The sequence below is a fragment of the Saccostrea echinata genome, unplaced genomic scaffold (assembly GCF_033153115.1).
Source record: "Saccostrea echinata isolate AGI-Se365-2 ecotype Australia unplaced genomic scaffold, CSIRO_AGI_Sech_v1 ptg000081l, whole genome shotgun sequence".
Taxonomy (NCBI): domain Eukaryota; kingdom Metazoa; phylum Mollusca; class Bivalvia; order Ostreida; family Ostreidae; genus Saccostrea; species Saccostrea echinata.
This window is the reverse complement of record NW_026889830.1, coordinates 1786452-1847399: the sequence shown is the minus strand read 5'-3', so window position 1 is coordinate 1847399 and position 60948 is coordinate 1786452. Positions and strand designations below refer to the sequence as shown.

The 60948-nt window shown below is 32.6% G+C and overlaps 2 protein-coding genes and 1 long non-coding RNA gene across 4 annotated transcripts; 1 reads left to right on the top strand and 2 right to left on the bottom strand.

The window, feature by feature from the left end:
* Positions 1–2275: 2275 nt before the first annotated feature.
* Positions 2276–10685, top strand: LOC133176833 (mitochondrial import inner membrane translocase subunit Tim29-like). The gene is made up of 2 exons (XM_061311900.1): positions 2276–2489; positions 9507–10685. The coding sequence occupies exons 1-2, from the start codon at positions 2408–2410 to the stop codon at positions 10028–10030; spliced, it is 606 nt and encodes a 201-aa protein (XP_061167884.1). The 5' UTR covers positions 2276–2407; the 3' UTR covers positions 10031–10685.
* Positions 10686–12094: 1409 nt separating this feature from the next.
* LOC133176703 (oncostatin-M-specific receptor subunit beta-like) lies at positions 12095–50011 on the bottom strand. Of its 2 annotated transcripts, XM_061311772.1 has the most exons (18): positions 49810–50011; positions 45895–46024; positions 35516–35791; positions 32050–32185; positions 30273–30451; positions 28397–28533; positions 27378–27534; positions 24655–24746; positions 24353–24572; positions 24017–24183; positions 23427–23610; positions 22862–23020; positions 19782–19937; positions 19041–19128; positions 17668–17743; positions 17397–17435; positions 15740–15937; positions 12095–15436 (listed from the first exon to the last, which is right to left on the bottom strand). In XM_061311772.1, the coding sequence occupies exons 2-18, from the start codon at positions 45977–45979 to the stop codon at positions 14510–14512; spliced, it is 3276 nt and encodes a 1091-aa protein (XP_061167756.1). In that variant the 5' UTR covers positions 45980–46024; positions 49810–50011; the 3' UTR covers positions 12095–14509. The 2 variants fall into 2 exon arrangements, with proteins under 2 accessions (XP_061167756.1, XP_061167757.1); XM_061311773.1 differs by lacking the exon at positions 17397–17435.
* A 4281-nt stretch (positions 50012–54292) lies between these two features.
* LOC133176821 (uncharacterized) lies at positions 54293–57000 on the bottom strand. Its single transcript, XR_009719556.1, has 4 exons — positions 56839–57000; positions 55077–55147; positions 54484–54632; positions 54293–54360 (listed from the first exon to the last, which is right to left on the bottom strand). It is a non-coding gene; the product is annotated as an uncharacterized LOC133176821 (long non-coding RNA).
* Positions 57001–60948: the final 3948 nt, after the last annotated feature.

Genomic DNA, 60948 nt, shown 5'->3' with positions numbered 1-60948 from the left:
ATATTGTCAACACTTTTGTGACTTTACCAGAAGTCAAATAGTACTGATATTCTTCCTGCTTCTCTTATTCTTCACTTTTCGACTGTGTGTAGTAAAAAGGTCAGGAGAGAAGCGTCCTTTTCCTTTTTTTTTTAAATAACTGTATGCGCTTACAAAGCTCAGAAATTTACAAATCATAGGAAAAAGGCGACATCTTAACTTTTTAAAAATCAATTCATTTAATTTACGCATATATTTACTTTCGAAACCCATGATTTCCAGTTGCGGATCTAGAGGGGGTTACGGGGGTTGCAACCCCCTTTTAAATTCGCAAAGAGAGAGAGAGAGAGAATTCCGAATATTTGTTGTGTTTAGTAACAAAAAAAATGAAAATATTCGGTGAAAGGCTTTGTAGAAATGTACATGTATGAAGAAAATTCGGTTGAGAAAAAAAAAAGAAAAAAGAAACCTACCCCACCCCCAACCACCACCCCAGAGGAGAAAGGGGATTTTCGGGTCGGAGAATTATTTTCCTTTTTTTGGTCAATTTTTTTTTTCAGGTAATCCAGGATATTTACCCTGGCTGTTCCGCCCACTTTCAAAAACGATACTGCGTCCCTGTAGTATTCCTATTAAGTTGTCGTTTAACTTTTAATAACTCATTTCCTCTTCAACCCCCCCCCCCCCTTGAAAAATTTCTAGATCCGATTTCATGAGAAAGGCTTTTAAAATACGTAATTATTTATGAAATGCAAAGTTTACATTGCAATTCAGTACTGTTTAGTGTATTTTCTTTAGAGAAGTGGAAAAGTACTGACTACATGTACATAAATACATGGATGTAGGCTATGCTTTTCTATTTCTCAAATGAGAGTATGCTCACTCCGCTCACCTGAGAAACCTTGGCCCTACTGTTTTTAAAAGATTTTTCGAAAAGATCTGTTCCCTGCTTATTCCTATGAAAAACGTAGTCCATATTTCGTGGCCCCACCATACATATAGTTCCAAGGGCTTATAACTTATTCAAAATTGAATCCAAACAAAGTGGCGATTCTCCTCTTGTTTTGCGAAGATTTTTTCCCTGTATACATACATTCTGTATAATTAAAGTCATATATGGCGTATTTTTGGTAAGTTCAGACTAACTAAAATTAAAAAGATCTTTCTATTTGTTTTATTACCTTATATAAAGATAGGACTTTCCTGTAAATTACACAATTTAAATCAATCGCGTTTCATAGATACTAGAAATTTAAAACAATAACCGATTTATTTACCGACTCCGCATTTAAATATCAGACACGGTTTAAAGTAAATTTACTATAGAAACGTGGGGTTATTCAAGTTCAAAATCGGTGAAAATTTTAATTTGAACGTAAATAAAAATATCTTGTTCATCTACACTCAATCTCGTATTTTTATTTTCTAGCTCAGATACGCCATGTATATAGCTTTAAATTCAGATTTAGCCTCGCCTTAACCCCAGAGTCTTATAAGTTGGAGATTCCGAGAAGAAGAAAACTTGAATCCATATAACTTTGGAATGTTTGTACATATATATTAGTGTGGCCCTGCTAATCAAGAAAAGAATTGTCTAATACATGTAAGAAGAATATTTAAACACTATTAAGTTTAATTTTTTGAAATGTAGTAAATAATTTTAATATTTTGCTTTATGCCCGAGACTAGTACATGTACATAGCATATTGATTTTCAGTCGGCGAGCAATGTTTTGACTCAGTTTACGCAGAAAAGAGATAATAATTATATGAGTTTTTGCGGATAAATTTATATTGTAGAAGAAAATAGTGGGAGAGAATTTTCCACTGCGTCTTCCCTGATAGCAAAAAATCACTATGTTTGAGTATTGATAAATGGCCGTTGTTTTCATTAAAAAAGAGATAATATTCAGTGGATGTAAATATTATACTAAAGGGATAAACTTTTATTACAGGAACAAGTGCCTGTGGTTTTTTTCTTTATATTTCCATGTAAAGCTTTGAGCAACAATAGTGGTCCCTTCTCTACCCCGACTGATTTGACAAATTTTGAATCTTCTCTTATAAAGATGATTTCTCTCTTTTTTGGTCATGTGGTTCTTGAGAAGATTTTTAAAAATATATTGCCAAATTTTTAATATTTTTTTTATTATCATGATTATCTTCGCTTGGAAAAGGATGCTTTTTCGCTGTGTTTCTAGAGAAGATGTCAAAAATGTGAATAGGTCCGGACAGACAGAACAGACAAACGGACGATCAGAAATGCAAAATAAGCTTAAATCAAGTAAAGGTTTATTTAATTATCAGCTAATAAAAATACTCTGGGACCGAATCATCTGTAGCCGAGTTGACCAGATACCGCCATTAGAATCATCCGGAACACCCCAAGTCCTTCAAAAACAATAGAGAGACATTGAAAGTCGACCAGCATGGCCTCTGTTGGTAAACTATTGCAGAGAGTAAAACCAACACTCCCAGATAAATGGAAAGGAGGGAAAATAGAGAAAATTGGTAAGAATGCCCGTTTTTACAAGTCGTTTGCGTTTTATTAAGCTTTTATTTTTTTAGCGATTTGTTTTAACATAGTAGATCTTAAGTCGAATTTCCTCTGTGATTTACACATTGTCTCTTGTGTACATGTTGTAGTGATGATCATAATTATGTATAACAAAATCAGAGATATAGATACTTTATATTATTATTTATTTTTATTCCTGTTAATATACATTAGACCCATTTCATGCTATGTTTCAATTAAATTTAAATATTTTCTTTTTTTCCATGTTCTCTGTTTAACAACCTTATTCTCTATTCAAAGTCTATTGAGAAGTTGATGGCTCGTTTTAATACTCTCCCCTTATGGGGAGTATTAAAACGAGCCATCAACTGCTCTATAGAGAAAATAACAACCTGTGTTATGTCATGACTCATGTCATATTTTTGGGCAACAAAATCCTTTTTTTTGTGGAATTTTTTAAGGTTAAATGTTTCATCACTTTGTTTCAAGTTTGCAAATTAATTAAGTGTTTACTGTAGTGAGATGATAAGCAGGACAGCACAATCTCTTGCTTTAGCTACATGTATAAATCTATAGCTAGAACGACTTTACTTTACCGGTCCCCAGAAAAACGCGCTAAAATATAGTGTTGCCGTAGGCGACTTCAATATATATGAGTTCACGTGAGCGATGGAAAAAAAAATGAAAAATTGAGGTTTTAAGCCTTTTGGACCCCAAATTCGAATTCTACATCAAAAGTTTAGTTTAAAACTTCGATTTTAAACGAAGTTTTTAACCTCGTTCTCTGAAAAAAAGTAATAAATATTGTTTATTCAGTGAATTAGGAGACAAAACATAATTGTGAACGAAGCGCGCGTGGCGCATACTTTGTGCCGTTTCTTTTGTACTAATGTAACAGAGACATTTATGTGCCTCTGCTGGGGATTGAACCAGGGCCTCTGGCTTGCCAGTCCAGTGCTCTACCGATTGAGCTAAAGGGTTAACCCACTAGCCCAAGCTAGTAGGAAGCCATGTATCTGACACTACCACATTGTCCCCCTCCATAGAATGAGATGTCCTCATCTCTTTTGGAGTGCCGACACCTGTGGGGCGAAGTTCTGGGGGCAATCACTTTCACCCGCCAGAGAACACCTGGGTCCCAACGTGGGCGCCAAATGTAACAGAGACATTTATGTGCCTCTGCTGGGGATTAAATCCAGGCCTCTGGCTTGCCAGTCCAGTGCTCTATCAATTGAGCTAAAGGGTTAACCCACTAGCCCAAGCTAGTAGGAAGCCATGTATCTGACACTACCACATTGTCCCCCTCCATTTTTTTCATGTAAACAAACCAACGAGATGTCGTTGAAGCTGAATTAAGATCTTGCAAAAAATACAGACGCAACTGAATTTCTTAATTAATCTAAAAGAACAAGACTCTAACCCTAATCTTTCGGATGGTATGCGAGGACTAACTCAAATCTCCCAGGCGGATGCTAGACCATGCTAGACTAACCCATGTGGAAGGACTAACCCTAATCTTTCGGATATATGCGAGACTAACCCTAATCAGTCGAAAACTTATGCAAGGACTAACCCTAATCTTTCAGGTTGGTGCAAGACTAACCCTAACCAGTCGAAAAATGTGCAAAACCAATCCTAATCAGTTGAGTGACGTAAATCTTACGTCATAGTGCAATGAGCGCGCGGATCTTGCGGATCTGGGGACCGGTAAAGTAAAGTCTACCCCTAGCTACATAGCTTTACATTAAGCTTTTCAAAATAGCTTGCTAAAGCCATATTTCAATACAATTTTTCACTATTTTTTAGCTCACCTGAGCTGAAAGCTCAAGTGAGCTTTTCTGATCACATTTTGTCTGTAGTCCGTCTGTCCGTCTGTCCGTCTGTCTGTAAACTTTTCACATTTTCGACTTCTTCTCCAGAACCACTGGGCCAATTTCAACCAAACTTGCCACAAAGCATGCTTGGGTGAAGGGGATTCAAGTTTGTTCAAATGAAGGGCCACGCCCTCTTTCAAGGGGAGATAATTAAGAATTAGTGAAAAATTAATAGCATCTTTAAAAAATCTTCTTCTCAAGAACCACAGGGCCAGGAAAGATGAAACTCATATGGAAGCATCCCCAGGTAGTGTAGATTCAAGTTTGTTCAAATCATGACCCCCGGGGGTAGGGCGGGGCCACAATGGAGGATCAAAGTTTTACATAGAAATATATAGGAAAAATCCTTAAAAATCTTCTTCTCAAGAACAGTAAAGCCATGAAGAGTAATATTTATATGGAAGCATCCCCAGGTAGTGTAGATTCAAGTTTGTTCAAATCATGGCTCCCGGGGGTAGGGCGGGGCCACAATGGAGGATCAAAGTTTTACATAGAAATATATAGGAAAAATCTTTAAAAATCTTCTTCTCAAGAACAGTAAAGCCATGAAGAGTCATATTTATATGGATGCATCCTCAGGATGTGTAGATTCAAGTTTGTTCAAATCATGACCCCCGGGGGTAGGGCGGGGCCACAATGGAGGATCAAAGTTTTACATAGAAATATATAGGAAAAATCTTTAAAAATCTTCTTCTCAAGAACAGTAAAGCCATGAAGAGCCATATTTATATGGAAGCATCCTCAGGAAGTGTAGATTCAATTTTGTTCAAATCATGACCCCCGGGGGTAGGGCGGGGCCACAATGGAGGATCAAAATTTTACATAGAAATATATAGGAAAATCTTTAAAAATCTTCTTCTCAAGAACAGTAAAGCCATGAAGAGTCATATTTATACGGAAGCATCCTCAGGTAGTGTAGATTCAAGTTTGTTCAAATCTTGACCCCCCGGGGTAGGGCGGGGCCATAATGAAGGATCTAAATTTTACTTAGAAATATATAGGAAAAATCTTTAAAAATCTTCTTCTCAAGAACAGTAAAGCCATGAAGAGTCATATTTATATGGAAGCATCCTCAGGAAGTGTAGATTCAATTTTGTTCAAATCATGGCTCCCGGGGGTAGGGCGGGGCCACAATGGAGGATCAAGTTTTACATAGAAATATATAGGAAAAATCTTCTTCTCAAGAACAGAAAAGCCATGATGAGTCAAATTTATATGGAAGCATCCTCAGGTAGTGTAGATTCAATTTTGTTCAAATGATGACCCCCGGGGGTAAGGTGGGGCCCAATGGGGGATCGAAAGTTTTACATAAGAACATATAGAAAAAAAAATTTCTTCTCAAGAACAGAAAAGCTATGTTAGTCTTATTGATATGGAAGCATCCTAGGGTAATGTAGATTCAAGTTTGTTCAAATGATGACCCCTGAGACAGGGAGGAGCTACAATGGGGGATCAAATTTTTACAAAGGAATAAATGGGAAAATTCTTTTAAAATCTTCTCAAGTACAACAAATTCATTTGTTATATTGACATGAAAGCATCATCAGTAGTTTAAAATTCAAGCCCCCCCCCCCCCCCCCCCCCCCCCCCGTTCATTACTGAACTGATTTGTGCCTTAGTCTAGCCAGTGTGCTCAGGTGAGCGATGTGGCCCATGGGCCTCTTGTTTTGAAATTAAGGAATGATTTTAATAGCTACCCAATTTATACGGTATAAAGTTGGGTGGGGCAGTTTACACTTTATAAACCGCAAAGCAGTTTATAAAAAGTGTAAACTGTTCCAACCCATTTTATACCGTATAAACTAGGTAGCTATTAAATTCATTCCTTATAATTTAATTTTCATTCATTTAGTGTAAGAAAAAAAATGACTGCCCTTAAAAAATCACTTCAAATTGCATTAGATTTAAATGTAACGCCATGCGCAGCGATACATTTTTGACGCAAGTCATTGTGACATAAGCAACCCAATTTATATGATATAAAGTAAATTTTTTTATCCAATCAAATGGCGTGTTACAAGCAGAATTAAATTATTAAGAAATAAAAAAGTCACAAGTATGTGACTACTCATTTGTACTATTTACATTTTAAATTTAAAAAAGCAATCTAAATCAAACATTGTTTAAACTTTGCTGCTTTTGGACACATTTAGGCAAAAGATATATTTCCATTGCTTGTTACTGTATACACCTTGTGTGCAGTGATGCATAATTATGATTACTTCAAATTGTGCTGAAGTATTATTATCCTGTTGATCACAATTGACCTCCTTTATAATTTCATTCAAGAAGTTATTGTGTGGTCATTAGGGCTGGGTATCGGTGGGGAATTTCATATTGCAATATTTGGAACTGCATTGTGATATGTATTGCAATATTTTTATTGCGTTTTTCTTATTTTATTAACCTTCATTTATATGCAGACTTTTTTAGCAGAGTGTATATAAAACTTTTATAAATACGTTGTAACAAAAAAGTTCTAGTTGATTTCACTACAGTTTGGCAACAAAATGCTAACACCCAACAGAAACCTTTACCGTTTGGTACTGTTTGGCATGATTGAGAACATTTCTGACATTAAATTTCACATATTACTTCATAAATCTAAAGCCCAAGCATTTTGCCGGTATATGAGTACAGGAAAAATGCATCACAATACGATATTTTTTGTTAACGAATCGCAATATACAATGTACCGGAATGTTGATATTATTGTGCAGCCCTAGTGGTCATAAATAAATAGCTTAATATATAACCCCACTGAGTGCAAAGTCTAAGGGAGATGCAACTTGATGAGTGATTTTTTCACTTTTGTTTTCAGAACAGCTAGTTCAAGGTTAAAAAATTTCACTGAAACAAAGTGCGAGTTTTTTTTACTTGCTGAAAGATTGCACATTCAAGAAATATTAAAGTATGATAACATCTAAATCAGGCTATTGTGAATAGCTAAATTAAGGACATATGCAACGTACCTTACGTACTGATAATTTTTCAAGATTTTCTTAATTTAAGATTATAGTGTCATCAGATGTTCGTAGACAAAAAATCAGCATGCATTACCATGTAGTGGTTTTGAAAAGATATCAATTGATGAAAATTTTTGTATAATTCAAAGAAAAATATACAAAAATTACTAAACATATATTCAAGATGTTTTATTTATCCAAACTTGTTTTAGAAGTTTACAACAGCATATATAGACATTAAAATGTAGCACACAGTTCCTTGAAGTATTGGTACTCTTCAACTCCAGGGGAAAAACACTTGGAAGATATATGCGGAGGATATATACTGAAAACAAAAGCTTTTATAAAAACTAGAAATATGTGGAGGACATGAATACCCCGCCGAATGTATATTAGTAATGCAACATGAAAACTTGTATTAGTGTATGAAGTTTGATGAGAATATCTTGAATAGTTTCTTTAAAATTGAAATTGAAATCTAAGAAATTGGACATAGATGATAAATTCTCACCAAATTATGTATAAGTGCATTAGCTTACATAAAAATATCTTAAATGATTTCTTTAAAATTAAGCAAAATGCAAATTAAAGGAAAGTGAGGTCAAGGTCACAGGAAAGGTCAAGGTCTAAAGCTTTTGATGCAGTTGAATAGCTCTTACTAATATGTATCTGCAGCTTATTAAGTTTGATAAAAATATCTTGAATGGTTTATTTAAAACTGAGCTAAACACTAATTTAAAAAAGTGAGGGCAAGGTGAAAGGAAAGGTTGGGGTCAAAAATGTTGATGCAGTTGGAAATCTTACATCAGTATGTATCAGCATATGAAGTTTGATAAAAATATCTTGAATGATATCTTTAAAACTGAGCTTAACAATAATTTAAGAAAAGTGAGGTCAAGGTCAAAGGAAAGGTAAAAAATATTAATGCAGTTGAATAGCTTACTTTAGTATGTATCAGCATATGAAGTTTGATAACACTATCCTGAATGGTTTATTTAAAACTGAGCTATTAACACTTATATAAGAAAAGTGAGGTCAAGGTCAAAGTAAAAGTCAAGGTCAAAACATGTTGATAGCTCTCATCAGTATGTATCAGCATTTGAAGTTTGATAAAAATTATCTTGATGTTAGCTTTTCAACTGCATCAACATTTTTGACCTTGACATTTCCTTTGATCTTGACCCCAATTTTCTTAAATAAGTGTTTAGGTCAGTTTTAAATAAACCATTCGATGCAGTTGAAAAGCTAACATCAATATGTATCAGCATATGAAGTTTGATAAAAATATCTTGAATGGTTTCTTTAAAATGAGCTAAACAATAATTTAAGAAAAGTGAGGTCAATGTCAAAGGAAAGGTCAAGATAAAAAATATTGATGCAGTTGAATATCTCTCATCAATATCTATCAGCATATGAAGTTTGATAAATATATCTTGAATAGATGATTTAATTCTTAGACAATCTTTTCTGCTCCTGAGGATTTAGGAGAGAGAGTACAAAGTTGTAATGAACAAGAGTGTTTTTTACAATATATGTGAAATTTTGACCACTTGGTCAAGGGTTCTGGTGCTGGACATGGCTCTATTGTTCATGTTGGGATATTTGTATGCCGAGAAATTCTGAAAAGTTATTCCCCTTTGTTATTCAACTATGATAAAATTATCACTGTAAATAATGTAATTGATATAGGTTAATAGAATGAAAAAATCATACAAGAATTTTGAATGTATAATACAAAACTTTCATAGTTTTCTAATGGTCAGTAGACTTGTAAATAATATACATATTGGTATATAAAAATGAGACAAAAATACCTAATCTTTGTACATTACATGTTTTCAAACAGCAAGAAAGACCAAAGGCATGATTTAAGTTTTGTGACTGTGGTAGTTAACAATGGCTCACTCAAGCAAGTAAATAGATCTACTTTCTGAGTATTTGATAAATGCAAGACAAAATATTTTAATGATCCATGAATGCCCTTCTTCTCTTGTTTTGGAACAACACAACTGCATCTTATGATCTATCAAAAAATTTTTCTTTTGTTATTCATATTGCTATTGTATGGATCTTCATACTCTGGTGACTGTTAAGGCTCTTGGGCCTCTTGTTTACATGTAAATTGTCAAATTGTAAAAAAAAAATTATATGTTGTGTTGTTTGTTTTCAGGTAACTATATTTATAATATCTACAATGACTACAAGGTAGTTGCCCAAGAGACCATTCAGGACTGCAAGAACAACCCAGTTAAAGCTTCCATTTACATTTCCTTTTTGTCATTTTTTGGACTTCTGTACAAAACAAACCCAACTGAAAGAGATTTTAAGCAGGAACTTCTAGATGATGCTCATGAAATGCTATTGATAGGTGAACCAATTAGAAATGTAAACACTGACAGATACCTTTGTTCACTGTTGGAAGCACAGCGAGATGGACGCTTGAGGTATCGCAGTCTCTTGTTCTTCTCTTTAGTGTATTTTGATAATATGTCGCATGAGTCTGATTTGTTTGAAGCTAGATGTAAGCTTATTAAACCTCATTGGAAAGATTTCCATAAGAGTATTGTGGAAGTGGGAATACTGGGACGTTTTGTGAATTTACGAAAGGCCATGGAGGACTATGATGTTAATCCCCAGGAATGGAATGAACAAGGAATGCCTGTTAATCCTCTGAAACTTTCACAACTGAAATAATATTACTGTTATTGAATTGCATTAATGAATTTTATTTTGTATTAAAAGGTTACAATGTAATAACGTTGTTACTGTTACACCGAATTCTTTGCTATCTGGTAGAAGAGTTATGATTTCAATGTATGTTGTTGCCATGGATACTAAAAGAGAAATTCTTTGAACACTAACTCCTCCACAGTTTTAGGCCATTCCAAGTTTTTTCTATGTTTAGCGTCTGCTTGTGCCTTGGTTTTTGGCACCCCATATCAGAAAAAACAAACAAAATCAGGAGTCCTAAAATTGATTATTTTAGTCAAAATTTTGGAAATTTGTCAAGGTCTTTAAATATTTCTCACTAGTATGTCATATTATGTATATTTTAAGCATTTAATACCTTGATTTTCTATGAGAAAAATAGATTCATGAAATCAAATCCTTTGAATGAGGTCATTTTTATTAATATAAGGTGTGTGTTTTATTTTTTGGCTTGTGTGTTTTTTGCAAATAGGTAGGTAGGTCTTTGAAAGATGGGTGGACACTAAACAGAGAAAAAAACTTGGAATGGCCTTAGTACAAATTCAGTAAAGTCAGTAAAACTTGGCACAAGTTTAGAAATTATTTTGAGATGTAATTTCTGTAAACATAAAATGATAAAGTATTACAAGCCAAAGGACAACTTTTCTCTTCCACTTAATTTGTAAGTACAAAGCAGGGGTTGAAATTTTCCTGGAAATCCCACTAGCCCAGGGGCTACTAATCAGTAAAAAATTACTAGCCCAAACCTCAAACTAACTAGCCCAACAATTTTTCTATGCAAAATGAAAACTTAAGTTAAAGTTTCAAATGCTTTGGTGACAGAAACAAATTAAACTAGTTCTCAGTCAAAAGAAACCAGTCTACTTAGAAAAGAGAAACTGAACTGATGAGAATTTTTTTTTCTGTTCCGCTAGTCCGACTGACTATCGTTACATTTAAATTAGCTAGCCGGAGTCTTAAAATGATTAGCCCCGGGCGTTGGGCTACCCCTGCAAAGTAGTAGAGTTACAGTCTTGTCAGAGACTTCAGATTCATGTTTTTATTCACATGCCCCTTTGCACAAATTCACTGTTAATGGTTTCAGTTCCCTAACTTCACATTAAAGATCTTTACCTCAGTGAATAAGAGGTACATGTATATGTACAGGTTTAAAATACATTGTAAAGACTGAGTATTGGATAAACTACTATAAGCAGTATATTTCTGTCTAGTCTGATAGGAAGTTACACAAGAAGTCTTGTGAGTATTTTGCTATTCACTGAAGGTTGAGGTAATATTATTACACGTACTGGTGTGAACTAATTACAGTGCTGGTTCCGGTAGGCAAGCAACCCTGCTTCTCATTTTAAATAAGAACTAGTTCTAATTGTAATGGAGACCTCAAATACTCCCCAATTTCCTTTTGTTGCCCGATTCCTGAGAAACTTCATTAACATTAGGTAAAACTTTTATATAATAGTATGACTATAATTATATAATACATGTATGTAGTACTCCAAAGTGCGATGGGACTCCAAAGTCCGATGGTCACGCCAAAGTGCCATGGTCTGCGCCGAACCACGATGGTTTAACACGCCAAAGTCCGATGGTACTGAACACAATTAATGTTTGTGATGTCATAGTACTACTGCACCGAATTGCGATGCCGCGCCATGCCGAGATCTTTTGAAAATACAGAAATAAATATTATATGCGAGGACTAACCCTAATCTCTCGGATAGGTGCCAGACTAACCCTAATCGGTCAAAAAAATGTGTAAGAACTATAACCTAGATATCGAGGACGAGTGCGAGACTAACCCTAATCAGTCGAATAGACTGCGATGACTAACCCTAAGTCTCAGTTAAGCTTATGATATGTTTTAAAACTACAGGGAATGAAAATCACTTTACTGTAAGTGTGAATTCATTATAAATGTGTTCTTTGTATCCATGTTTTACTGTACAATAAAATAACCCAGTATATCCTTCACACTAGGTGGCAGCATCTGTATATATATTTCTGCCAACACTTGGTTTAAACCTTATTGTCATCCATTTATACAGTTAATTTACAAAAGATTGGAAATGCTTTATTCAGGAATGTAAAACAAAACAGTGAGACTCACAAATCATTTGGTCAATTGAAACCAAAACTTGACAATATTGTAAATCCATAAATCTTGCTGCCAAAAAATTTACAAGTGATAAATTATTGAATACAAATTATATATGCAGGTATAATACAAATAAAAGCCAGCAAACCCTGGAAAAAATTGTTTTGATATCATACAATTTGAGCAATGATATGGGTTCACAACCAGTGTTAAATTACAAGTCATTGGTCATGGAATGATGAAGCACAATGATTCAACTGTATATAAAATGTCATGTACATTAATTCAATTTAATTTACACTAAAACTCACTAATTTTAAGCTGATTAAAGAACCCTAATAAGCATTCAGGATAATTTGATTGGATAGACTGCTTAAAATAAAAAATTATAATAACCTTATGAACTTACTTAATATAATACAATGATTTCACTGCATAAAAAGTTTATATTTGGTGCAAACATAAAAATATTTTTGTTTAAAAATGTTAGAAATAGTTGCAAAATTGTTTTATGAGTGAAAAATATGCCTTCCCTATGAATGTTAATGTGCAAGGAAATGGCTTTATTACTTTTGATTAACAAACATAAAAATGTAAATAGTAATCCATTTGGCTTCGCCTGGGAATCAAAGATGTTAAACACAGGGTATATGTATCAGTAACCATTCTACATGGAGATTTTAAAATTTCATAAATGTGTCATCAAAGTAAACCAAGACAACCACAATAAGCACCATTATTTATACATGTATTATGCAAATTTGAATTAAATATATCACAACTTTCAGACACATGGAGAAAGATGCTAAAACATAGCATTGCAGTGCTCTCATTAAAGGTTATGTCTGATTTCTCTCCAGTCTTGCTGCACTACAATAAGCATTTAATCTAGCTCAAATATGAAGCATCTTTGTCGGGATTATCTAAACCAGTCCTAAGCACTTAATCATGCAGTTGTTTTTGTCAACAAACACAAGTTGCAGAGCAGAGAGAAAAACACAAAAGAATAAAATCCCAAAGCAAAAACATAGATACATAAGCACTTCAAACAGTATGTATTATAACATTATTATATATTCGTTAAAAAAAATATATTTGGAAATGAAAAAAAAAGAAGACTTTGAAATGTACAAAATAATTTACACTGTGAATATGAAGATCAACAAAATTCTTGTTACTAGCTAGGAAATTTAAATTATGCCTTATCACTCAGGTTGAGTACACACTAATTTGGCAGTGAATACAGTTTAGTGCTAAAAAGAACAATCCCAAACAAAAAATATGTATATATCAAAGGAATTAAAGAAAAGTTTATGATAACATCATGCAAACGTGTAAAATACAATTCATAGAATGTTACTGAATTACTGTTAAATCACATGCAATTTTCGTTGGGGTTTAATTTTTTATGTTTTCATGGTATAATAAACTTATACATCATGTTCTCCACAAAATATTAACAACTAAATGCTTTTGAACCTTGAAATAAATCCCCTGAAATGAACCAATAATTTTTTCCTTGAACCTCTAAAATCTGACCCCAGGAAAATAACTAATTATACAGTAAAAAATATTTTTACATTGATCTGAAAATTTGGCTGACTCATCAAGACTACTAGTAGTTGTTGGTGATTATAAATTTTTCACATTGTACCACTTCAAATTCTAGAGAATGTAGAAACATAAAAGGGAAATATATATGTACATGTATATGGAATGCATCTAATGCAAAATATGAAACAATTTATAATTACCACAAACACTGATACAGCATATATTATTATTACAATATAATATCAATTGCACATTAGTTCATGTTTTAGCTATGAAATTTTTCCACTTTTTAGCAGAAACTAATTAGCTTAATATGAATACTTTATTGACACTCCAGTTTATAAAACTGTATAGTAATTCGATCATTTGCAAATGTAAAGAATCAAGGTGTAGCACATCCAATAATCTAGTAGCCTAACTGTACCATCATACTGAAAACACAAGAAGTAATCAATGTCCACACAAGCCAAGGTTTTTACCAGACTTAAACAATTTGGACTTTCATGTGACAATGCATTAATTTGCATTCTTTAGATTTTTGACACGACTGTTTAGAAATTAAAAGTTACTTCTTTGTATTCCACTATACAGATATAAACTTTGCAACTTGGACACAATCAGGAAATATAAAGCTCCATAATGTCAAATTAGCATCCAGATTTATACATTCTCAATGTCATTATTCATGAAATTAAAATCTCTTTAATACCACCACTGTCAGATCAAGGAGATTTGAATTAAGCCCTATATCTTAACTATCATCATTGAGCAAGGTGATTAAAGCTCAGTAACTTAATTCTCTTCATTAAAGAGATTTAAAGCTCTGTCACTTCACCATCATCATCCAGGAGAGATAAAGAGCCATAGAAATGAGGCGGTACAGTAATTACTTCACTCACTGGTCTGGTACCCGCCATCACATTTAACTGGTTACCAGATCCTTTTGAATTTCTCATGAGTCTCTCACTAGCACTGGTTGTAACATAGTCAGTCATTGGAGGAATACCTGACTGGATGTTATACTGATTGTAGTCCACATATCCACTCATTCCTGATCTGGGAATATTTAGGTCATTTGAAAATTTTGGTTCCATTAACAAATTGGGGTCAGGTTCTGCTTTACAGTAAGAGGTGATTGGGTAGCTTTGGCTACTATCTAGAAGGTAATTTGATTCATTCATGTCAAAAGTGTCCTCAAGGTTATTTACATGAAACCTTTCATCTCCTACACAAGAATTGTGCAAATTGAATGGAATATTATTTTCAGTGAAGTTTTCAGGCTTTTTTCGTCGGTCAAGAGTCAATCGTATGTTGTAGTTTTCACTTGCATCTGTGGCACTGTTAATCACATGACCATTTCTACCCAGTGATGAACCCGACAAGTCATTTGTAAGATTATGAGAATCACATGTCCTTGGTGCTACACTGTGAGTGAGACTGTGTGTACAAAGGTCTTTTTCAGAGTAGGCTTTACCAGTCACATCCACACAACCATATGGTGAACAAGCAGCTAAGGCTGCTGTGTCAATTGTTCGATTCTTGGAAATTGGATTCATTTCTTCAGGTGCCATGTTTTTGACTTTAGGGAGGAGCTTCCCACCATTGTAAGAGTACATAGCAATATGTGACGGGTGCAGTCGACACAGTAGTGTCTCAGCACTGTTCATTACTCCACTTCTAATAGAATCAGCCAGGTAAACATTATTTTTAAATAAATTGACTCCATCATCAAATGTTTGTGCCTGCAAAAAAAAGGCAGCATTAGAGTATTTAATGATATCTTCTTTGATAAAACCATTCTCAGATGCCATGGAACACAATGTAAGGAAAATAAGAACATGACTATATTCACTATAATTGCTAATAAAGAGAAATTTATTTTAGTCATATAAATAATTTAGCTAATACCAAAAGGCAAAAGCAGTTTATTTATATAATATATTTAAACACTAGATGTTTGAAATTTATATAACACTGTCAAAGAGAAAAAAGTCCTAGAACCAGGATAACACAATTTTTGACTTTTTGTGTCTTGAAAATTTCACCTTTACTTGAGAGCTATTGTCATTGCTCTTAATAAGAAGAGGAACATTAGCAGCGCCATCTCCTGGTGAGGAGGGTCGGGAATCTGGTTCATTGATTTTGGCGTAAATGCTGTCATCATCATCATCATCATCCTTATCGCGGGGCTCTTTACTTTTCAGTGAGGGTTTTGTGGGGATGAATGGAACTGGAAAGTCAGGCTGTAGATAAAAAAGACAACCACTGATGTTTTCATTTTATACGTGCAGCTTTATAATTATAAAGTCTCTTTTGTATAAAGAGATGTAAAAAGAGTGTGAATATCAAACAAAAAATGTATGAAGATATGTACATCTTCAAAGACTGGTTCTGCACAATACTGGATTATCGTAAAATGGGTATTTTTAATGATAATCTAATTTTCACTTTCTTTACAAGCATTTTTAGATTGCACAAAATAAGTCTGCATAAATATTTCACCAGTTCTTAAGCATATAGATTACATAGAAAACTAATAAACCCACTGGGAGAATCGCAAAACTTTAGGTCTATGCAAATTAATACACGTAATAGTGTTTTGATATATTTTGGCAAAAATTCTGATATGCAGAAAAAACTGTTATATCATGATGATTCAGCATGTATTAATTTTTATTAATCAGACTTCTGACAGACTAGATCAGCCTGTAAAATAAATTCGATAAAACTTACTTACCACATCTTACATCTTTTATTAACAGTGGTGAGAAACCCAAACAATTCAGCTTATACATACATATATATTGTACATATATATATAGCTACATAATTGACAACCACATGAAACAGAGTGCAAATACATATAAAATGCATGGTAGCTGTCTTAAAGTATAAGCGATGGGTGAGGGTAAGAAAATGTCATAGAGGGCAAGGCTTGCAGAGCCCCCCTATCACATTTTCGACCCGAGTCCAAATATCGCTTATATTTCAAGACTGTTATCATGTATTTTGTTTATCCTGCAACATAGTTTTACATCTGAACTCCAAAACGAGCTATTTTTAACAATCTGCAGTTGAGACTTATATAATAATGCCATGGCTTAAACAATGCAACATAGACGATGTCACAATGCTTTTAAAGACATCAGAATGCACGAAGCTATATTACAGCATTGACTGAATATAGCTTTGGTTTGTTGGGTTACCTTAATTTGGTCATGCAATGCAAGCGGTGGTTGCAGGATAAATTGATTTATATGGTTTATGACATTTACTCATGGAATATTACCTTCAATCAGATAAATATTAAACAGTGCATACCAGTTACCTGTATTCTAACATAAAAGCTGGAAAAATATGACTAGTAAATTTCCAACATCGATTCTTTTAGCACACACACAGTTCAACAATTATTTTCTCCCATGTATTACACTTCAGCAAAGAAATTTTAAGGAGAATATGTGACTTCTTGTAATTTGAAGATTGTGCATATTAACATTAAAAATATTAATTAGAAAGACTAAATTTTCTGATGGGTTGATGAAAACACCAAGAAAAATCATGAGAATAAAGGGAGAAAATAGGTTTTTACATGCATTCACCCAAGGTTCTTCAACAGACTTGTAAACATAAAATAGATAATGGCCATCTCCATAAATATTCCCAGTTTATGTAAAGCACCATGCAATGAGCTTTACTCACTTCCAGAAATGAGCTCTCTTGCATTGAAGCTGGGACTTTCTAAATCCCAAGGAAAAAGGTTTATAACAGTATTCCTATTAACTTACATATTATTTTGGATACTTTTCCCATAGTTTTTATATCAATGGTTCAAATTGACTCTTTTAAAATTATAAATAAACAAATTTACAACAATATATGTTAATTTTAAATTCTGGATATGATAAAAATGTTATTAGTAAAAATACAGGCTTTAAATTAAAGATTTGAGGTTCTGAGATGAGAATCTTACCACAGGTGGGAGAGGAACATTAGGTATGACAATATCATACGGCTGTAGATTACTCTTTACTGTGTGATAACATCTCCTAATGAAAAATAAATACAATTAGTTATACAGAGAACTCCTAAGTAATACATGTACACAGATTCTAAATTTTCTATATTTGGTGCATCATAATAGTCTGGAATATAACTGTATGACTGTATACATTGCATAAGTATTAAAAACCAAGGTCCAATTTTTCAAAAGAACTCACATCTAAGACTAAAAATATAATACAGTTCTAAAATTGTGCCAATTTATTAATCTTATGAAATCATACTTATATAAAATTATATAACTGGATTCTTTGTCTGCAGATTAAAATCAACATAAATAATAAAACTAGAAATATGTTCATAGGACATGAATTCCCTACCAAGGGTAGTAATGCAACTTGAAAATTTGTATTAGTGTATGAAGTTTGATGAGAATATCTTGAACAGTTTCTTTAAAATTGAAATTGAAATCTAAAAAATTGGATATAGATGATAAATAAATAAGTGCATAAGCTTACATAAAAATATCTTTAAAATGGTTTCTTTAAAACTAAGCATAATGCAAATTTAAGAAAAGTGAGGTTAAGGTCACAGGAGAGGTCAAGGTCAACAGTTTTTTTTTATGCAGTTGAATAGCTCTCACTAACACATATCAGCATGGTTTATTGAAAACTGACCTAAACACTAATTTTATGAAATGTGAGGTCAAAGTCAAAAGAAACCTTAAGGTCAAAAAATGTTGATATAGTTGAAAAGCTTACATCAGTATGTATTAGTATATGAAATTTAATTACACTAACTTGAATGGTTTCTTTAAAAGTGAGCTAAACACTAATTATAGAAAAGTGAGGTCAAGGTCAAAGGAAAGGTCAAAGTCAAAAAATATTGATGCAGTTGTATCAGTATGTATCAGTAAATGAAGTTTGATAAAATATCTTGAATCACAGGTTTCTTAAAAACTGAGCTAAAACTTATTTAAGAAAAGTGATGTCAAGGTCAAATAAAAGGTAAAAAAATGTTGATGCAGTTGAATAGCTCTCATCAATATGTATCAGCATATGAAGTTTGATAAAAATATCTTGCATAGTTTCTTTGAAACTGAGCTTTGAACTGAGGTAAATGCAAAGAGCATTTGGAGGACAGAAGGATGGAAGGGCAAAGATGGACATAAAAAACTCTATATGCCCCGGCCATGTGGTGTGGCATAAAAAATTGCAAAAGTAGATTTTGGTCCTAGTCATAATTTCTTTTGTAAAACAGGGCCCAGGCCATCACTGGTAAAGGTAATCATTAAGTTTATAAGTAATAGTAAGTTTATTTCAATGGTCATTAAAATGGACTGACCTTATACATATGATGACTCCACATAAGGTTAATGCAAACACAGCCAGGACTATGCTTATAATAACCACTATCTTCTCTGTCTGCAAAACTACAAAACATTTTTAAAGTTTAAACCTAAGTCAGTTTGTTAAACATTCTCTTCATTTTGAAATAAGGAGAAAATCAAGATGTGTTTGTGAAACACTGATGCCCCCATATGGCAGTTAAAGGACAAGGTTAAATATTTTCAAATGGAGGTCAAACTCCAAGGTCAAGTGCACATGTTGGCACCCAAAGAAAGGTTGACATCTAGCCACAAGGAATACACATGTGAAATATGAAAGCCCTAGCACCAACCATTCAAAAGTTATGGGCAAAGTTCAAGTTTTTGTCAAACAGACAGAGGGACAGACCAAAAACTATATGTGCTCGAATCTTCGATTACTGGGGCATAAAAATACACAGTTGTTACAAAAATATAATTTGACTGACATCCATATACCATAGGAAAATGTCACTGAATGATTTTAAATACAATGATGTATCATCTCTACAAGTTTTTAACTTTTTTTTTTTATAAAAAACTTCAAAACAAAATTTTGAACTTGTAATTCAAAATCACTTGTACAATTAATAAACAAGACAAGAAAATATGAATATCATGCTTTGAATTTGCTTTACGGAGCTGAGAAATGTGGGGCTAAGGTCATAGCAAAGGTCAATGCCACAGGAAAAAAGTCATAATCTTGCATGATAACAGACCTGCTATAGGAATAGTAGTATACACTGGGTCTGTGCTTGGTCCAAACCCACCCTCTGCTTCAGCTACCATCAGAAATCTGTAGGTGGATCCAGGTTCTAGATCATGAACAACTGTAGAGTGTTCTTTACCCAACACAGTTACATTGAATATGTCTCCTATACAATAAACAGAAATTATTAAACTTGAATTTATTTTTTATTACATTTTATATTATAAGCATTGGCCTAAATAGGTTGAAGAACTCTATACATGTATTTTTGATCACCTAACTCTTACTACAAATTGAATACAAAACAAATGATACCATTTTCTTTACCGGTAAAACCTTGAACAATGATTTGATTTCTGTTTGCTTAAAAAATATTGTTGTACATGTATATATTTTTAAGCAAAAAGGTGAAAATAAAGTCATCAGCAGTGCTGATCGTCAGATGAAAAAAAGGAAGCTCATGAGTCACAATGCTCACCTGAGTCATTATGGACCTGCATGCTGTTTATCAGCAAATTTATTCCCTCTATATTCCTCGTCCATTGTGCCCCCACCATATCCCTAGGAGTCATGATTTGAACAAATTTGAATCTACACTACTTTGAGGATGCAGGGGATGCATCAGTATCAATATTGTTAATCATGCCTCTGCTGTTCTTGAGAAGAAGGTTTTTAAAGATTGTTTCCTACATATCCTATGTAAAATTTGAATGCCCACTGCAGCCCCATCACCCTACCTCCAGTGGGGGGGGGGGGGGTGTCTTGATTTGAATGGACATCTACACTATGTAATGAAGCTTTTACACAAGTTTCAACTCTTCTGACCCAGTGGTTCTTGAGAAGATTTTTCCTATAAAACTGATTGCCCATTGTAAAACCACCCTACCCCCAGGGGTCATGTTTTGAACAAACTTACATCAACATTGTGTTATGAAGCTTTCACATACCGTATATACTCGCCTATAAGTCGGTCCGCATATAAGTTGATTGTATTTTTTAAGCTTATATTAGAGGGATTGACCCTCTAAAATACTAATTTTTTTATAACTCGCCTATAAGTCGGACAAAGAGTTTTGGTCCAAAATTCAACTCCCAAAAAACTGACTTATAGGCGAGTATATACAGTTAATTTCATCTTTTCTGGCCAAGTGGTTCTTGAGAAGATTTTAAAAGATTTTTCCTATATATTCCTATCATAGGAATGGGGTAATCGTAATCGATTGTAATGATTACTTTTTTTCAAGTAATCGACAGTAATCTGTAATCGAAGAGATTTTCGATTACTTGTAATCGTAATTTAATCGATTACAGCTAAAATTTTCAATGTAATTATAATTACTTTTTCGATTACTTTCGATTATTTTATACATAATGGATGTTATTTTGGAGAATTATTTCCAGTCAGTCACACATAAATATCAAATATAAACCACCTAGTGTAATGTTAGGATTTCCTAACTTTTATTATCATAAGTTTAATAATGTTCTCAATAAAGTTTGCATTATAGACGTACTGGTCTAGTATTAAATAATTCAGAAGTGTATTTCAACTATTTATTAATAACATATACAGATTTTTCGTGTGCATTTTACATTTGACCCACTGTCCTCTTGCTTCATGTCCTTTTTCATATTTCAGATGTTGAAAAACTTTGTCTTGTAATAGAAAATTATAAATGGCAAATTTTAAAACAGGTTTAAGTGCTGTATTAAATATAAATAATTTGGTAAATAAACTACATTGTACTCGAAAAAAAAGAAGATGGAAATACTTATTCATATCTGAAAATGTTTAAACAACTTCAAACTTGTGTTTTAGTAACTTTAAAATTTGCAAAGGCATTCTCAAGTCTTCATTCAAAATTGTAAGGTTGCTTTCATATCAGTGATACATGTAGGTTACAAGTGTCAGTAAGAGAGGGAGTGTGTCACTGTGTTTGCTTAACTTGGCTAATTAATTGACTGAGACATCCCTGATTTGCAGATAATGAGGTGTAAACTGTGAACTACCTAGCATTTAACTTTCATTCCATTGAAGAATTATTAAAACAATTAATAGCTCTCAAAACACTTATTTCAATACAGAATGAAATTGTGCTATTAGTTTAATTACTAAAAGACGCATTTAATTTACTTGTTTATTAACTAAGAGTTCTAATTTACTTACTTTTTTTTTTAAAAGACACGTACAGGAATGTTTAATGTGTACTGTCAACATACGGATAGCCCAAATACTTCTAATAAAGTAATTCGCAATAAAATATTAAATAATTTTTGCAACAAGTTAATAAATATGGAGATTCAGATCCAAGGTTGAAAGGAATAATTAATTCCTTGGCATATTTTATTGTAGGAATCATGTCTCCATTTTCCATGGTAGAGAATCCCTCATTTGGGCATTTAGTGAGAACGTTAGCCAGAATAAAACCTTAAAAGAATCTGCACCGAAATTGCAGGAACACATTCAAACTTCAGTGGAATCAACATTTACCATTTAAATATTGCTTTGATATTTGAAGGAATAAAAACTTGGAAGTAATCGATTATTAATCGATTACATCGTCCAAAGTAATCGATTACAATCGATTACAGGACAAAAATGAGTGTAATCGATTAATAATCGATTACACAAAATTCCTCTAAGTAATCGATTATTAATCGATTACATTTTTCAGTAATCGTGCCCATCCCTGTAATCCTATGTCAAAATTTGATCGTCCATTGTATAACCCACCCAACCCCTGGGAGTCATGATTTGAACAAATTTACATGAACACTCTGTAATGAAGCATTCTGGCCCAATAGTTCTTGAGAAGAAGATTTTTGAAAGATGCCATTAAATTTGCACTAATTATCTCCCCTTGAAAAAGGTGTGGCCCTTCATTTGAACAACTTTAAATCCCCTTCACCCAAGGATGCTTTGAGACAAGTTTGGTTGAAATTGGCCCAGCTGTTCCAGAAAAGAAGATGAAAATGTGAAAAGTTTACAATGCCGCCACCAACAAATTTTGATCAGGAAAGCTCACCTGAGCCTTCACCTCAGGTGAGCTAAAAATGATTTACTCTGGTAAAAAAAATTACAAGTTTTACCTGTACAGTTTCCCGATGTTTCAGCCATGCAGTAGTTTATCTTGTATTTCCTAATATAACCAGCAGTCTCATGACACTGAAATGGGTCCCACTCTACTTTTATACTGGTCTCAGGACTGTATGGAGACAGATGAAAATTCTTAGGGGCTATTAGTGGTTCTGAAATAAAATGGTTTTGGTAAAGCTGCAATTGCCTATATCTGTGCAAAACTATTAAATCCTGTCAGATGGCCTTCTGATCTTTTGAAAGACTAGTTCAAATTTCTTATAAGGCATTTCTTTATAAAGGTGAATTTGAGAGAGGGGGGAAGGGGATTGGGGGTTTAAGGTTGGAGTTTGAGTGGGTTATATTTTAGAAATAGATCTATTTCATGAAAATTTTACATCACATCAATGTACATGTATATCAAAATAATCATTTGCCTTTAAAAACTCCTTAATAAAACAATAAAAGCAATGGGAACCAAGAACGTTAAATCACTGGAAAAACTGATTTCAAGAGTCCAACTTTCCATGAACAATATCTGAAGATATACTTGTATTGTAAGAATTTTAAAATACTTACTGCCATTTTTCTCATAGATGCAGTTATTCCATTTAATCCCAGAACTTGTCCAGTTAGGAGAACTAGAGCCAGGAGACCTGACTTCCACAGAAATCCCAAACAACATATTATGCACAGACTTTTTGTCTACTTGAATTGTGTGACGTGTATTATTGGGATGCAAAGTCTTCCAGCTGATAGGTTCCTGAAATGAAGATAAAAACTTTGTTTATTGTAAACAGAAACAAGAAAATGTTGAGACGTAAACCAAACTCATACCCTGACCTTCAGTTCAGTGGGCAGATACTTTAGCAAAAAAAACAAAGCCAGCTACAATTTTTGACCTTGAAAATATCCATGATTCTTCAAAGGCTGGTTTTCAGTTGTATCAGTTCAACATATCAGTCATGGAAATGAATGAAAGTAGTCAGGAGAAAATGTTCTGACCTACCAGTAGTCTTCACTCAAAATTTGTATTCTGACTCTATTTATGGAGTTTTCAAATTCCAGTTAAGAGACCCAGTCAGAATTTACAAATTTTATGTTTCTTTTTCAAATTGTAATAGTTAATTGGCATAAAATTAAAAACTGATTATTTCCTTGCTTCTCACCTGACAGTTTTGGATGAGGTGCGCCCCTCGGCACCAGAACAGGGTATATGACATAATTTGGGTGGCGGGGCCTAGAGAAGAGGGATGCTGCCAGCTGATATCAATCTGCTCCTTGTCTGAATCAATATTGGACCGTTCTACCAAAAACTCATCTGGATGCTCAGGTTCTACAAGTAACAAGAAAGCATCTTTTCTTAAGCCATATAAAAAAAAGACAGAAAAAGAATTTGGATTTCTATAAGGCTTCCTTTTATGCAATATACAAGTGCTAATTTCATCAAAATACTCGTACATATTTCAAAAAAAAAAACCAACAACTAAACTTAGTCCTATTACCTTTGTTCTGGGAAGGAATGTAGACCAACGCTGAATGTTCTGACGTGCCCACTTTGGTAGCAGCTCTAATTTGGACTTCATAAGCATGGTTGATGTCTACACTGAACTCATGGTTAGTAACGTTGCCTATGCTTCTAGGAATTGATATACCTGTTTGTAGATCCTTTAGTGTCACATGGTAGTGTAAAATCTCACCATTGCTTTGGTCTTTCTTTACAGGCTGAAAAAGGAAAATACAATCATTTCCAATTCATTCAGATTTTGTGGTATATAGTTAATCCATAATAATGGTCATAACTTACCTTCCAGTAAACAATAATTTTTCTACAAAATCTCAAGCCACAAGGATATTCAGCGTAACTTCCCAAACGCACATCAGGTGCTCCGGATGGCACTGAAATAATAAATGTCTTAGTAAAAGTACATTTTGATCAGAATCGTTAAGCTTAGATGAGCGAAAAACATCATATGCTTTACAACATCTCCCATAAAAAAAAGAATAAAATATATTGTGGGAAAAATGGAAAGCAAGTTATCATCTTACTGGAGAAGCACAAATTTTCATGGGGATAAAATTTTGTTGATTTGTCATTCATAAAGGTTTTGTGGGCATTAAATTTTGTTGTTTCAAAAGTAATCCTATTCAATATATAGACATAAAAAAAATATTGGGATTTAATTTCTTTGCTAATTGTTAACAATGAAATTAATTCCCCAATGATTATTTCGATCTCCTTTAAAGTATTTAATTTAGAGGCAGGAAAACATTATGATAATGAGTATATAATCCTGATGACTGAAATTTGTGACAAGAATAATTAAACATTCAAGATGCTATAAAAAAATTTCAGCTGTAATGCATCACAAATTTAAGTGATAGATTTTGCATTTGACACCCACAAGATTTAAAGGCATTTAACATGCCCAGTTGTTTGGGATTTTTTCAGAGGTTTATAAAATCAAAGGAAGGTGTCATGAATATACACAGTCTGTACAAAAATTCTGTTCATGCTCTAATCATAATAAAAGGTTTTTAAACTTCAAACCTTGTATATGACAAATTCCATTTTTAATGCTCTTACGTTTTTGATATACATATACATTGTATATCAGTGTGAATGTAAAATATGTTTTATTAAGTTTTAAAGGCCTACTTTTAGAGGTCTTTCATCCTCCTCACATTTTTTTTTTAGCATGAACATTAAATTGTCACGGTCAAGCATGATACTTCCATATCCCAATGCAAGATGATGCGCAGTGTATTTAAAATGGAGACAGGCAGACTGTGCAACTATATTGATGAGGCATTAAGAAATTGGAAGCCACAACTCACATTTTTTCCCCCTCTTCAATCAAGTTTTATACAGACTTTTTTAAAAGTCATTATTCTTTGTCGGATGTTAAAGTCATTATTTTAATGGTTGCATGATAAAAATTGTTTAAAGTATCAGTGATTGGTGCCAATTTGATTAATTTACCATCACAAAAAATCTGAGAACAATCCAAATGCAAATCACTTTCTAGGCAAGGCAGACACTTATTGGTAGTTAATCATCATAATTATGTAACATCATTATTCTTACTGAATGATTTTAAAGAAGAATGTATCAAAAAACTAGACATTATCATAATTTGTAACCTTATTTGAAAGAGGAAAAAAGAAAGAAAAATATAAGCATTACAATTGCCTGTACTGCAAAATATAACTAGAAATATGTTCATAGGACAAGAATGCCCAGTCCAGGGTTCATTAGTAATGCAACGTCATGAAAAGAAATGCACCTTGCTTCTTTGTTTAAAATTAGGTTTAATGAGGAATAGTGAAGGTGATGAAAATATCTTGAATAGTTTCTTTGAAACTGAGAAAAGTGAGGTCAAGATCAAAGGAAATGTCAAGTTCCAAAAATGTTGAATGCAGTTGAATAGTTTTAATCAATGTTTCAGCATATGAAGTTGGGTATGAATCTTGAATAGTTTCTTCAAAACTGAGCTACACACAAATTTCAAACAAGAGGCCCGTGGGCCATATCACTCTCCTGAGCACTTTGACTACGAAAATGCAGAAATCAGTTCAGTTTTGAAAAGTTTACATACAAAAGTGGTTGGAAGGGGGGGGGGGGGGGGGGGGGGGGCTTTGAACAAACTTGAACCTATACTTACACGAGAATGCTTCCATATATCTTTGACTTATCATGGCTTAAGTACATTTTTCAAGATTTTTTTTATATGTTATCTTCTATTGTGGCCTTGCCCTATGCCCTGGAGCATGATTTGAACACACTTGAATCTACAATACCTAATGATGCTTCCGATTTGATATGACTACTCATGACCTTGATGTTCTTGAGTAGAAGATTTTTGAAGATTTTTCCCATGTATTCCTTTGTAAAATTTTTATCACCTATTGTGGCCTCACCCTATCCCTGGGGGTCATGATTTGAACAAACTTGAATTTACACTATCTGAGGATGCTTCCATACATGTATAAATATGACCAATCAAGGTTTAGCTGTTCTTGAGAATGTTTAAAGATTTTCTTATGAAGGCCCGATATGTTAGATATGACATTAAGAAAATGAAGTATATTCAAAATTTCAATGATTTTTAGAGAAAAGGGTGCGTTTTGCATTGATATTTTGCTTGAAAGTCACCAAGCGCAGGTCTGCTCTAACTCATTTGCACCATTATCTGCTCCAATTCAATTTTTTGATTTGTGTATTAAGATAATATCAATGAAATATGTGAATATTGCTATGGGGCTGGTTTTTGCTCTGTAAATTATACAGTCAAAATTGAATTTATTTTGTCTGTTTTGTTCTAGATTTCTTAAAAATAACGGAATATCCAAATAGCTTGTGATATCACAGAAACAAAAATTGCCATTTAAACCTACTTCAAAACCACAATATTTTTTGTTATTTCAGAATTTTCATACAATATATACAATTCAGCACATTTCAAGAAATTTTCAAAATTTGACTTTCATTGGGGCAAAAATATTCATAAATCATATATAGTTCTTTACCATCTTCTTTTGTTAGTTCCATATTAGCCACAACCTCACTCCAGAACCCTGTCACTTTGCCACGGGAGGTCAGGGGTCGAGCTTGGATCTCCACTGTGTACCACGTGTGAGGTTTTAAATTACAAATAACTACAAATTCCTTCTCTGTCTCAATTTCCTGTAAAACAAATCTTATTTTCTTATGACACAATAATGCAGCAACTTCTCTAGGTCATTAATTACCTTCAGTTTAACATTAAGTTCTGCAAAGTTAGGCCATAATAAAAATATACTTAGATTCTCATCCCCATCCGCCTGATGAAATAACCATGCAAGTAAGGCCATAATAAAAAATTCTTATATTCTCATCCAATTTTTTTGAAAAATCGAGGAAAGCGTTGGATTTTTTAAAAAAAAAAGGTCATTTCTTCCATTCTATAGATTTTTTGTTGACCTGATCAATCAGTGCAGATTTACCTATTATTATTATGCCCAAATAAAAGTCATAGTGGTGATCCATTTAAATGTACATATCTTTTACTACACATCCTTTCCAATCTTTCACAACCAATGATCATTGTTTAATACATATTAAAGCTATTTCCATCTTGTCTGCTGTCAAATTCATGCAGACATTCATGGGATTTTAAATGAAAGTTGAATGGTAAGTTTAATCTCAATCCCTATCATAGTCAAGATGAAGAAAAACAGAAATAAAAAAATCGAGGCGGGAGTAAAAAATTGGGGTGGGCAGGGATGAATTTAGGAACATTTTTATTATGGCTGAAATGAAATTTTAAAGAATGATACTGTAGAAGTCCTTTTTTCAGTAGGAATCTAAATTTTACTGCCAAAATTTATTGACCTCACATGATAATACAATAACAAGTACCGGTAAAGATAAATACATAAACTAAAATCATATACAGCAAAATAGTAAATGTGCCAAAAATAACAAAAAACTGAGCTGTCAGAAAGGAGGACTAAATATGTTACATCTAAGTATATTGTATTAGGAATACTTTTCATGTTCGACATACCTCTGCTGCCTCCATCCATTGGGATTTATACTGAACTCTGTAGAGTTTGCGGTTGTTCTTGTCAGAGTGATTCCATTGGATGTTCATACATGTGCTATTAGGATTGATATCCACGTCTGTCACACTGTCTGGCTGAACTGTAAGAGAATATAGTTCACTCATATTAAATCTGGAATCCGAGTGTACGTTTAGCCTGAAGTAAGTATAAATATAAGTCCCTGTGAATTTTTCCGAAATAGCCACAATGAAATTTCTATATCGTTTACATGATTCTCATATTAGACAAAACAAAATGTTGATTATTTTAATAAAGTGCACTTCTTTGTTATATGATATGCCCATCTGAAGCTACATGATGCATATCTATTTATTCATACTCATAGTCACAAGCTTCGACCCTGTCATTTGGAACTACACAAGAATAAAGTTCCTAGAACATACCTGATGTTTTCTATAATTTACAGAAAAAAGCTTTGTTTGTTTGTCATAAGACTTATTGAAAGAGTCATGAAGGAAAAGATAATACCATAAATCTGGAAATTTTTACTGTAGATAAATTTTTAGCAAATTTGCGAGTGCATTGTATTCGCTAAAATATATTTCTTAAAAATAAATCAACAACAAAAAAAACGAAAACAAAAAAATTGCTATTTTTAACAAGATGAACAGGTGTTCGTAAGCAGTGGTAATTTCAAGAAACCTGTTTATACTACAAGCTTATTACCCGTGATAATCCGTGCGTGAGAATGCCTTCACTACATTCAATATCATCCGATGGTTTGACGGGCAGTATGTCTCTTTTAAATTTTTTCTCTAAGAAAGAGAGGTCAGTTGTTTTATCTAAGAACAATTTTTATTTTCAAAATATTCAAAATATTTTTATCCAATATTTTTTTATTTTTTATCTAAAGGTTAGTTAAAGCTGACACCATTTTATATATTTTATGTACATGTGTGATTTATTAAAATGTTATGAAAAATTTAAATAGATTAGATGTTTTATCTCTTTTAATATTTTTATCTGATTATTGAACATTGGCATTGTTTAGTATTGTACGTACATGCGTAATTTATTGTATGTACATGCGTAATTCATAATCCGATTATTGAATGTTAGCATCGGTTAATATTGTATGTACATGCTTAACTTATAAACTGCTATGAAAATTTTAAGCGCTTTTTAATTTCAGCACCAATGTCAATTCGCAAAATTTTGAAACGTAAAAATTAATCAACAGCTTTTTGACCCAGATTTGCAAAAGTATATCAACGTAAAAATTTCCAGATTTACGGTAATAAAATTCATGGTTTGGTGGTTCTTAGACTTCACAGTGTAAAAGATTGATCCAATTACATGTACAATTTTTCTATGGATAACCTTTATATTCTAAAAATGAGGTCACCATGACCTACTTTTGGGTCAGCTAGAACATGCTTTCCAACCAAGCTGAATCAACTGACATAGTGTGGCAAGATATGGTCTGACGTGAGTTGATTATGCATGTGTACTTTTGTATAACCATAAAATTCCAAAAGAAGTCATGATGACCAACTATTTGGTTGTCACACACCTTCCCCCAAGACGCATCAACTGATTAAGTTTGATAGTCTTGGACCTCACAGTGTGCAAAATATGATCAGGACACAATTTGACGATGTATATCCTAGAAATCCTAAAATGAAAAAAAAACAGTGACCTATTTTTTTGGTTGAGGTCAATGGACAAGGTTTGATTGTTTTAGGCCTCAGAGACAAAGATATGACCTACATGTAGACACTAGCTAATATGATAACATAAAGGACATATGGAAGGGAAAGCCTGAACAATTAACACTATCTGTCAAAGGACAGGCTTAACCTTGAAAAAAGATTATACCAATAGACTCAGTGTTCTGATTGAAAGTTGTGATGACTTGATCGGCGGTTTTCTCATTCTTTACAATGATTCCCATACTGTATGGCATGTTCCACCGTAGACGGTCTTTACTGTTGTCCGAAACCCAAACACAGGAAGTATTTGTCTGCTGTGGACAGTCATACTGCTTGTTATCTGAGCTGAAAATAATTTGATGCATATTATTTTTCACTCAAAGGCATTTCCAAACAATTTTAGATGGTAAAAATTTGCTGCATTTAACATACCTACTAAATTCTTGCTATAAGAGACTACCATGAAATTATCACTGTAACCAATTAGCCCCAACAGCAAAAATAAACCATCACCAAGTTATACATGCATGCATGTATATCTTTACTTAGTCTGTATTTGCACAAACACTACATGCCAATAAAACAAGGCAAAATTAAAACTGCAAGTCAATACATAAGACAATTACCGTATAATCCCTATTAACCGTCCCTGCCCCTATAAGCGCCCCCCCCAGGTCTTTTTCAATTGTCGGGAAATAAGGGCCCCCTGTTCAGTGATAAAAATCATCTAGAAGCATATCGAAAGTCCGCCAAAATTTGAAGAAAGTGAAAATGAAACTTGGTTATTGGGTAACTCGTATGTAAAGTTTTCCTGAAAGTGAAAGATTTTTAGATCGACCTAATCATTTATGTATTTCTGAAAGTGAAAGTTACCTACAAAATTTGTTCTCCTTGTGTATTCTCTAATTTCTCGGTGGAAAAATGAACCATTAAGTGTAATTTGGGTGGATTATCTTAACTTAAAGGAAAGTTAGACAATCTTTTAGTGGTTCTCTGAATTTATTTTTTTTTTCAAAAGATTTCTTGAAGTTAAAATATGACATTAAATATTATAACGAGAATACCAAAATAACTGCCCCCTTTTCGCAATTTTCTAAGTGCCCGGGGCGGTTAATAGGGATTATACGGTAATAATTTCCTCTGCTTCAGACTCTTAGAAACTTTATGCTTATATAAATCAGCCATTAATACATGGATTATCAAATTAAGAAGAAAAAAATCCACAAAAAACAAACATGGATGTTTTTGCAAAATGTTGTCCGTGATGGTCTGATGACAACATAGTTCTAATTGCCCCTATAGAACTTGATGAATGGTCTTGACCTATACATGCATGTATTAGATTGATGTTAGCCTTGGCTTAAACTATCCAAATTTAGTATCTTTTTCCTTAAGATCAAAAGTTGTAAACAGCAAATGGCCATAAACCAATTTGCCTCTGATCTTCAATGATGGTGATCGACATACTAATTTGAAAATTGGCTTTCATGAAAATAAAAAATAATGCAGATTAAAATATATTCAACATGAAAACAAGAGAAAATCTAATGATGCGTACAATGTTCATGAAAAAGAAATCAAATTTTAAAATGTTTTAATGTACAAAAATAATTAATCTTTTATTATTCTTTAGCCACTAAGTGCTTCCAATTATAATTGGTTAATATTAATTCATGAACCAATTATACTGAAAGAATGTTTCATCAAAGGAATAATTTCGTCAAGGTTCTACTAAGTGTAAATTAATTATACATGTACGAGGCATTCAGATACATGCTCTATTTTTAGCTGAAGATGGAGTTTGGGTTCTGGGGGGTCATGCTTTGGTACCAATTAATTAAGCATGCTAAATTGACTGTGATTCCAGTACCAGTACATTTTTTATTACAGGCACTCATAACTAAGTTCTTTATAGAGATTCTGAGTTTAATGATATTACTTACGCCACTGCCCACACTAGCTCCACTTTTATATCCTCCATGTGGAGATAATCCACACCAAGTTTCCACGTACAATTCATTTTCTCCCAGTTGAAAACCCGACAGTTGATGTCATCCTTATTTACCCTCTGTGGTTCATCTACAAACATGCATCTAAAATAATTTACGGATGTAAAATTTAAAGCATTTAAAAGACAATTAATTCAAGCTACCACATCATACATGCCAATTTTCCCACTTTAGTTGGAATCTTCCTGATTTCACCCTTCAATTAAGCTCAATCCAACTTTGAATTCCCATTTGGGAAAGCAAAATTGACCTAAAATCCTAATTTGAAAAAGTTCACCCCCCAGTTTTCTGAGTTTCTTAATTTACCACCATATTTTATCAATCAGGATAAGAATATCAAATTTGTGTTTACAGGCTTTCTCATAATTTCATCCAAGGATGCTTGATGGCAAGTTTGGTTGAAATTTGCCTGTGGTTCTGGGGAAAAAGATGAAGTTGTGAAAAGTTCAAGACTATTTACAATTGGACAAATTTTGATGAGAAATGCTCACTTGAGCTTTCAGCTTTCAGGTGAGCTAAAAAGTGATATATATATATATATATATATATATATATAGCCTAAAAATTGTTGTTACACAGAAATTTAAACCCTACATGGGGATTTTCAAAAGTTAGCCTGTATGTAAGTTTGTTACCATCCCTAAGTTGGCATATATGCTACCATCTTGAGTATCATTAAGAGAGACTGTTGAATTATATTCTTGAAAAAGTTGTCTTAATACTTTCAGAATTTCAGATTATTGCATGATTTATCTTTTCCTTCTTTTATGCATTACATAAATACATCATCAAACATCTCAAATCTGATTTAAAGACTTTCCACATTCTTGACGGGATTTTATTATCCTGATATTCATCATACACTTAAATAATATGCATTACACCTGATCATTACCTTGATTAGCTATGTTAATATCAATTTAAAATCTTACGCATAGACAGCCTAAATTCTAGACAAACCATAAACTGAATCCACTGAACTCAATTTATCCTTCAAACTCTATTACAAACCTATACTACCTTGCCGTAAAACCTTGACACCTAAAAATAAAAAACCTTGGAATATCTGTGAGTTTAAGATATTAAAGTTAAAACTTTAATAAATAAAGTCCCATTAATATAATGTACTGACATTTTCAAAACACCTTTCATTTTGGAGAGCAATGTCTGTAGTCCAATTCTATTATGTTTAACTGTTTATTTTTAAAACTAACTAGAACCGTCCAAACTGGACAAATACCCCTTTCCAGAGAAGGTGCCAAGTCACTAATACTAGTATTTGATGGATCTAAGAGGTGTTCACAATTTGTTTAAACATTTACAGTGAAAATTTACAGGTAATTGCCCATCATATTTTTTTTAATGAATGAAACTAAGGATCAGCCTACTAAAACATCAATACTAATAATAACATTGTTTTTTATTACATTGAAAAAATAAATAACAATTTTTCAAGTATTTCTCTAATGGAAAGTACGGATGCATCATTTATACATTTTTTCTACAGTGAGTAGGTCAAGATCATGAAACACCCTCAGGTCATAAGCAATCTGTGTGTGAAATGGACACTCCCAACATTATTCTCCATAAGAAAGATATGGACCAGACACGAATTATGAACTTTTTCTGTCAATGACCTTGAACACATGACCTTGGGTTAAGGTCATGACACATCCTCAGGTCACAGGGATAGACATTAACTTTCAGATTCACTTGCCCTTTGGGCAAGTGATCTCAGACTTTGACTTGTCCGAATGCAAAACTTGGTTGCCCAAAATTAGGATGGAACTTAAGATGAAAATTATTTATTACTGCAAACGTTATGAAAAGAAAAGATGTGACGAAATACACTATTGTCAATTTGGCAAGTTGAGCTACCTGGTACCTGAAAAAATTTTGATCCTGCATTTGTACATGTGATAAATGTACACCGCTGTACTTGTAAATGTAACCTGTTAACACACACTGCCATGCAGCAATAACCCTCCATTTCCTTTTTAAATATCATATTTGTATTCTTCTTATTTTTGGGCAATAAAATTTTGCCAGGAGGGGTCATTTCAATGAGGCGGGAGGCAATTCCAAACAAACAATAATTTTATTTTGGCCTCATAGAATAATTTTGGTGAGAGAATTATATCATATTATTTGCAGTAGGATCATTTTGTTATTCGTGATTTTCAGCGATAACTGTGAAGCAACCCTTAAGGAAGATAGTTGCTACGAAACATACATATTACGATCAGGATACAACGTGTTACACTGTACTTATATTCTGTGCTTGAATAATCTAATTTACTAATAAGAAGTTAACAAAATTTTGTTAGGCGTAGAGTGTATTTCCTACGAAAGAAAACAACAAACTCGATTTTTAAATGAACGGTATAATCCAGAAATGCTACCAAGGAATTTCGAATGCAAAACATTGTCAGTCAGGTGCGTGGCAGGAATCAAGTGTTTTTATTGTTTTATCTATAAATTAATGTAAACTAAATGAATATGTACATTTGTATGAGAAAAAATCACTTGCCCGATCGGACAAGTATGTCGACAATTTCACTTGCCCGAACTGAGAATTTACTTGTCACGGGCAATCGGACAACCGTTAATGTCGTTCCCTGGGTCATAAGGAATCTTTGTGTAAAATGGGAACTCACCAACCAAATTTATCAATAAGAAAGATATGGACCGGACACGAATCATGAACTTTTTCTTTCAGTACCCTTGGACTTGCCCAAATGACCTTGGGTCAAGGTCATGACACACCCTCAGGTCATGAACAATCTTTGTGTGAAGTAGTAGAATCTAATGTTCTTCTGTTAGAAAGATATGGACGGACATGTTTGCACAGATAGACAGACAGATGAATGTGCAAGGCGATTCCTATATACCCCTGAACTTCGTTTGTGGGGGGTATAATTAAATATTGTCTCTATAAAAAAAAAACTTAGATCAATTTTTTTATTTCTGCAACCTTGACCTTGTCCAAGAAGCTTGCCTTACAATTATAACCAACATGTTAACCCTCTGATGCAACATTTGTGTTAAGTTCTCAGTTTTACAATCCCAGCATTAGAAAATTATATCCAACAGGAAATTTACTCTTCTGAAGATAGTGACCCTGACCTTATTTAAGGTGTTTGGCACTTGATTACAACAAATCCTTAGTTTATGAGCAATCTTAAATTGTACCAGTCTGAACACCTTAGCTTTCTGTATAACAAAATTATAGCTTGGGCAGGAAGTCACTGGACAGACACACAAATTAACGGATATGATAACTCATCTATCCCCAAAATGTTGTGTGGGAGGTATAGGGGGATAAAAATTCTATTTTACAAAAAAAAGCTATCAAATTTGTTTTAAAATACATATACATGATTTTATTAATCACACTTACATTCAACCTTGACCACCTGCCATCCAATCACCTCTGTCCGCCCCTTGGTCTTGTTGATTTTGCAGATGTAGTTTCCACTGTCTTCTGGAGAGAGGATAGGCATTCGTAGTTTAATGCTGCGAGAGTTGACAATTGAGACATACTGAGAGGGAATTATTTCATTCCTGTTCCTCGTGAAGTACATGGACTTGGAGTCCTCATCTAATGGCTTGGTCAGGTTACAGGACAGAACAAGATCATCTCCAATGTAGACATATGGGTCATTGGGAACAACCACTATGGAAATGCACATAGATAATTCTGTAAATGTATTGCATGATAGGATATTTTTTATCATGTAATGCATGATAACATATTTTTCTATCAATTTTTTATCACATAAAGACAAACATAAATTCTACTTCAAATCTGAACCCACAGTCAAAAGTAAAGTAATACCATGCACTGTTAACTTCCTGAACAAGAGGCCCAAGGGCCTTTACGGTCACCTGAGTATATTGATACAACACTGTAGTAAACAAGAAGTCTGTGAGCAAATGCTCTTTAATAATACCCCCGCTCTGATGTAAATACACAAGTTCATTTATGGACAGACACAGGGAGAAACAGGAAGTTGATATCAGATTCGTAAAAAAATAAATTCCGCCCTATTACATGCCTAAACGAAGAGTGTGCTTAACTCTCAAGCATCTGCGATAAGTAGATGCTAAGAAAACTGTGACCAAAATTTGTTATATATGGTATGGAAAGATGCACGGATAAACAGGAAGTTGACATCAGATTCGTACAAAAATGAATCCCAACATATGGCATGCCTTCACAAAGAGTGTGCTAAAATTTCTAGCCTCTGCAATGAATAGTTGCTGAGAAAACTGCGACCAAATTTTGCCATGTATGGTACAGACAGACACACTGATAAACAGGAAGTTGACATCGTATTCTCACAAAAATGTATCCCACCATATGCAGACAGACACACAAGGGTAAAACAGTATACCCCCCTCTCCTCCGGAGCGGGGGTATAAAAATAAAACAAAATAAACTGAAGCATGAAGCTATGTTGCCCAAAAGCAAGAGAAATAGAATGATCAGGGACCAACAAAATAATTAGTCTAGTACTCAATAAAAAATCTTAAAGTAAATCTAATTACATCCCTTTGCTTGCCCCAATTTGTCACTATCATAGAATTATATAAAATAAAAATTCATGTATAAATCTCTTATTCAATTGACCTTTCAATTACATTATTTATAGTCACTGTGATTAATTATCATAGGTGAATAGAAATGGAGAATAACTTCGCTCAATATATAGAATAACCTGCTCAGCACCAGAACACTTGATCGAGTGGTCCACTATTTCAAAAAACCTGGTAAAAATACCATGATGCATTTTCACTACAGATTCAACACAGCCCCATCCTAACACTAGAACCTATGACCAGGAGCCATGAAAATCAAAATTTTGTAAGAGGCACATTTGCCCATCATAATTATGCACCTAGTTGAAGATTTTCAAAGAATTAATGTATTTTCACTATTTAATCAATAGAGCTCCACCCCAACACCAGAACTCCTGACCCTGGTGACCATTAATTTCACAATTTTGGAAGAGACACCCTTGCTCATCATAACACTGCATTTAGTTTGTTTGCTTAATATTCTGGAGCAGAGAGAAAGATTTCCAATGTAATAATGTATTTTCACTATAAAATCAATAGAGCCCCATTCTAACATCAGAACCCAGGTGACCCAGTGGCCTAGAAATTCACAATTTTGGAAGAGGCACCCTTTCTCATCATAACCATGCACTAGGTATGTTTGTTAAATACCTATGGGCAGAGTAGAAGGTTATCAAAGAAACAATGCATTTTCATTATATTCAACATCAAAATACCTAACCCAAGGACTTTGAATTTCACAATTTTGGTAGAGAGCTCAATACTTCTTACAATTATCCAACAGTTTGACTAATTGATATCCAAGAGTAAAGAATTTTTTAGAAGATAGACCTAATTTTGATGGTTTTAGACCCACCCCTCAGGCCCCAAGGGGGCAGGGACCTTAAAATTCATGATTGTTGTTCCCCTTCACCCATAGATGCTATCTGCCAAATTACTTTAAAAAATCAGTTTAGTGATTCCAGAGAAGATGCTGAAAATGTTCAAATATTAAAGCAAAATGGACGATGCATAGTGATGGACAAAAACAGATAACAATATGTAACCTGAGTGATTCAGGTGACCTAATAAAAACCTGAGATTTAAATATAAACCAAGCCCTGCTTAGCTCAAACAACAATTTATTCAAAATTTCACAAAGGGTTTTCACTAAAATGTAATGATTAATCTCTAAGAGTGCAGTGGTTGTGATTAATTATCAAATTCTTTCATTGTTTCTAGTTATTTTACCATATTATGTTAATAACGTAGTTAATTTGGGATTATATATTTTTCTATACATGCATTTTAATCACCATTGTAATTCCTTCTACACTGGTTATATAAATTCCATCTCCCATTTGTGTCAGACCTCACCTGAGAAATTCTGACTACATATTCAGAGATCAACAAAAAATTAGGCTTTATAGGTCTGATACAGGACACATGTACAGTAATAGAACATGGAAGATTGCAGTGCGATCACACACTGACCCATGTCTGTATTCTTTGAAGCAAACCTAAAGAATTTTTTCTTTTAATCAAAAGTCTTTTATTTCCCAGAGTCAAAATCTAACAACAAGCATTGCATTCTTAGAGTATTGCTAAAGCAAAAGTAGTCCCCTACCAGCAATGTAATCTAATTCTCCTTAAAAATTAAAAAAGCCATAATTCTGTAAAAAAAATCATTGACGCAAACTGAAATGCAAATTTTATCTGTAAGTCATCAAGGTACACTCACATACCAAAAATCAGCTTAATATCTGTGAGTGTTTAGAAAAAAAATTTGGAAAAACATGCAGGACACACTGACAGAGGGACAGAAAGATGGACAGACATACAGAAACCTTTAGTCCCCTCTTGTTTCACTGGTAGGGGACTAAATAAATCCTTTACTATAATAGAGGCCCATGGGCCACAACACTCACTAAGTAACCTCGCCGTTCTTCATCAGATTTTTTAAAAGATGTTTTGAGCTTATATTGTGGACCCACCCTAGCACCAAGGGGTCATATGAATGAATCTCTGTTTGAAATTTCAACCTGAAATACTTACATGTCTCTACTATGAATAATGAACTGGAAGCAAATTTTATACTTTTTCAGCCAGCAACCTTGAACTTGCTGGCATAACCATGGGTCAAGGTCATAACACACCTTTAAGACATAAAAAAATCTTTTTACCAAGAATGCATGAGCTTCCAATGATTTTCCATAACAAAGTTAAAGCCCAGACACAAATAATACACTTTTTTCGGCCAGTGACCTTGACTTTTGGTCAAGGTAAATGCAAATTCTGAGGTCTTGTACAATATTTATGATAAGTGTGAGCCTCTATTATTCTCCACTGCAAGATATGTTCAAGACAAGAATTAGATATTTTTCTAAGTGACCTTTAACTTGATCAAGTCACCAAGGGTCAAAGTCATAACACACCTTCATGTCATAAGCAATCTTTGTGTGAGGTATGTACCTACGATGTTTCTCCATTAAGAAGTTGTAGACCGGACAAGAATTTTATATGTTTTCTGCCAGTGACCTTGAACTTGCTAGAATATTCTTGGATCAAAGTCAGAAAACACCTTCGGGTCATAAACAATGTTTCTCCATAGCCAAATTGCAGCCCAGACAAGATTGTACAGTCAGCTAAACAGAAAAGCTCACTTGAGCCTTTGGCTCAGGTTAGCTAAAATTTGAATCTGAACAAGATTCAGGGATCAACCTAGACCACAAATTCAGGGAGATTTCACTTCTCCCTTAAAGCATATTCGGAAGTTTTAAAAATTGGGAAGACTTGATACCTTGTACGTTTAACGACCTTAAAGGTGCTTGGACACAGATTTGAAGTTAATATTTTCTCAAATTTTCTGTATAATATCATGACTTATATATTTCAATAGCATTTCACACGAAAATATAATTAAAAACTTATTTCATCTGAAAATTATTTGAACTACGAATTCCTGGACGCGTTTGATTAACACATCCTTGCACTTTCACAAATTTTATCTTTATCCTTAATATTTAAGAAAAGAAGCGATTTTATTGTGTATTAATGAAAAACATTACATCTAAAATCCAGAAAATTCAGAGTAGAAATGTGCGAAGGCAAACCCCCTCACTAATATCGTCAGCCTGTGCTCAGTGTTGAGTACGGAGTTTAACAAATTGAATACACCTGTGAAACGTAAACTGTTTTTGTAAATAGGGCACGAGCTCTGTTATTGTTAATGGTTTCAATTCACCCGGTGTGTTCAATTGTTAAACTCTGCACACACCACTGAGCACGGACTGACAATACTGTGAGTGGGTTTTGCTTTCGAACATTTCTACTCTGAATTTTCTGGATTATAGTTTTAATATTTTTCATTAATACACAACAACATTGCCACTTTTCCGAAGTATTAAGAACAAAATTAAAATTTGTTAAAGTGCAAGGATGTGTCAATCAAACGCATCCAGAAATTTGAAGTTTCAATTAACTTCGAGATGAAATAAGATTTTTATTATATTTTAGTATGAAATGCTATAGCAACATATAAGTCATGAAATCATACAGAAAATTTGAGAAAATATTAACTTCAAATCTGTGTCCAAGCACCTTTAAGACATCCCATACTTTTAAAAACTTTTCATTTTTATTTGAGAAGAATTTAAATTTTGTAATTAAATTCCAATTCAAATCTACTAGAGAAAAATTACATGGGGCATATGATCAAATGGTTGAACAATATTGTTTAGTTTTGTTACTTTTTGTGTCGCCTGCAGAGCAGAGTAACACTTAGGGATCACTCTTTCTGTCTGTCCATATGTCACACCATGTATCTCAAGAACTGTCAGAGATATGGATTTTATATTTTACACATACATTGCTTGGCACTATGGCCTTTGTAAATTACCATGGTTACTTACCTCATGACCCTTAAACTTTGACCTTTACAAAATACATGTAATTAAAAGTGCCAATATAAAGCACACTCTGGACATAAAAGAGGTAAGCCTTTACTATTTAGCATGTGCACTGATTGTCATAAAATGCTAGGAAAAATACCAGCATTACAATCCACTTGACCTTGACCTTTGACCTACTTTGCAAAATACCCCGGACAGTATTTGACTTATGTCTTTTGTATTTTGAGAGGCAGGTAAAGTAAAAGTAAAATGATAATCATTTATAATAATTTCAATTTAATTATTCATTTTAGGGTTGGGAATCATATTTTCTTTGATTTTAAGATTCTATCGCAGTCTAACACTATCCGTGGATGCTCTTTTTTTCCTGCATGAACTATCATGCTAGTAGTAAATAAATAGCTAACTACACTTAGATTTATTTACATCTTTAATGAATTAAGCTACAATGCAGGTGACACATGTGTTAGTTCCTCTTTATTAATTTAAGAAAGATGATTTTGTGATGGTAAATGAAAAAGTAAAGGGATTGAAACTTCTCTCTCTTGAAAATCTGGATAAGTGTTAAGGATCGGGGCAACTTGCACATTAATGAGATTATAATCATGACCCTACCATTCTTGAGAAAAAGATTTTTGAACTTTTTCCTTACATATTCCCATATAAAATTTTAGTCTTCTGTTACCCTTTCCCTGTAGCCATGATTCGAATTAACTTGAATCAACATTATGTAAGGAAATTATCATGTAATAAAAGTTTCATCTTTTCTGTCCAAGTGGTTCTCTGAGAGATCCCAACAAATAATTAATATTCATTGTTAATTATCTCCCTCTGAAAAAGGTTGTACATGCATGTAGCTCTCGATTTGAACAAACTTGAATCCCCTTCACTAAAAGATTGCTTTGAGGCAAGTTGGTTGAAATTGGCCCCATGTTTTGGAGGAGAACTTGAAATTGTGAAAAAAGTTACAAACAACAAATGACACACATTTAGGCAGACAGACTGGGAGACAGACACATGACAATGACCCAAAGACTTGATCATAACAGGCAGTTTCCAAAAGACAGGCCATTAAACTAAACACAGACTAAATAAAACAAAAATAAATATTACTTCTGTGTGTATGATGAAACAATTATGTCAAAAACATTGACAAAAAACTTATTTCATATTCTACATGTTCTAAAGATGATGTTGCAATTAATATCTTTTCTCAATTAAGTTTAAAAAAGATAATTTTTCACTGTCCTTTTTAAATCAAGAAAATCTATTAGCTGAAAAGCATTTTCTTTCCTGCAATGCATACATACATAATTTTGTGCACATTGTGCCATATTCTAAAATAGACTTTGATGTTTCTCAGTACATACAGCAAAAGCTCTGTGTAATCTGTATAATTGAATTTTATAGTTTTTGTCAGGAACTTTCCAAATGCATCTGTGACATTTCATTTTTCAAACATATCTAAATAATGCCACATATGACATATTAATAAAGAAGACTGATTGTAAACTACAAAAACTTCTCTTCTGCAATATATTTTATTCAATCTGATTAAAATTAGATCTCGGATCTGTCCTACTTTCTTTTTTATTACTGTCACCATTAAATTCACCAATAAATACAAGAGGCCTAAGGGCCTTGAATCGCTCTTCTGATAAATTGTACAACCTATCACTTCTATTTGAAGCATCTAAGTATCCTGTACATTTAGATAAAGCCCTGAAATTCCAAAAGTAGGTCATCATGACCTACATATTGGTTAAAACACTCTGAGAACCCAAGATGAATCAACCAAAAGTAGGTCACTGTGACCTACTTTTTAGTTGACACATTCTGAGGACTCAAATACATCAACTGACAAAGTTTGATGATTCTAAGCAATTAGTACCTGAAAATATTTAAATATAGCTATAAAACTTCAAAAGTAAGTCATGATGATCTACTTTTCAGCTGATATACTTCGAGGACTCAAGATGCATCAACTGACAATGTTTGATGAATCTAAGTCAATTAGTACCTGAAAATATTAAAATATAGCTATAAAAAACTTCAAAAGTAGGCCAAGGTGACCTTAACTTTTCAGTTGATATTCTCCGAGGACCCAAGATGCATAAACTGGCAAAGTTTGATGATCATAGGCCTTAAAGTGTCCAAAATATGCCTCTAAAACAATTCGAAAATGAATGCCTGAAAAATTCAAAAAGTAGGTCACTGTGACCTACTTTTTGATAAATATGTTTGAAGGCCCCAAGATACATCATCTTACGAGGTTTGATGATTCTAAACTTCTCAGTATCTGAAATAATGACCTTCAATGTTTTGAAAAAGATTAGCCATCAAATTCAATTAGTAGGTCAGGGTGACCTCCTTTTCAGTTGACATATGCCTTAAAGTGTCCAAAATATGCCTTTAAATCAATCTAAAAATGAATGCTTGCAAAATTCAAAAAGTAGGTCACTGTGACCTACTTTTGAGTCAACATGACTTGAGGTCCTAAGATGCATCAATTGACAAGATTTGATGATCCTAGTCCTTATAATAAGCAAACTATCAAAGTTTTAACAAAACATAATTTTTGGCCAACTTTGAAGTGACCTTGAGACCACGCCCTTTGTCCAGGGTGATGCCTTGAAGAATATTTAATCTACAACATATCCTCATCCTTGTGTGTTTGGTGATAATCTGCTCAGTGGTTCTTGCAGGAAGAAGATATTTTAGCAACCAGTTTTCTTTATTGTCTCCCCTTGTTTAAGGGTCACATCCCTAGTTTTAGTATAAACGAGAGCCCTTGATCCAAGGATACTATGAGACAAATTTGACAAAAATTGGCTAAGGGGTTCATGAGATATGGACCATATTCTAAAAAGTTTACGGACACTGCACAAATCGCCATAGCATTAGCTCTTTCAGCCTTTGGTTCAGAAGAGCTAATAACAACAAATTAAGAATTTTAAGGAGCAGATTAAGGATCTAATTTTAATCAGACTGATAATTATAATATTTCTTTATATACTAAGAATTTTCATTACATTTTAACAGTGAAATACTGTAATTTAAAATATTACTTTCACAGTGTGAATTTATAACAAGAGTGTTGTGAAATTAATAAGTTTGTAGTGAAAACTCAATTTTCCTTTCCTTAATCAAAAAGTGTTATAGAAAATAAAAAAAAACTCTACAGAAAGTGAATAAATCATGCTGACACTGACTAAAACAGCCAAAGAATTTCTCAAAATTGTTCTTAAAAAAAATCTATGTTTACAATTTTCATACAGGTAATAAAAATCAGTGTATATAGAGGATATTCAATATTTTGTAGTTGTAATACATACATGTAATAACTATTCTCTTATATACAGTAACACTTTACTCTGTACCTTGGATTTTTCTCATGCCACATGTATGGACTCTGTATAATTATGATATAATATCACATATAGAATCAGAAATCTAAAGGTTATTGCCAACAAAATAAGTAAATTTGGTATTAAATTATCCACTTCCTCTCTTTATACTGCATTGGTGGCCCAATTTTCTCTTCATTTTCACAATTTATTATTAAGACCATATACAGAATGTTGATAGTACCAATTAAGATGAAACTTCCCATCTCTGACCTACATTGTAGATTAACTTCATCACAAACCTTTTTCTAAATAGACATTGAATGAGAAATCATTTTTTGGCCAGATACCATTCTGAAATCTTCACTGACTATGAACTTCAAAATTTGGCCTCATTATCCAGGAATCACACTGAACTAGAAAAGCTGACATTTTGCAGTGTCTTGCAGTGTGAATAAATTTTGACCTTATAATCTTATATGCTCAAGTTTTTTAGTCATATAAAAGTGTGTTCATGAGCCATCAATTTTTTTTTTCTGATCCAACTAGCCTAAATTTTTTTTATAAGAGTGTTCCTCTTAAAACACTGTTTGCCTATCTTTTATAAAAAGAATTCTTTCTTGAAAAATACCTGTATCATTGCATCACAAATCTGCTAATGGTCAATAATTTTAATTTAATTAAAACAATCTTTGACCTTTGATTAATTAAGTGACCCCAAATCTACACCTAACTTTCACTAAGCATCTTTCACCTACTTAATAAAGTCTGTAGATTAACAAATATCCAAGTTACTGAATTTCAAAAATATGAAACATGACATACGTGTCAAGTGTATCTGTGGGCTATCAGCTTACATAACTGTGCAATGGACATATCAGTAACCTTGACCTTTGACAGTTAACCTAAATCAAAAGCTTTTCCATTGAGCATTCTCTCCTCATGTAGGTAATTATTGCATAGATAGATGTGTAATGGTAATAGCAATAACATATTTATTTTACCTTGACATTTGACCAAGTGATCTTAAACAGATGTTTTTCTCCAACCATCCATAACCTATATGGTACTGAGAAGATGCTTATGATACTGTAGCTCAACTAGTTTGTACTTATACAATAAATGAAGAGAAAAGCAGCACCTAGATTTAAACTTAAAATTTGTATGACTTTAAAATTTTCTTTGAAACTTATTTAACACAAATTTAAGAAAAGTGAAGTCAAGGTCAAAGGAAAGGTCAAGGTCAAAAAAGTTGATGAAGTTGAATAGTTCTCATCAGTATGTATTAGCATACATGATTTGAGCAAACTTGAATCTGCAATACCTGAAGATGATTCCATATCAATATGACTAAACAAGGCTTTGCTGTTCTTGAGAAGATTTTTGAAGATTTTTTTTCTTATATATTTCTATGTAAAATTTCGATCCTCCATTGTGGCCCAACCCTACCCCCAAAGGTCATGATTTAAACAAATTTGAATCTACACTATGTAACGAATATTTCACATGAGTTTCAACTTTTCTGGTCCAGTGGTTGTTGAGAAGAAGATTTTTAAAAGATAACACCAAATTTTAACCAATTCTCAATTATGTCCCCTTGAAAGAGGATGTGGCCCTTCACTTGATCAAACTTGAATCCCCTTCATCTAATAATGCTTTTAGACAACTTTGGTTGAAATTGTCCCAGTAGTTCCGGAGATGTCAAAAATGTGAAAACTTTACAGACAGACAGACACCACGGACAAAATGTGATCAGAAAAGTTCACGAGCTTTCAGCTCAGGTGACCTAAAAAAGTAAAAGTGGTGAAAATGTGAATTTTTTTTTACTAAAAAGTAAAATTTTGTGAAAACCCTGCTTGCCCCCCCCTCCCCCCCCCCCCCCCCCTTTTACACACACACACACACCAAACACACACACAAATTTGTCTCACTTTTTCCCATAAAAACAATATCAAACCAACCTCCATCTTGAAACATAAATCCAAGACTATCCTGTGTAGTATACAGAAGAATGAACACTGTACAAAGCCCAGACAACAGCAGCATGGTAAAAACTTCATCAATTTACATGGTTAGGACAGATTTTTCACTCTAAAATAGAAAAAAAAATCAATCTTTATAGTACAGCATCAATCAATCATTTTCTGAATTTTTGTCCAATTATGATACAATATGCTGTAGTGATTTCAAGGCAATTATGTTGTTTTGTAGTTCTAGGTCTATTAGTATCATGTGAATTAATTTAACTAAATTATGGAGGTATCTATAAAAATGTAACTGCAATGAGTTACTAAAATGATATGGCCTGCTATTTTACATATTTTGACAATTTGATGTTTAATAGTCAAAAATAAATTTGAAATTTTCAGAATCACTATATCTTAATTTGACTAAAAAGAAAAACACATTTAATATATTATACATGTATATGGCAAGTACTTTTACATGTATCTATCAAAATATATCCAAAGTTATGGACAATATCACTTCAAAATAAATCAATTTGGAACATTTTTGAAGTTGTCCCGTCTTCTATTAATTGCAGATTATTTATTAAATTTACAACAGATCTTATACACTTATGAAATGTTGTCTTGATAAATCCTAAATTTTAAACAAGTTTCTGTAAAAAATAACATAAGATCATTTAAACCTAATATATTCTACGAGATTGTGCATGTAAAGATTATTTTATGTATGCAACATTGGTGTATTGTCTGTAAAACAGTAATAAATTATTTACGCAGTATCAGTAGTGTTTCTGATTAGCCTTACAACTACTCGTCATTTTACTGCAATCTAGCGGAAACTAACTCAGACCAATTAAATTACTTTGACATATGTGTTCTCAATTTATAGTGCCATATTGGCCTGTGCAAATGACAAAAATGTAAGTTATGAGAGTTGAAACTTAAATTTTGATATGTCATTCGAAGTATGAATTCAAAGTGTATCTGCATGGGTATACAATTTATTTTAAATCAGAATTTGAATTACATACTTTGATCATGATGTGTTTTGTTGACATCCATTGAAATGGAGCAATTAGAAAGCTAAAATATTTGTGTGATGTTGATGGAGCATAATTTAAAATGGAAAGAAATTTAAAAAATATAATTAAGATAACACACATCAAATCTTATTATCTTTAAAACACTGACACAACAAATCCTATTATCTATAGACTATTATGAAATAGTAAAACTGAAAACAGACATATTTTTCATTTGAAGGAAATTATTGTCTTTATTTTTACAATATTTCTAACCTGATAATAAGCAAAATAAAAACAATATTCGCAAAAATGTACGTTTCTTTATTTTTTCTGTATTAATCAGGACAAAGAATTACATATAGTCTAAAAATTCGAAAGTAAACATTTTCCTTATATCTAATTACAAAGTCTATGTAAAATGTCACATAAATATTGCACATAAATAACAAACAAAAACTGCTAAAAAAGGGGGGATGATTACTTCAAATTATTGAATTTTATAAATTTTCTTATCTGCATTCTTGTAAAAAGGATTGAATGAAAAAAATCAAGCTATGATTTATTTGAAAGGAAATATTTGATTTATGGATATAATACCCACCACCACTCTTTCAGTTAATTTCCACCATTTAATTCTGTAGTTAATTGTTTTAAATGCTTACTGCTTGTGAAGCTTCATTGAAACACTAATATATTAACCAAAACACCTAGAATATATCTACTTTTTCAATAATTAATAAATAATATATAAAATGCATGTTACAAGGGTTTTTTTCTGTTCGAGCAATAAACATGTAATGTAAACAAGTATCATATAAAATCATATAAAGACACATTCCTTCTGTGTCTATAATAGTAACAATTTCAAAGAGAAAAACTATGATGTCAATAATTTGATATTTCTTGCAAGCAATAAAAAGGGAAAGTATTCAATTTTGTCCCTTTTCTCTGCATGCATCCAACATACACAGCCATTATTTTTTACCCAAACCTTGGTAGTCCGTCCCCCCCCCCCCCTCCCCCCTCTATATTCTAAGGGACTACATTTCCTATGAATGATGATACAGAGTCGTAGCATATAACATAGTAAAGATCCTGTTTCTCTCCATATTTTTGCTTTTGATTGTGACATTCAATGTCTATAAATATTAATCATATATCAATTAAATAACTTTTTTAATACAAATCCAGATTCGAGAATTTAAAAAATGCTTCTTCAGTTAAAAGGGTTGACCTCACATTCATGTTATCATATACAGTGTATTATCAATGCATTTTTAAGTGCATGTACATCATTGATATTTTACCCATTCTTTCTAAAAAAAAAATAAATAATAAATATGCAATTTCATTAACAAATACTTTCTTTAATGATTATTGTTCAAATTATATTGTTTAAATTCCTTCTTTTTTTTTTTTAGGTGAAATGTAGTCGGCACAATTACATTTCATTATGTACGTGTCATTTCAGCAAATTAAGCTTCAAGATCATTTCAGTATTGAGATGGCAACATCAAAATTCAATCATTTATATATCAATTTTTTTTTAAGTTTGTGTCATGCATATGCATGAAGGTTGCAATATTCAGATAATATATCTCAAATGTACATGGGACAACAAATTCAAGAAATACTAAATGATTTCAATTAATTAGCTTTTTCTCAATTCAAATGAAAACTATACAGTCAACAGTCAGCAAATAAATATTGATTTCTGTTATAAAATATGATTTTCTTTCTTTTTCAGCTGGGCCAACCCTGATGGCAGTATATTGAAAATATATCTAACCCATTGAAGTTGTTTCTTTATATCAAATTAAAGAAAGTTAATTAGAAAAGGTTATCCAAAATAGGATAAATCTGTGCAATTACATGTATTATTCAATTTACCAATCTTTTTAATGAAGTTAATTGTCAGTGACAAGATAAACTTTTGATGGTATAATTAAAAAAAATATATATATATCCAAAGTTAGGGACTAACAACATGTTTATGTTAAGGACAGATCACTTTTTAAAAAAAAATTATGAAAATATTTCAATGTTATACACAGCTAGGAGTCGGCATACTCACAATTTTTTATGTAACGATCAGTAAATTAAAAATTCGTAATACCTATAATAATAAGTTTAGCCCCATAAAGTTTCATTTTTCATTCAAAGTTTCTCAATAATGTCCTCTAATTAAGTGATAAAAAATTATATAGATTTATTAGGGTGATTTTTGGCAAAAAGGAAGAAATTTGAGCATGATATCATAGAAAGTATGTGATCTACAATTTCTTAATATTTTAGAGATTTTATATAATTGCATCATTGAAACCAAAATAACCCAATAAATACATACTAATCTAATGCAACTATATTTTGGAATCATGTATACTAAAACCAAAACTTAAAATTCCCCCCTTTAAATAATAATAAATTAATGCATCATTACGTAAATGCAAGGCTAATGGCCCATACAAAGAACAGAAGAAAAAAATCGATCAAATTATATAAAGTAAAAGACTATATACATGCACTTTGATTATATAGTTTAAAATTTAAATAAAAATTAAAAGTACATACCACGTTTCATCAATTATTCACCTAGATAACTTGAGTCTGGACAGTCACAGAAATAAAACGCTTTTAACACAATTTTAAACCATACAGCAAACAGTCACAATTTAATCAGATTAAAAATTTGTCAATCACAAATTTCTATCAATTTTCCCTCTCAATATATTTTAAGTACTTTCCAATACACTGTTAACAATCACTTGAACTGATCATCCAATTCTGACTGCGGCTACTGAAATTCAATTTATTCCACCTATTTGATCGGCAGCATGAATATCTACAGAGCAATCAGATATGTAAACACTGGAACACCTACCTGCGGTGTCACCCACTGGGATAATTAAATGATCCACTTTCTGTTTTCAACAACTACTTTGATCAGTTCTTCCAAAGTAACACTTCCTAACACAAAAGAGGTATTACATACCCTCTTAGAATACCAGCATTTTCAGGTGTTAGTCCCCTTAATCCTGAATCTATGTAACAATTTCTAGTTATGTCACACAATAAACGAGATTCCAACAACGTCTGTTCACAGAGAGTGAAATGCTTACAAGAATTAAGCACAATGAAGCATGACTAGTAGACCTTGTGAATATTATAATTACACACCTGAAATATTTTATTCTGTCTGTCTGTAAAGTTTTATTTCACACACTGACTGATACACAGTTGAGACCTGATAGTTGAACTGCATGGTCTTTAATGACCACCCATTGCCCCTGTTAGTGACCACTGGACAGGTAAATTGGCCAGAATGATTACTTTAATCACCTGTCTAATGGTCTGGTTAACACAAATCAATGCACATTCTTGGTCCCTGTGGAACTTCACCTATTTCTGGTCATGTTCTCAGAAATTCTGACACTACCTGAATTGACCCAGAGGTGATCAATGAATGCGATGATGATGAAAAGTCATGACTCTTGAACTAATGCCAGTTTATGACGGAATAACTGCAGGCGCGGATCCAGGATTTGAAGTTAGAGGGGGCACAAAAAGTAGGCAGGGGGTCTGGGGGCCGCCTTGAGGCCCCCAGTGGCTCCAGGGCGAAGCCCTGGTGGGGGTCCAGGGGGTGAAGCCCCTGGAAGCTCCTGGATTCTAGAGATTTTGTAGGGTAAAAATGAGGTCTACCAAGTAGAAATTTTTACATTTTCTCGACGAAACTATGATTTACGCTAACTTTGACAATTTTAGGGGGGCGCGCGCCGGGTGCACCCCCCCTTAAATCCGCCACTGAACTGTGTCCAAAATCTTTAAATAAATGTGTACACAGGTTAATCACACTGGTACATTAAAAATTCTGACATTTATGGTTAAAATGATCGAGGATTAAATATTTAAATGAGTGGAATTTTTCATATTAGAATAATTAACTTATAATTAATGAATAGAAATTTCAATCATCAGTTTTGAAACATCTGTGGCACTGATAAACTTGTAATGAAAATCAACATTTTTATTTTATTTATTTTTTTTTTTTACCTGTAATTATTGTTGCTCAAATAGACGAGAATAGAATAAATAGAAGATACTTTTTTTCTTGGGAAAAAATCACTTTCCATGACGTAATAATTTAAACCCTAAATAGCTAGGTCATAAAAATAACAACACCTACCCAGTTTGTGCTATTTACATCCACAAATTCAAAACACTCTAATTCAAATGGCAAAGTTTTAAAGTTAAATCATGACAACTTAAAGCTGCAGGGTAAAATCAATTCATGTATGAAAACTGCTGCAAGATATAATTCTGATCACTTCATACTCATGAACAGATTCTGACAGCAAATGAGAAACACAAACTACAGGGTAATATCTTGTACAAATAAACTACTAAAAACATGGTAGAGAAAGTTTGTTTTCTATTAACTTTTGTTAATCCCCCACAAAAGTTGAGTAATACTTAAACATTAGGAAGTGTAAACATATTGTTTGTCTATTCTTAACAAAACATTACACAATACAAGAACACCTTTCAGCAGTCCAAAATCATTCTTTGAAGTCATTTATTGCTTTTCTTTCGAGGGAATGTTAACCCTATAGTGATTCATTTATGCACAGTGTCATAATTTTCAGAAATATTGGGTAGTTTATTGATCATTAAAAAATTGAAGTTCTGAAATATTTTAAAAGAAGTATAATTCTATTTCTTACTTTCAATAAACTGATCCTACAGGTATTTTACAATCAAAGTACATACTTTATTTCAAAAAGCAATTAATTTATGAACCCATGTGACTTGATAATTACATGTAATTCATATTTTCAGCTTGCAGCTTATAATGTTGAGTCCTAGAGTTCTATCAGATAACTCTGATTTTTCTGCAGTCTCAATGAGTTGATCGAGATATATAGTCCTTCTAAAAATTAGACTTTGTAAGCTAAGTTCCATATTTTTTTTTGGTTTTGTTTTTTTTTTCTTCTCATCTATATGAATTATGAAGTTTTTTTTTTTTCATGAAGCATATCTCAAATAAAAATGGCTGTAATTTTAATTTGTCTTGTTTACGAAAGTCCTGACATTAAGTCAAAAGTCTTAGGAAATGGGAATATCATAAAAATAAGTAACTCCTGACTTTACAATGAAATGTCCTGACAAGATTTGGATTTGAAATGTTTAACAAAGAAGTCCTGGGAAATCCCAGGAAGTCCTGAATTCAAATCCCAGGATTATTAATCTTAGGTTTACCTCAAATCAGACTGTGAGGAAATCCTAGGAATTCTTGGGACATCTTAGGAATTCCTGAGAAGTACACGTATTTCAAAGTCAGGAATGATTTCTGCAAGGGATGTTCTTCATCATCAAAGATGAAGATTAATTCTCAAAATAATTAATTTAAAATAAATGAACTGGAACTCTCATCAAGAAAATTACTCATACTGGGTATAAAGACCTAAAATATGTACCATGAAATAATTGAAACAAAGTATAAATTTCCAAGAATTTAGAATTTAGTACAATGAAACCCAAAATCATGTAAATTTTATCCATTTAAATCTATTTCACAGCTGAGAAAAGAGAAATATGAAATATAAAGATGAACCAGTTAGATCAAATGAAATCCAGAGAAAGCACTGAAGCATGTAAAATAAACCACGCAAGTCATGTTCCTCCATAAATTGTCTATATCTTGTAATCAGATAGATTAACTACGATAATTTTTAAGAGTATGTGTATATTCATTTTTCATGATAATTTTATTGTTATTCTTTACATAAACATATAGCTAAGACTTATTATAACTATATATATAATTTAAACTTCTGAATTGATGACATTTTGTCAAATAAATGTTTTTGCATAGGAAACTCATCATTTTACAACTTTCGCTACAATTCTGCCATGTGGTAAACAAGTAAATGCCTGAAGCTTTATAATGATCATAAATCTTCAATGAAAGCATAGACCACAAAAACAAAACATATATTTAAAATCAAATAAAGTAATTTATTAATGGGATTATTTGAGGCCATAATTGGCTTTAGCTAGCAAATTTAGAAAACAACAAATCCACTTTAGATCATGTTTTGCTGCATGGATTCTACATCCTTGAATTAAAAAATCAGTGAAAAACCAATATTAAAGTTAATTGTAAACTAAATTTTCTTGTTGCACTCAGTTGAGGCCAAAATTTTAGAGAGAACAAAATATGAGGCTAAGTCAATATTCTAAACTCACCAAACATTTGAATTTAATCTAAATCTGACACCAAAAGTGAAACTTAAGTCCAAATTTATGCCATATGGCAGGCCAATTGTCACCAAGCCACCAGCAGACATGTTTACGAAGCTATCTTAGAACTAAGAATCATCTTAAGATACGCTTAGGACTCTTATAATAAGAAAAAATGACCATGTTCATATTGCTGGTGGCCTGTTGAAATCGCGGTATATAGACTTGATAAAGTGTTCAGGGACGTTGAGACCAAATATTGCAAAATAATATGTGAAGAAAATGAATGGAAACTGTTGGTGGACTGACGGACGGACAGACAGCAGCAAAGCAATATGCCTTCTTTTCTTCGAAGGAGGGCATAATTAAATGAATCCAACAAATTACGAATTCTTAATTATCTCCTCTTGAAAGAGAGAGTGGCTCTTTACAAGCTCAAATCCCATTCACCAAAGGATGCATTGGGCAAGAGTCTGGTTGTAATTAGGCCAGTGGTTCAAGCAAAGAAGCAGAAAATTAATATAGGATCTCCCATGGTTTGTAGTTGGATATGATTTTTTTTATCCAAGTTGTGTTTTTATCCTCGAGCCTCTGCGAGAGGATAAAAGCACATAACGAGGGAGACTCTTTTTATCACGTTTAAAATGTAGCTATTCATGTTTTATACCGTTTTTTAGATGTAAATCAACAATATTTTACTTGATCAAATCCACGCAAAAACCATTGTGACGTCACAACCGTGGATATGAAAACAATATCCTATGATATTGCAACGTATGGTTAACATATGTTGAACATACGTTGAACATATGTTCTGAAACATATGTTCGCCATAAAAAACGAGCAACATATGTTTTACATATGTTTATGAACATATGTTGATCATATGTTTAACATATGTTGCTTATATGTTTTGCATGAACATATGGTTAACATATGTTTATGTTCATATGTTTTTCATATGTTAAACGTATGTTAATTTTATTTCTTACTTACATTTATTATTTAATTATTTTGTATTTCTTTGGATTGCAAACTTAACTAAATAGTTATACGTACTCTTGTCCTTTAATCACTTAATACACTGTAATAAGAAATCAAAGAACACAATCTCAAGCATTAATCTTGAGTTTATTTTTTCATATTTTTACATAATTCTGGCTTTATTTCCATGACAGTGACTGCATTGCTTCTGAAATGATAAAGAAAAAATAATAAAAATTAAGACATCCAAATTTCATGTCAATTACATGTATAATTAATAAATATATACCAGTATTTGTTAGCACATAGAGTAATTACTTTGAGCACTTACAAATTTTTTCTTGGCCTGTTCTTTGTTTTCTTTCATTTTATAACCCCTTGGAGCCTCATCATAGGATTTGAAATTGTCACATGTTAAGGTACTGGGTGCACTTCAGTGGAGTCTCCAATTTTAAGGTTCTGTTGATTAATACAGGTTTTCTAAAATACATGTACAAATTAAAGTCTACATGTAATTTAAGTTCATACACTGAAGATATTTGTCATATACATGTGCAAACAAATGCATACCCCATTCTCCTAAACAGTTATCAGTTATGATATGAGTTAAAACTTATTTCATAAAGAATTATATGGTGTTGTGTAACACCATATAATGTTATGTCCAAGACAATTTCACTCTGGGAAGATATGCTTAATAATAAAATCATAAAAAATACAATTAGTTTCTCTAAATGTATACAAATGAATTTGGAATGTTGAAATAATATAATATATTAATATTAAATCAATGGATAATCAGATACAAATGTATGTTTGGATATAATAAAAATACAGGCAGAGAAATAGACATTTTGTTTCCAGTATATCCAAAAACTTTGTTTGGAAGAAAACAACAAAGCTTGTAATACAGGGTGTACTTACCTATTCTGAAGCAAGCATAGGGTTGTGGTGTTCTTCCATGTTATTCATAGCAGACAGACTGTATACTGAACCTATAAAAATTATAAAATAAATACAGTAAATATTTTCTAATCAAATTCCAATCAAAACTTAAAAGAAACTTCGAAAGAGAGTGAGTACAAGTCTCTAGTTTCTCTAGTGTTAAAAAAAATTCTATGTCAATTAATATATAAATAAGTAATAAATTAGCTGATGAACTTTAAATACATTTACATGTACACTATTATCTTGAATGCCAGATTAGGCTGAAATTGATCATCTTTCAGATGTTCTATAGTCACCAAATGGTCATTTATCCCCCGTTTGGTGGACAATCTCCCATATCGGAAACGACTTTTACTGACCAAATGGTGGACTTTTTAAATTCTATTCCAAATTTTATTAAAATAAAGTAAAAGCGCATTTGCATAGGCATTGGGGAATTTTAGTGAACATATTCCTTGCACAATTGAAATAATTCGGTCGATTTTCCATGTGCAATTTCTCCATAACTTCGTAAAAACGATACCCATAGTTATCCGTAACAGCCGAACTTCTTGATCAATCGATCAAAAAAAAAATGTTGATTGTGTCTAGTAGGATAAAAATTCTATTTTATCCAGTGGTTTAACTCTTGATTAGTTAACTCTCAATCGCTCTTTGGATCTTTGTCAATATTTATCTCTATAAAATCCCGTTAAACATGAGCTCCTCATTACTTAACTGGTATGGTGGGCACTTATTGCTATAAAGTTAAATTTTTAGACTTGAACGTAATATCTTTTGTTATTTTTCTTTTAGGATGAAGTTCCATATTCCATGTGACCTTTTGTGGTTTAATATGTATGTTACTGATGAATTTTAATATATTTGATAAATAATTTTTAATAAATGATTTACAAGGTGACTTTTACAATTATTCTTGTTTTTGTTAAAAGTACATTGTTTTAAAACAATAATTATATCATAATCTAACTTCATTTACTATTTTTATAAATAACAAAGCCATCACGTACAAAATAAAACGAAATAAAGGCGAAAACTTATTTTTCTTTTGATTTCCTAATTGAAAATTAACACAAATGTGCTCCGTAGTTAAATCCGACTTTTGACCAGGTTAAAAAAAGATCATCGTTTGCATTGGTTTGCATTTTTGATTGGTTGCCCGGATAATCGAAATAGAAAGTTACGAACATGATTGACAGGTGCAGCATCGTTGGATAAGGAGGGAATTTTCTTTTTAAGTAAAAATTGAGAAACGTTGCACTTGTTTACGTACGTGACATTTTTTGTCAAATTTTTGAACGACTCTGCGCAAAAAATTACACATTGAATTTCCGATTTTTTTCACTCAGAACACCGATAAATATCTAAATTTTATTCCACATGGTTTAAAATTATACGCCATTCCACGCCATTCTATAGAATTGAACACAACCATTTTTCTGTCCCAAATGGTCAGTAAAATTCGTCTGCGATATGGGAGATTGTCCACCAAACGGGGGATAAATGACCATTTGGTGGGGTGTGCCCAACCTGTTAAAAGCCAGCAAGTTCTATCCATATTCATATCTTCAATATTTTAGCCACAAAAAAAAAAAAGACAGTATAATTTTTTGGTAATGCAAATCAGTGTAGAATTAAGAAGCAAACAGAAATTTCTCAAAAACTATTTTGTTATTAAATAGTCATTACTTATATGCACCCTGTAATTACTGTGATTATTATATGTATTTATTTTCACCTGTATTGTGATCGTGCAATCTTCAGTCAAATCAACTTTGGGTTGAATCGTCAGTCTTAACAGCTTTGGGTTCTTTCAATAAAACGGCACTCAGACAATGAACTCCAGTTGCTTAATACACAATAAAAACAAACATTTTCCATTAAAAATTTGATAAAAGAGCCGAGTGGATAACCATCTAACACAGGCTACACAAACTGCAATGCAAGATTTCTACTTTCACTTTCATCAAGATCGTACATAAATATGCAAACGTAACTGTCGACAAAAGGAAAACAAATCTGAAAAAATTAGCAATGCTAAATAGTTTTTACATTCGTCGAAAACAAATCCAAAATAATGTATCATGTAGGCCTAGATAAGATCACTAGATGTGTCGTTTTTTACGAACTGCATTAATTACAACTACAGTTAGATGTTATGCAAGTCACGAGAGTACTAAGAGTTCGTATGAATCTATAACCGTAAAGAAATTCTCTTAAAACACCATAAACTAATTAAATTCTAAAAAAAAAAACAAAAAAAACAAAAACAAAACTGATAGCACTTACTTGTTTCTTCTGCTGCAGCAGTGACGTCAAAAATGACGTAGTACACTTTCATCCGATAAAAACCAAAACCGGTCCGGAAATAAAATGTGGAATGATTTTAATTTCATAAAATAAATCCAAACAAAACGGGGTAAATACAAATTTATTAATTCTTGATAAACTTGATTTGGGGAATATCATGTTCAACAAGACAATTTTGAATTTGAAGAAAAGAGGGGGCTGAATTTGGAGAAACGAGTGGGGGAGGGGGTGCAGGGTAACAGAGTAGTTAACCCCTCCCCCTTTTTTATGTAAGCTTCTACAAGAAATGACCATTCTTTTGAATAAATGTATTCAAATTGATCTTGATACTTGTTATTGAAATTATTTAATTTAACAATTGCAGTCTATTTGCATTGGCGGATCCAGAATGGGGGGGGGGGGTCCGGAGGTCGGTACGGGCTTGAAGTGCCTATGGTGCGATTCTATGCATGTGTGTTGGGGCACCGGCCTGGAACCCACCCCCCTTCAAAACTTGCTGGATCCGCCCCTGACATGTTAAAATATAACATTTAACTCGAGTTCTTCATATTACGCTTATTTATTAAATTATTGCCAGTTCACTGATTAACATTAAATTAATTAACATATTTTTTATGTCGTTAAATTTAAATAAAATTAATTCAATTAACGATAACATTAATTTAATATTAAATGAAATAAATGTGAAAAGGCGATTGGTTATTATATGATCTTCAGTATGAATTTTATGTGAAACTAAAACATATATGTAGAACATATGTTTGAAACAACCATATGTTTAAAATATGTTCAACATATGTTAAACATATAGTTACCACAAACATATGTTCAACATATTTTGAGTCTGCTATATGTTCAACATATATTTCAAACATATATTCAACATATGTTTTAAACATATGTTCAACATACTGTCAAAAATTCATATGGTCAACATATGTACAACGTATGTTCAACATATGTTACTTGAAACATGTGTTGAACATACGTTGTAATTTTACCTGTGATATATAAAGGACTAAACATGTGTCTGATAAAAAAGTTTGCAAGACAGAAAAAGATGGATGCCCACTAAGAATCTTTAGTATGGTTTAATAAAATTAGGAATTCAAATCTGAAACAACACTATACAGTAAAAATGCTTCGACCATATCTCTAAGCACAGTTGCTACATCCATACTTCATCGTTTTGTGAAAGTGGTGACACAAAATATAGGTTAATGATTTCCCCAGGATAATTCACTGACAATGATATTCAATCAATATATATATCTACTGATCTCACAGTCTCCAAACGCCAGCTCGTACTATATTGTGTCCTGTCATAAATTTTGCCAGTATTAGTTGGAAATTTAAAAAAAATTAAAATCAAAACTAAAGCAGAGGAACTGTGAGCACTTAGCTCATAAAATGATACCCCCCCCCCCCAAAAAAAAAAATAAAATCAAAATTAAAACAGAGGAACTGTGAGCACTTAGTTAGCTCATAAAATGATATCCCCACCTCCCATATGTTTATGATGGCAAAGTCCATGTTTTGCTATGGGAGACCTAAAATAAGTGTCCCATCAAAAAGTAAAATAGGAGGTGCACAATGGCACTATCTAATAAAGATTCTGTAACAGTATCATCAAATTTTATTCATGGGTATAGGAAGAGTCGCAGATATGAGAGATGGGTACCCCTCAATATTAGAGAAAGAATGGCAGTGTTCTATATGTTGTACTATTGTAAAACTGAAATAAATATAACCTATCCAAAAATAAAATAAGAGGTGCACAATGGCACTATGTAACAAAGATTCTGTGAAAGTCTCATTTATTTATATTCAGTGCTATAAGAGAAGTTGCGGATAGGAGATATGCACCCCAAAGCGTAACAGACAGGCAGATGTACTTACCAACAGACGGATGGATGGAAACCCCCATCATTTTTCAAGTGGGGGCCATAATAATCATAGAACTTCACTCTCAGTTTCATAATTTTTGCTTCCAAGGTTTGGTCAAAGATTTGGTCAGACTAACAGTTATGATGGTATAGCAGAAAAATTCTCTCAAGAAATAATAAAAATATTGATTCCTTTTGATGCTAAATCTTGTCTTTTAAGTTATAGCTACATTTCCTGCTTTAAACAAGAAGTGTTTTTGTTGGTACCCAAAGGAAGGTCTTGTCACAAGGAATCAACAGTTGAAATATGACAGCCATAGTTCCAACCAATCAAAAGTTATGGGCAAGCTTAAAGTTTTTGTGGACAAACAGACAGAGCAAAAACTAATTGTACCCCCAATCTTTGATTATGGGGGCATAAAAATGAGCAATTCTGAGATTATTCCCCATTTTCAGAGCATTTGTTCTCAACGTGCTGCATTTTGAAAATTCAACATGTCTATAAATGCAAGTTTTCTTCTCATTTTCTGCAAGCAGTATATCTTAGACATATAAACCCCAAATGTCTGTCCATCTGTCACCCTTATATCTCCAGAACTGTAAGAGATATAGATTTGATATTTTGCACATACATTGCTTGGCACTATGGCTTTTGTAAATTACCATGGTTACTGACCTTGTATCTCCTGACCTTGACCTACTTTTTAAAATAGTTCATAGTTCCAATATACAGCAAATTTTTGACACTTAAGTGGTAAGTCTATGCTATTTAACATGTGCACTGTCATAAAAAATTATGAAAAATACCAGCATTACAATACACTTGACCTTGATCTACTTAGCAAAAAATATCCAGGGCAGTTTAACTTATGACTTTTGAATTTTGAAAGGCAGGCTTCTGACAATTAGCATTTATACATGTTTATGAGCTCATGAAAATATACTTTGAAAATAGATGATATTCAGTTACCACATAGAAACTTGTATTTTAATAAATACTTTCAAAATACATCGGGATCGGGATCCTACAATGGATCGTGTAGAGTGACAACTGCAGTAAAGACTGACTGAAATTTCTTTTGGGGGATTGTTGGAAACACATTTTAATAAAATGATAAATATTTATTTATATAAATAATTCCAATTTAATTATTCATTTGAGGGTTGGAGAATCATATAATCTTTGATTGTCTGATTCTATCGCAGTCTTATACTATCCATGGATGCTTTTTTTTTTCATAAACTATCATGCTAGTAGTGAATAAATAGCTGACCACTCTTAGATTTATTTACATCTTTGATGAAGCTACAAAGCAGGCAATTAACACATGCATTCCTTGGAACACTCTAGTTAGTTAAAGAGATATCCCACTTTAAGTTACACCATGTGCCCACCATATGTATCAGACACTACAGTTCAAGCATGTTACATCCTAAACAATTTCAAGTCTAGTAATGTCCATCCCAAGATGCATTTCCATTTAAGATTGGTCCAGGTAGGGTTAATAGTCACTTATCTGGAAAATGTAGGTAAGATCAAACATCAATTTTGGTCTAGATAGGGCTTATAATTACTTTGATTAGTGGACCTGCTTTAAAACTTTAACTGTTCCTATCCAGAAAATGAAGGTCAGATCCAGCATCTGAAGCAA

What these genes read in the sequence shown, in the direction of transcription:
- LOC133176833 (XM_061311900.1), top strand. Translation starts at nt 2,408, where the DNA reads ATGGCCTCTGTTGGTAAACTATTGCAGAGAGTAAAACCAACACTCCCA. An exon ending in AGGGAAAATAGAGAAAATTG is followed by an intron (nt 2,490 to 9,506) that starts GTAAGAATGCCC and finishes GTTTGTTTTCAG; the next exon opens with GTAACTATATTTATAATATC.
- LOC133176703 (XM_061311772.1), bottom strand. Translation starts at nt 45,979, where the DNA reads ATGCTGCTGTTGTCTGGGCTTTGTACAGTGTTCATTCTTCTGTATACT. An exon ending in GGAACTAACAAAAGAAGATG is followed by an intron (nt 24,747 to 27,377) that starts GTAAAGAACTAT and finishes TTATTATTTCAG; the next exon opens with TGCCATCCGGAGCACCTGAT. An exon ending in ATGTTCCTCTCCCACCTGTG is followed by an intron (nt 17,436 to 17,667) that starts GTAAGATTCTCA and finishes CTTGGGATTTAG; the next exon opens with AAAGTCCCAGCTTCAATGCA.